We start from the raw sequence: 66,157 nt of genomic DNA on the forward strand, positions 1-66,157 counted from the left end.
CATCGATCAGCTGCCTCCTGCACACCTCCCACTGGGGATGTGCCCACAACCAAGGTACATGCCCTTGACCGGAATCGAACCCGGGACCCTTCAGTCCGCAGGCCGACGCTCCATCCACTGAGCCACACCGGCTGGGGCCAGAAATTTTAATTTCCTTTGAGGGTCAAGAGGTAGGAGTTACCTTCAGAGCAGGAAGGGTCTTTCCTGGGTTTAAAGCTATTTTTGCAGAAAAACAAATCGTTTACCTTTTCTGAATGGTTGTGATGACGCTGCACGTGTAAATGTTAAATTTTAAGTGCGTAGACAACTAATATTTATATCTGCAACAAAATGTAAGTAACCCTGACAGTTCTGCAATAATTCTGTGTCTTCGGGGAACATAGCAGGCGGGGCGGGTAAGCGTGAGGAGTGGTTCTCACTTTTATTCGATGGCTGAGTGGGAAGCGAATCCCCGGGTGTTTTCCCTGTAACGTTGCCTGAGAGAGTCGCCCAGTGACTCTCCGGGGCGCAGCTGTGAATATCACAGGATATTTATCTTCTCTGCGGATTCCTCGTCTCTAACGTGAGAGAGTGGTTCACATAAAGTCATTACAGATCTTGTTCCCCTGCTGTGGCCCAGAGGAGGGGGTCTGGCTGGTGGAGAGCGGGGTGCTGTGCGTGAGCCCCCCCAGGGGAGGAGGGCGGAGGATGCAATGGAGGCTGCAGTGAACACCTATGACCCGCCCACCCCTCCCAGCTGCTGGGGGAAGAGGGGGTCCCATCCCAGTCTGCGGGCAGGAAACAGAAGTCCGGACACTGCTGCTATTTGATAAAGTCTCCATTCCCAACCCGGGCCTGGGCCCTGACAGGGATCAAACCGTGACCTCCTGGTCCGTAGGTCGATGCGCAGCCCCGGAGCCGCGCCGGCCGGTCGGGCTGGTCTAGTGCCCGAGTCCTCCTCCTGCCTCCCTGCAGCCCGGCGGGACCTGTCGCCCGTTCCTCCTTCCCTGACCAGCCCCCGGTCTGTTCTGTCTCTGAACTAACGGTGAGGGGGTCAGGGCTGGCCGAGCGAGCCCCTGTCCAGTCAGGCCTCACAGGCGCTCTGAACGCAAACACGGGCTTTGGCGGGAATGGAGTGGCGTCTGTGGACGGATTGGACACCGGCTGCCCTGTGCTCGGGGTCCCCCCTCCACGGGCGGCAGCAGGTTCTCCCTGAGCAGCGGGTGGCAGCTGCCGTGGCTTCTCCCCAGGACCTGCTCACCCAGGACCTCAGAGGGCGGCGGGCGTGGCGGGCAGTAAGCTGGAAGGGGACTTCTCCGGTGGCTGCTGCCGTGACCCCTCCTCCCTGCCCCCAGCCACGCCGCGTGAACCGCCTCCCGCCGTCTTCCCGTCGGAACCGGCAGCGCAGACACCACCTGGCAGAGAGGACGCCCGAGCTTCGGAGCGGGCCGTCGGTCCCCAGCCTCGTCTCTGCTCCTCCGCAGTCGCTTTTACTAGTGGAGCCGTGGCCTCTCAGCACCTCCGCGTCCCCCTGAACCAGTGGGGACGGCAGGGGGCCCGCCTCCTCGGGCGCTGGGGCGGGTTTAATGAAACGGCGCCTGCGGGCTCATCAGCTCGTGGCTGCAGCAGGAGGTGCTGCTGCTGCGCTGCTCGCTGCTGTCATCCACCGGCCGTCCACGCGCCCTCCCAGCCACACCCAGGCCAGGGCGGCTGCCACAGCGAGGGGGGGGGTCACCATCATTATTTCTGGGCAGGCTTGTCCCTGGGGAGCACAGCGTGTACCCACATCCCCTCCAGCCTCCAAAGGGCACCCTGTGACGGAGAGCAGGCACTCGGAGAACGTCCTTGTCACGCCCCAGGTCATGGCTGAGGATATGCAAGAGTTCTTTATCTCCGACGATCACCTTTAGAAATAGATGAGGGAGCCCGGCTGGTGTGGCTCAGTGGTTGAGCGTCGACCTTGAACCAGGAGGTCACTGTTCAATTCCCGGTCAGGGCACATGCCTGGGTTGGGGGCTCCATCCCAGTGTGGGGCATGCAGGGGGCAGCCGATCAATGATTCTCTCTCATCATTGATGTTTCTCTCTCTCTTTCCCTTTCCTCCCGAGACGTTTCCCGAACTCTCCGTCTGAGCAACACCACCTTGTAGATCCTGCCAGGAGGCGTGAGCTGTGACAGCAGACTGGTGACCAGCACCCCAGGTCGCTGACCAGCACCCCAGGTGGGTGACCAGCACCCCAGGTGGGTGACCAGCATCCCAGGTGGGTGACCAGCATCTCAGGTGGGTGACCAGCATCTCAGGTGGGTGACCAGCATCCCAGGTGGGTGACCAGCATCTCAGGTGGGTGACCAGCACCCCAGGTGGGTGACCAGCACCCCAGGTGGGTGACCAGCATCCCAGGTGGGTGACCAGCATCTCAGGTGGGTGACCAGCATCCCAGGTGGGTGACCAGCACCCCAGGTCACCTGGGCTCACACCTGCTCTGTGGGAAATGATGAAAACAGCTGTTAACCAGGGAGCTGAGGACAGCAGCTCCCGCCCGCCCGCCCGCGGGTCAGGTGCACACAGCAGACTCAGGAAACCCGTCTGGAGGGAGAAGGTGTGGATTCAGATCTGAAAACTCCCACCATCCCACAGCTCTCGCACTCCCGCCCCCTGGTGCCTGCCTCTCTCCACGCCCAGCGCCGTGGCCCATGTCTCCAGGCGACTTTCTAAAAAGGCAGAACCCGCCTGCGGCCCAGCGGGGGGTGGGGGTGGGGAGGGAGAAGAAGGGGGGAGGGGGATTAAGGGGGGGTGGTTAAAGGGGGGTGGTTAAGGGGGGGCTCAGCTGGTATTGAAATGAGCTGTTTCCCATTTACCCCTCCTTACCCGGAGCCTTACCTCCCTATGTTCCTGCCAGAAATGGTTCTTTTATTTCAAATTATATAAAGAAAACCGGCAGAGCGATCACACCATCGGAGCCATCAGGCTGATGCGTATGGAACGCTGCGTTTATTGCGCAGCCGAGAGGCTGGCGGGTCCGTTTCTCACCCCCCAGTTCTAAGACGGCTGAGGGGGCGTCTCTGGAGGGAAACACATTCTGTAGCTAAGGTGGAAGGCCCGTGGTTGTGCTGGTTCGGGGGGACAGCAGTTAAGAGCCCCTTTAATTACTGGCCCCAGGAGTTATGTTTGAATCCACTAGACCAGTGGTCGGCAAACTCATTCGTCACCAGAGCCAAATATCAACAGGACAACGATGGAAATTTCTTTTGAGAGCCACATTTTTTAAACTTAAACTTCTTCTAACGCCACTTCTTCAAAACAGACTCGCCCAGGCCGTGGTATTTTGTGGAAGAGCCACACTCAAGGGGCCAAAGAGCCGCATGTGGCTCGCGAGCCGCAGTTTGCCGACCAGGGCACTAGATGGTCGCTTCTCTCTGAACTGCTCTCTCCTGTTGGTAAGAGAACCTATAGATACGGGTGCTTCTAGTCACTTCGCGTCTTGCGTTTAGAGGCGTCGCGTGTAAGAGAACACGATGTTTTCGGTGCCTCCGTCTCTGGCAGGCGTGGCTCTCAGTCAAGGATGGCCTCCCCCGGGCGCTGGCGATGCCCAGAGACGGTTTTGGTCGTCACAGCCGGGGAGGTGGGTGCTGTTGGCATCTGGTGGGGAGCAGCCAGGGGTGTTGTTAACCGTCCTGTCGCCCTCCGAGCAGCCCCCCTACAGGGCCGTCCGCCTCGATATGGGAGTAGGGCCGAGGTTTAGAAACCCCGCCTCTACAACAATTCCAAAAATATACCACCGTGAGAGGGGGAAATAGTCACTGATCTCGCAGGAAGTATTGGTGGTGACTTAATGCTGGTGCCCACATCCCAGCAAGGACGTCGAGGGGAACAGGTCGCAGGTTAAAGGCCACGGCTCCGCAGCGTGGCCGGCTTCCGAGGGGAACTCCGCGCCTCCTCCTCCCGCAGAAATTGTCGAATAGCAAGCAGCCACGCCCTGCTTCCGGGAGGCAGGGAGCTTCATTCCCAGATTTTTTTGTAAAACAAACGGAAAAGCCAGTTCAGGAACGTGGCGTGGCCATGGCAGCCGAGGAGACTTGACCTTGACACCTGAGGGCCAGGGGAGGGGCCGCCTCCGGCTGGCAAGCTCTGGGCGGGTCCCGTGGGCCTCAGGCTCCATTTCACCAACCCGAACGGATGATGGAAAAGCATCCGGAACATTAAACGTTAGGGCGATGCCATCGCAGAAAACGTGCCAGCCCCGGTGAAGTATAAAATGCGACCCTTTTAGAGGGTCTGACAAGGAGATTCGTTATTATAAGTGAAAACAGATGCCTCCAACAGGCAGAAGAAATTGCCCAGCCCTATTTAAGTCCCTAATCACCAGCCCTAAAATAGTTACGCCCCAGCCGATTCGATCCCAGATTTAGCCATTCTTTCCTAATCAAACACGATTATGTGAATTAAATGCTCTCCATCGCTCCCGCAATTCGATCTCACCGGGCACCTGGCTGTCTCTGTGGAGAGGAGAGCGCGGGGAGGCGGAGAGGTTGAGTGGGCCTCAAAGGAGACGGGAGAGAATGAAAACGGAGACGGAAGGGAAGCGGACGAGACAGCCTTCAACAGCGTCAGGTCAGACGGAGGGAAAGAGACACGGGTCACGATCTAGGGCCCGGACAGCGGACAACCTTTTCATGTTCCAGAGGACGACGGCCAGGCCACTTCGTTGAAAACAGCCCTGCGTTGAGGAGTCAGAGGTGGAAGGGCAGGCGGTTTGTCCTCACGGCAAGCACAGTGTCCCCAAGGACTTCGCTGATAGAGGGTTAGATTGGTTTTTCTAAGTCGCAGGGAAGCAGGACCCGTAGAACGGCGTCCCTCTGTGAAAGGCCACGTTGGTTTCAGGCGCGAAGGCCTCTGGATTACAGCGTGAAGCGCTACCCGTGAGGACTGGAATACAGCGAGGGTCCGCCTGACGCCCCAGATTAAAGCGAAACTCAAGGGGAAATGACACCACATTAACCTTCTCCCCGCGCGCACGGCACGCCTGATTCACGCACTTCCCGCCCGCAGCACCGTCAGAAGCCGGCACGGCCCCCGGGACTCAGAGGCCGAGTTCCGAGCGGACTTGGCTTCCGTCGGTTCCCTCATCACACGTCTACAAGGCACTTCCCGCCTCCGTGTGTCCGTCTGTAGAATGGGTGTCTTGGTTGCCGCAGACCAGCTCTGATGCTCTCATGAAAGCCAGAGGTGGCCACGTAGGGTCGGGCTGGGTCATCCCACCAGTCGGGTCGGTGGGAGCTCAGAGCGGGCGACCGTCGATTCGGGGTGGCATTTCCTGTGTGCACACACGGGGGCAACGTGGCTACCCGCGGCATGCCCATTGGTTCAACCAGGATGTGCTTTCAGCTCCTGCAGGCTGAGGGTCACAGGCTGTGTCCCAGCCATTCCTGCCCCCGCTCCCCGTCTCAGCTGCCCAGTGGGCGCCATGGAGGGTCCGCACCCCACAGAGGTTAGCGTGGAGGGTCCCTGCAGTGTTGCAGCTACGCCCTGAGTCAGAGGGACGGTGCTGGGGCGGGGGAGACAGGCTGACTTGCCCCAGGAAGAGGAGACGAGGAAGGAAGCTGGCTGGTGAGCCGGCCCTCCAGGCCTCTCTGGCGCCCCAGGAGGCCACTCAGCCCCGTGGCTGCCTTCCTGCAGCAGCTGGTTCTGGGCCAGATCGGGGTGCACACGTCCACCTCTGCAGCCGGAGGGAGTGCCTTTCCGCCCGGGAGAGAGGGAAGCGGGGTCTGTGGGGACAGAACTGGGATGCCGTGGGGGAGGAGACGCCGTGACGCCCTCTCCGAGGGGCCGGCTCATCCATCTTCCCTGTCCGGTCGCCCAGGAGCTACCCCGGTCCACAGCTTCACTCTCTCTGAGGGAGGGACACGGAGCCTTGTGTCCCTCTTTTTTCTTAAGGGGCACTTTATTTATTTATTTATTTATTTATTTATTTATTTATTTAATACATTTTTATGGATGTCAGAGAGGAAGGGAGAGGGAGAGGGAGAGAGAAACATCCATGATGAGAGAGAATCACGGACCGGCTGCCTCCTGCACGCCCCCCACTGGGGATCCATCCCACAACCCGGGCCTGTGCCCCGACTGGGAATCGAACCCTGACCTCCTGGTTCCTAGGTTGACGCTCAACCAGAGCCTCGCCGGCTGGGCGTCATGTCCCTCTTTAATCACAGACTTAAACGGACGGGCGGTCAAACTTCACAACAAGCTCACAACCCGTTTGCACTTTGTCAGTGTCATGCCCCGCCTGCCCTCTGACCCCTCCTGACCCCCTTCCCCCCCACCTGCCCTCTGACCCCTCCTGACCCCCTTCCCCCCCACCTGCCCTCTGACCCCTCCTGACCCCCTTCCCCTCCGCCAGCTTCCCCCCCCCCCCCCCGCCCCCGACTGCGGGCTGGGAGGCAGCACACGTCTTTCCCAGACCTGAGCCGCCTGTGTGGGAACGGCTGACTGGGTGCCTCTCACAGTCGGGTTCGGCGCACGGGCCGGCAGGTCCCGCCTCTGACAGCCGTGGACCTGAAGCAGCACCTGCGCCCGGGCTGAGAAGCCCTCACATCCGGTTTGGAAGAACCCGCGGGTGGTCATGTTCGGTTGACGCCCTCTGAGCGGCAGCGCCTGCACCTGTGACACAGGGACAGACGGTGCCCCAAAGCGCAAGCGCGGTGGTGCTGGGGACTCACGGTGCCAAGGGAGCCGGGCGTGCTTTCTGGGGGGGGGGGTGTGTACAGGAGGGAACAGTGTGCACCGCGCTCGGCTGCCCGCCGTTTCCGGCTCCCCCGGTCTGGGAACATGTCCTCAGTGGAAAAGGCGCCCCCCCCGCCCGCCCGCCTTCACAGGCGGTTGCGAGGGGTCAATGAGCTAAATGGCCTAAGGCAGTGGTCGGCAAACTGCGGCTCGCGAGCCACATGCGGCTCTCTGGCCCCTTGAGTGTGGCTCTTCCACAAAATACCACGGGCGGGCGCGCACGTACGGTGCGATTGAAACTTCGTGGCCCGTGCGCAGACGTCGGTTTTCGGCTCTCCAAAGAAATGCCCATCGTTGTCCTGTTGATGTTTGGCTCTGCTGACGGATGAGTTTGCCGACCGCTGGCCTAAGCGAGCTCAGCAGGGGGGCGGCTGCTCCGTCCTTTTGCAGCAGCACCTGCTCTCCTTCCCGTAACCAGCTTCTCCTGCCTCACCAGCACGACCTTCCCCCGCTCGCAGCAATCTCTGAATGCTCTTGGGCAACAGGCAGCTCCTGTTTTTCTGCCTAAAAAGACTAGAAAGCAGTTTGTAAGTTGTCTACCTACGACTGACGGACCTAGAATATCGACAGCCCGGCCATCGCTCTACGAAGACCGGACGGAGCTGTTCTCCCGGCCGGCGTCTCCTAAGTCTCAGGCTTTCTTCGCGTTAAAGGGTCCTACCCCTCCATCCGGAGCCACGAGAGGAGATGTTTCCCATCAGGAATCGGGGGCCTTGACGACGAGAAAGCGCCGTCTGCTGCCCCTGCGTCCCCCAGAGGGTCACACTGTCTCCGGGACACAGCGCTCACGTTGATTCTCATCTCCCGGCCCCTTTCCCCGGGGGGTGCTTTGCCAGGAAAAGGGGCAGAACCCGAGGTCTCCACTGGTCACATCGCATGGGGCTCGTGTCCAGAGATAAACGGCTCCGTTAAACACCGGGAAAGCCTCTGCTACCCCGACTGAAAGCTTATAAACTGAATTCCACACGTATGGCACAAGTCCGTCTTTACAACGCCGTCCCCGAAGGCGTTCCGGCGGCTGTGTGATCGTCTCTGAGCCATGAGGATAAGCTACGACTGCTTTCCGATAAGCTGCGGAGGGGCCGCGGGGCGGGCTCTTGGACGAGCTGTCAGCTTTGGCACAGGGGAGGCTGGGACAGGAATTAGCCACTCCGTGGGCCACGGAGGGAATCAGTGGCGATTGTAAATATGATTTGGAAGACAGCGCACTAAGACCCGGTGGGAATAATCCACTCCTTTCATTATGATGCGCTTGTGGTTGAAAGTCAAATGTCTGAAAATGAAAATGAACATAGCGTCACTTATTCGTCAGAGAGAAAAATCTACCCGGGAGTGCAGAGCTGCTGACCCCCAGGCCCAGCGTGTGGTGGGGTGGTTTTCGCCTCCTCAGGCAGGCGCTGGGGCCCGGGCAGACGGTGGCTTCGAGTTACCTGGGCAACGAAGGAGGAAGCCCGGGTGCCTACCCTCTGCCCAGACCTGCTGGCTCTCCTGATGGGCAGGGATGGCAGGGGCAAGGCATTCCCAATCTGTAAACATCCCCATGGGGTCAGTTGGACTCTAATGCGGGTGGCAGACGGAAGTGTGTTTGCACCACCTCAGGGTGAGCAGCTTCTCAGCCAGCTCCCTCCATCAGCCCCCACTCTCCCACCCCGGGACCCCCGCAACATACACGGGGGGGGGCCTCTCACCTGGGGTGCCAGCAGCTCCACCCCTTACTCACTAGGAGAGCTTAGGCAAGGTATGCTACTTCACTGAGCCTCTGGGGCCTCCCCTATAACAGTGGGGTGCCGACCCGTCATGTGCTGTGAGGAGTAAACGAGGTGGCCAGCTTGGAGCCCTGAGCACAGCACCTGGTCCACGAGAAGGGTCCCCCCACTCCCCCACCCCCGCTCTGCTCCTTATAGCCTAGACCCGTAGTCGGCAAACTGCGGCTCGCGAGCCACATGTGGCTCTTTGGCCCCCTTGAGTGTGGCTCTTCCACAAAATACCACGGCCTGGGCGAGTCTATGTTGAAGAAGTGGCGTTAGACGAAGTTTAAGTTTAAAAAATGTGGCTCTCCAAAGAAATTTCAATCGTTGTCCTGTTGATATTTGGCTCTGTGGACGAATGAGTTTGCCGACCACGGACCTAGAACAAGCGAGAGACTCCCAATCCCTCTTTGAACGTCAATTACAAGCTACCCCAGACTACAGCTTCCCATTTGTTGCCGTGGGCAAACTACGGCCCGCGGGCCAGATCCGGCCCGTTTGGCTGTTCTATCCGGCCCACAGAGCCGAAAGAGCGGAGGGTTCTCTTGCTCCCCCCTCCACTCCTTTACTTTGAATTTATATTAGTTCACACAAACACTCCATCCATGCTTTTGTTCCGGCCCTCCGGTCCAGTGTAAGAACCCATTGTGTCCCTCGAGTCAAAAAGTCTGCCCACCCCTGGATAAGAAGCTGAGAAGAACAATTCTTTTAAAGAGAACCACACTCAATTTTCCTTACCTCTATTTTTTTCTGTAGGATCTTTTCATTTTTATTGACTTCAGAGAGGAAAGGAGAGGGAGAGAGAGAGAGAGAAGATCAATGATGAGAGAGAAACACTGACCAGCTGCCTCCTGCACACCCCATACTGGGGATCGAGCCTGCAACCCCGGAAATCGAACTGTGACCTCCTGGTTCATAGGTTGATGCTCAACCACTGAGCCACTCCAGCTGGGCCAGATCTGAGGAAGAGGAAGGCCCCCCAAAAAAGTCCCGGTGGAGGAAGCAGGTAGACAAAGACCAGCAGCTAGAGAAGAGAGGTGTCACCCTGGCTGGCTCACCCCCAGGAGCCGGCCTGCTTCCTCGCTGCAGCCCAGGGGTCAGGGGAAGGCAGCGGCCTCCAGCGGAGCCCGCCCCAGCCTGATGGTGCTCTGTGAACACGTGGTGAGTGAGGATGGATTGGGGGGTGGCGGGGAAGGGGGAGGACAGGGCAGGAGGCAGGGGGGCCCCATGGCTGAGGAAGACAGAGGAGACCCCGGGCCACTGGGAGCCCTGTGGTGTTAAAAGCATTAAGGAGCCTTTTACTGCACCTGACACGCTCTGTTTTAGAAAAACAGTCCTGTTCAGGGACAGACCGTTTCCGGTTGAAAATTGATGGTGTGTTGTTATCACTAACGTTCCCATCAAGGTGCCGGCTGCCTCCTGTGGTAGATGAATGAGCCCTCATGCAAATGGGCCAATGCCAGTAAAACCGCACAAGAACTCATTACCACGACACGGAGTCCTGATGGGCCGAGTAAAGCAGAGACACGTGGGTCCCTCCTTCCCAGACACCGTGCCTTCCTTCCCCACAGCGGCTGCTCCATTGCCCTCTCTGGCCTGGCTTCCAGCCGCAAGACGCAGAACAAGGACGTTTGAAGACCACTGCCATTTTACTGGGTGGCAAGTTGGGGTTGGCACTAAAGTGCTTTCTACATAACTGTTTGTGTTTGTGATTTTACACGTACATATAAATGATGTACACGAAGTGTAAAATCAGAAATAGGGATTTCCACTTACTGCACTGTTTCTCAAGAAATGGCTTTGCTGTTCAGCTCCCCGAGTTTCACAGAATGCCCTTTCCTACAACTATGCAAGAATCCCAGTGGCTTTCCCTTTTAAAATACCTGAAAGGGAACAGGTCACCTAAATGTGAAATGTAGGCCTGACTCCTCCAGGGAATTAACATTTCGCGTGAGGAAGATTAATGACTGTTTTCCTTCTCTGCTTCCTACTGCGAGCCTTCCTGCAAATGGGACAGATGTGAAGAGCTTGGCGCAGAGCAAGGCCAGGTGTGACTTTCTTAATTAATTTGGCTGGAAACCCGCGGGCACTGACTTCTCCTCAAAAGAGTATCCCTCAGCCAAGACCGGTTTGGCTCAGTGGATAAAGCATCGGCCTGCAGACTGAAGGGTCCCGGGTTTGATTCCGGTCAAGGGCACGTACCTTGGTTGCGGGCACATCCCCAGTGGGAGGTGTGCAGGAGGCAGCTGATCGATGTTTCTCTCTCATCAATGTTTCTAGCTCTCTATCCCTCTCCCTTCCTCTCTGTAAAAAATCAATAAAATATATTTTTTTAAAAAAAGAGTACCCCTCAGAGGGAGGGGCCACCTTCCCAGTGATCCACCCGCTTGGTGTCTAGATCTGCCTGGAGGTGGGGCGTGGTGTGTGGCAGCCTCTCCTCTCCACCTGGAGTGCCTCCTTCTGCCCCAGGGTGAGGCTGAATGGCTTGCCTTGGACCAGGAAGGGCCAGGGCCAGGGCCAGGGGAGGCCGGGAAGCCCGGGCTGCCCGAGGGTCCCTGCAGGTGGTGAGTATAGATTCGGGGAGTCAGCTGCTGCTGCACCTGAGGCCCCCACGGAGCAGGCCAGTGAGAGAGGCAGGGGGGAGGGAAGGCGGCTGTGCCTCCAGGCCTGGCACCTGGCTGGGCTTCCGATTTGGAGTCACCTGGCGACTTCAGAAAGGGCTCCTTTTCTTCAGCTCCTGCGATTGTCACCAGGCCTGGAGTCGGACCGCCAGGACTAACCCAGAGCATCGTGTGGTCGAACGGCATCTGGCAGTCCAGCGATGACGGACGTGCTTTCAGTGTGTGGAAAGCGCATACAGTGGGCAGTGCCTCTTACTCCATTAAAAAGGCTAAGTTTCTGTATTTAAAAAAATTTCACAAAATAAAGGGGAGATTAAAGTAGAAACTATTTGCAAATGCTTACATCTGATTATTGAGTGGGAAAGAGGAGAGTAAAATAGTTCTCATAGTGTGACCTCAGTTTATAAAAAATAAAACAGATTCATTGTTAAAGGAAGACAGTCATTTAAAAGAAGTCACTCTTACCAGTGATCATAATTTTTTTTGTATTTATGCTTTTCTGAAACTTCCATATTTTCTGCAATAAGCATTTATTTATCTTGTAATTTAAATAATTTAATAGTATAAAAATATAATTATACTCCTGTGAATTATTTTTAAGAAGTAACTTCATAGAATTAAAACCAACTAGAAGCACAATATTTACTATAGCTTTATCTTTGTTATTTTTTTAAAAAAAATGGAATAGCCCTAACTGGTTTGGCTCAGTGGGTAGAGCGTCGGCCTGCAGGCTCAAGGGTCCCAGGTTCGATTCCAGTCAAGGGCATGTACCTTGGTTGCGGGCACATCCCCAGTGGGAGGTGTGCAGGAGGCAGCTGAATCGATGTTTCTCTCTCATCGATGTTTCTAACTCTCTATTCCTCTCCTTTCCTCTCTGTAAAAAAAATTAATAAAATATATTTTAAAAAATGGAATAGCTTAAATATCGGGCAATAGTGGAATAAATAACTTTTATATCCACTCTACCAAATATTGTGAAATCATTCAATCGGTCATTATGATCAGATTTAAACATTGTAAATATGGTCCTGATAGAATGTTCAAGTAAAAACTGAAGATGTACGTGTACTATGCAACTATGTAAAACATATCTTCATTTGACAAGAACTGGCAGAAATGTGTAAATACAAAAAGAATTACATTAGGGAATGAAGAGTGTGGATATACTTTCTAAGTTTTTCTGTTCTTCATATTGCAGAAGAGTCTGATGGGATGGCCTCTAAGCAAGCACCTTCAGTCAAGGTCGGGGCACTGGGAGACCCTGCATTGTCTTTTCCGGGCAGGCTTGATTCAGTCTGTCCACACGCAAGCCTTGCTATAGGGCGTGTGTGAATCACATCACTAATCTTGAGTTACATCTTAAATTACAAGTCGGTCACCTACCCTGGGTGGAAGCACATGTATGACACTCAGAGATGGAAAGAAACAGTGGCGAGTTGGCGGTTCTTTTTAAGTGCGACAATCGGAGGGTTCTGTGAAAGAGCAGACAACGGACTTCTTTTTTTTTTTTTAATATATTTTATTGATATTTTACAGAGAGGAAGGGAGAGGGATAGAGAGCTAGAAACATCGATGAGAGAGAAACATCCATCAGCTGCCTCCTGCACACCTCCCACTGGGGATGTGCCCGCAACCAAGGTACATGCCCTTGACCGGAATCGAACCCGGGACCCTTCAGTCCGCAGACTGACGCTCTATCCACTGAGCCAAACCGGTTTCGGCAACAATGGACTTCTTAAAGCTGCGAGAATGTCTCTCAATCCATTTCCACCCAAGTCCAAGCTTGTTAAGAGGAGAAATCAATAGAATCACCTTTTCCCTAAGAGATCATGATCACATATCAGATGCATTCTGGTTCGGTTAATCGAATGTAGGAAGTGCTATCCATGAGTAACAATGTTAAGACACTGTTTATTTGAACTAATAAAATTCTGAAGGAGAAATCAAATAAAGTCCTCCAGTTTATTCTTCCTTTAAAAGGTCAATAACCGGATTAGCACACCCAGGCAGAGGCTAAGTGGCCCCAGGAATGAGATGTGTTGGCAGGTCAATAGTGTGTCCATCTCTTCTGGATACAAATTGTGGTGATGCTCCAATGAGAGAAGGGGAGAATGAATTTGGGGAGCCATTTAGCAAACGTTGGTCACAAGAGGCATCGAAGAATTTTAATAAGGGAGTGATAAACTTAGGCCTGTGGTTATGGGCATCTCCGGTGGCACCGAGGCATCAAAGGGAAGGGTGTGGTGCAGGGAAGGTGGAACAGCAGGGCAGGGAGCAGCCGGGGTGTGCTGTTGCCAGAGAACAACTAAGAGCCAGACCCTGTTCACTGTCTTTAACAACTGAGTGGGTATGGCAGGTGTTAACGTAAAAAAAATAATTCAGACCTGTAAAGAATTTTGTGAGTTTATTTGAGCCAAACTGTCGACATACGCTGGGAAGCAGAACCTCAATGAACTGAGATAATGCTCCGGAGAGTGGAGGGTTGCATCTGTGTTTTTACATTGCCATCAAAGGAAAGGGACATAGGGGAGTTACATGAAGTCCATTGGGGATCGATTAAGGAGGTGGGATAAAGCAAAGCGGGGAAACCCCTGGGACAGGGTGAAAAGGGAAATGATGGACATGTGCTTCTTTTACAGAGATGGATGCAGGACGCTTTAACGTAATTAACCGCTGACCATTAACTCGATAACAATCACCATGAGGGAATGTCCCTGTGCCATCTGTTGTGCCCTGAGGGGTCCCGGGTAAAAAGGAAGTTACAAGTTACCCAGACATCTCACCGATACCTTATCTTAGAGGCAAACAGGCAAAGGGGCTCAGTAATAAAGATCTAAGTCAGGGAAAATATCGGCCTAGGACTTGACTACCCACCATAACCTGTTTGTAGTTAAATATTTAATTTTCAGACCATCTTTTGGGGTGACTTTAGGTCTCTGAGTTTGCAAGACTGCCACGCAGGCCTCCCCTGAGCTGGTCAGCTCAGCCTGTGGCTCCATCGTCCACGCAGGTGATCCTGGGGGAAGGTGTTCTGTAAGAGCGACAAGGTGGACGCAGGGCCTGGGGGGACAGAACACCGAGGAACTAAACGTGTTAGCGGAGAACCAGGCGTCTGCAAACATCGTGGTTGGAAAGGGCTGCCGGGAGGGGCATAAGGGAAACCGGCAAAATGAAAACTCTCCCAACGGGCCAGCCGGCACGTGGCCTCGGGAACCATGCTGTTTTTCAAGTATTTCCAAACCAGATGTGGAATGTTCTCCTACTTAGAGATTTTTATGTTCGAGCCGTTAATCTTTTTTTTTTTAAAATATATATTTTATTGATTTTTTACAGAGAGGAAGGGAGAGGGAGAGAGAGTTAGAAACATCGATGAGAGAGAAACATCGATCAGCTGCCTCCTGCACACCTCCTACTGGGGATGTGCCCGCAACCAAGGTACATGCCCTTGACCGGAATCGAACCTGGAACCTTCAGTCCGCAGGCCGACGCTCTATCCACTGAGCCAAACCGGTCCTGGCACGAGCCGTTAATCTAATTCGCTTTCTCCACTGCATCCCCTGAACCCGTCCACTCACGTCCTCTGGGACCTACCGTCCTGCTCGCTCCCCCAGGCCTGCAGCGGCCCTGGCCCTGGTGTTGCCCGGAAGTGACCGGCCAAAGGCAGAAAGGCGAACCGGGCCTGTTTGGCGCTTCTTTTCACGATTTCCAGCAGGATACGGAGGCCAGGCAGCCTCCCACTGGAGAAAACGGACGTGACTTGGGCGGAGCACCCTTCTTCCCAGGCACATCCCAGCCTAAACCCAGCGGTGGGACCCTCAGGGCTGCGGAACCCGAAGGAGGCGGAACCCGAAGGAGGCGGAACCCGAAGGAGGCGGAACCCTCACGGAGGCGGAACCCTCACGGAGGCGGAACCCTCACGGAGGCGGAACCCGAAGGAGGCGGAACCCTCACGGAGGCGGAACCCTCACGGAGGCGGAACCCTCACGGAGGCGGAACCGGGAGTGGCGGAACAAGGTCAGGGATATTCAGGGCCAGTGGAACCTTGGATCCTGCGGAACCAAGTGGCGACGCCCACGGAGCCGCCCGGACTGTGTTGGGAGCGGAAACGCAGAGGCCCCGCTTCCGGATTGCCGGTCGGCCCGAGCGCCAGGTCTGCAGCGGCGATGTTGCCGCTCACGGTGAATTTCAAGGTGTCGGCCCGCACCCTCACCGGGGCCCTCAACGCCCACAACAAGGCGGCGGTGGACTGGTGAGGGCACCGGGCCCCCAGGCCGCCGGTTGCGGCCAGGAGTTTGAGGGAAGGGGACAGCCCGAGGTGTCACCCCGATTCGTTTGGCCTCGCCTTAGAAGGGGTGCCGCCCTCCCATCATGGAGATGTTCTCTTCCGCGCTGGATTGTTGTTGCTCTAAACGTAGTAAATGCCTCATGTGGGCGCTTGCCGTGGGCACCTGTATTTGCCCCGTCCTTTCTCGCATCTTTGTTTCTCTGTCCCCACACCTGCCGGAAACACCCCATTTTCCTCTGCCCCCCCCTCCCCCAGGTGTCTCCCTCCCCCAGGTGTCTCCCTCCGCTGACCTGCCCCACCGCTCTCCCCCAAGTCCGCCCTTCCCTTCACTCTTGTCCCTGCCCCTGACCTTCCTTTATTCGTTCCGCCGAGCGCCACCCCGGGCCAGGCACCTGTCCTCGCACCTGCCCTTCACTTCCTGTTCCCTTTTTACTGTAAAAGCGCTGCGGCTCTGACAGCGGGCAGTTAGACTGGTGGACCGCGGGCTTCCGTGGCGGAGGTTGCTGGGGACTTTGGCCAGAGGGCTGCGGCCTCCCGTCCGCCTTTGTCTTGTTACCTGGTGGGAAGGACCGGGATTCGTGGCAGACGGCACGCCACCGGGCCCCCGGCGCTTGGCGGATGCTGAGGGTTCCAAGTGGAGGAAGAAGAGAGAAGGAGCATGGTCTCCAGGACAGAGGACAGGAGCTGCTTTATTCTTCCTCACGGCTCTGTGTGCACGTCTCCTAGCCCAGTGGTCGGCAAACTCCTTCGTCCACAGAGCCAAATACCAACAGTACAACGATGTACATTTCTTTTGAGAGCCACATTTTTTAAACTTCTTCTAACGCCACTTCTTCAAAATAGACTCGCCCAGGCCGTGGTATTTTGTGGAAGAGCCACACTCAAGGGGCCCAAGAGCCGCAGGTGGCTCGCGAGCCGCAGTTTGCCGACCACTGTCCTAGAGCCTTTTTACCCCAGTGAAACACGAATTCCCACAAGCATTTGTTGAGCTTCGCCAAACATTTTATTTAGATGCGATCATGTAAAAGGCTGACCTTTGGGCTTACATAATGTCACTGATGGTAATTAATACCTGTTGGTTATGTGTCGTTTATGTAGGACGCCTCTTGCCCTGCTTCACCTCAGTTTCCGCCTTACTGTTTTGTTAGGGGCTGGCAAGGCTTAATTGCGTACGGTTGTCATTGCCTCGTGGTGGTGATCGATTCCAGCACTGCCCAGACCCTTCAAGTGTTAGAAAAGCATAAAGCTGATGTTGTCAAGGTAAGTCCCCTTCCACTTCGGCCCTGCAACCTGTTGTCTGTTCTGACGTGTTAAATATCGCTACACTCTCATTAAGTCATACGGGTCAGTGTTGGACAGCTTTGAACTATAATAATCTATTTGGGGTTAACCTAATGCTTCCATGCATCTGACTTAATGTCATTCCAGGATGAGCTATGGAATGCTGGTTCTTGGGTCATTTTAAAGCTGATGGAAAACACCGGTGCTGTCATTTGCCGGACCACTCATTCATTATTAGTTTTGAGCACTTAGCATGTACCAAGGAGAGAGAGATGGAAACCTTCATACAATTCATTGTCTAGCAAGGAAGAAGGAAAACACGAATACAGTGTGATGAGTGAGATGTGCATAATGCACCGCGGGGAGACAAAGGGGCTACATATGACCTAGTGGTAGGGATCTGGAGGATCGCAGAAGTCTTAGTTTCAGGGCCCTGTAAACTGTAGGTAGGCACATAACAAATTTGGGGAGGAGCAGGGCGGGAAAGAGGACGAACACACACCCAGGGAAGCAGCGTGCACACGGCTGAAGGTCGGGATGCACATGTTTAATTCCATCCAGCGCAGGTGTTTGCTTGACCCGCTTTCTTCTTGGTGCTAGGTTAAGTGGGCCCGAGAGAACTATCACCATAACGTCGGCTCACCGTACTCCTTGCGCCTCGCTTCTGCTGACGTCAATGGGAAAATCATCGTCTGGGATGTAGCAGCAGGCGTGGCTCAGTGTGAGATCCAAGAGCATGCCAAGCCCATCCAGGGTGAGGGAAGGCTGCGCTTGCTCTTTGCATATTCATACACTTTCTCTGAGTGTGTTTCCCCCCATTCATTTAATCTCACCACTTCCCACTTAGCTCTCGATGGTGTTTAGCCTGGTCTCCGGGTCTGAAGCTAGCTGTTCTTTTTTATCCTTATTAATATACTTCTGGGCCTATTTCCTCAAATCTCAGCTGATTTGAGTTTTGGTAAAACGCATTCATTTCAACATCTGCCTCCGTCAAGCCTGATGAGAAAAATTAAGCTGCGAAAAACAATCTTGTAAATTAAGCTATAGGATAAGTAAACTTGGCCAAACTGCTATTTTGTATTAGCCCTCGGTGCTTACTTTCCATTAATAGAGATGATCAAAATTTTATTTTCATTTTTATGTAGATAATTTGTTTGCTTGTTTACTTGCTGTCTTAAAACCAACAAGAGTATTCTGTGAACTCAAGGCTTTGACCGATGGGCTGTTTTGAATGAGTGAATTTTTTAAAATGACAGTTTAAAAAATATTTATTGAGTACTTCCTATGTACTAGGTACTGAGCTAGATCTTTATCCTGTTTGTTGTTGTGAAAACTTTGCAGGTGAAACTGCAAAGCCCCATTAAATAATTCCACAAAAACATTAGAAAAACCCTGGCAGCAGAGATCATGCCGGGGACAGTCTTTGACATAAAGTTTTAAGTGTTGATTTCTGCAAATAGTCCTGTATTTTCTTTGAGGTAATGTTTCAGATTACTTGCCAATTTTGACCTTGAGATGCTAATGCCCACACACCTGATTTTTATATAAAATGAACTTTCCTCTGCAGTCTGGACACACAGACACATCTGTGCAGCACTCAGTGGGAGGATAGTTAAGAGTTTAAGGATCATGTTAACAAAAACACCACGCTACTAACTATCCAGGGCGGTCAGGATCCAGGGATTCTGAGGTGGGTGATCACTGAGCTCTGCCCTGCTCTGGTCTTGCAGACGTTCAGTGGTTATGGAGCCAAGATGCCTCCCGAGACTTGCTGCTCGCCATCCACCCGCCAAACTACATTGTGCTCTGGAACGCGGACACCGGCACCAAACTCTGGAAGAAGAGCTACGCGGACAACATCCTTTCCTTTTCTTTCGACCCTTTTGATGCCTCCCATTTAACTTGTGAGTGATGGTGTCTTGTGGAGGCGAGTTGAGGTGTTTACAATGTCGTCACACTGTATACGTAAGTCACACACGCTCTGCATCCACACTGTCCAAGCGGCTGAGCAGAGGGGGAAGACACACCTCCGAGCTCCTCCTACAGACGTGAGTCATAACCGGCCGCTGCTGATGCAGGCGCTGCCTTATTAACCCATAGCGTCGGCAGGTGTTTTGATACTTAGACGTTTGATTCAGCAGCTGGACTCCACTTGTTGAATTTGTGAAGAGAATTAGGTTAGCCAGAGAGAGAGAGAGAGAGAGAGAGAGAGAGAGAGAGTCGCTGTGTTGTACTAACTCAAATTTAATTAAACTTGTTTTTTTCTGGAACATTTAAAGAATCTGAGCTAAGGGTTTCATTTAATCTGGCCAAAATCAGTCCTTCCTTTTTTAAAAAACATTGTTCTAACCGGTGCCATGACCAGATGCATGCAGGGAACAGAGGAAGCCCCAGGGAGATTTTTCCTGCAGAAGTTGCTTTTACCAACGTGCAACGTAAAACAGGAGAAATTAGGTTTTGTTTTTAGATATTTTTATGACTGAATTATTTAGAAAACATTTTTTACCCAATTATCCAACAGGTGTTTCTTGAGCTTTTACTGTACGGGAGGCGTGTGCTGGGGCCTAGAATATATCTGTGAGACAAGGCAAGGACTCCCGCCCTCATCAAGTTGGCATTCTAGTGAGAGGGAGTCAGGTCTAACCTCGGAGCATAACGAGTTAGTAACGTCTGGTGTATTAAGAGGTTATAGGTGGCATAACAAAGTGGAACAGGATAAAGGGAACAAAGGAGAGGGGGTGGAGAGTGGGCCAGTGGTGTTGGATGTAAGCCACTGTTGGTATTCTACCTTCACTCTGGATCCACAGAGAAAAAGAACCCTAGACATCCCAAGATTCCATCTGGGGATCAAGAAGAAAAAGACATATATTTAGACTGAGTAGTTCATGATAATCATAAATTTATATCATCAAGTCGAATATCTGAACCTAGCTAAGTGTGATAGGCAGGGCCTCATATATACAGGGTGTCCCCAAAAAGTGTGTACACACTTGGAATAATTATAAAGGCAGTGTTTATTAAAATACATTTCATTTTTGAAATGTAATAGAATCTACATTGTGTGTATACTTTTTGGGGGGACACCCTGTATATATGGGATTTTTGTGATTTTATATTCAGAAAACTATTTAGATGTTGCAGTTATAGGATATAATGAGGGAAGGTTTTTAATGGAAGTCCATGCTCTGAATTATTTGAAAGAACAGACATTTGTTTTTTTCTGCCAGGAACCTTCTGGTATCTGTTTTTTTAAATATATTTTTATTGATTTCAGAGAGGGAGAGAGAGATAGTAACATCAATGATGAGAGAATCATTGACCGGCTGCCTCCTGCATGCCCCCTACTAGGGATGGAGCCCGAAACTCAGGCATGTGCCCTTGACCAGAATCGAACTCGGGACCCTTCAGTCCACAGGCCGACGCTCTATCCACTGAGCCGAAATGGCTAGGGCTCTGGTATCTTTTTAATAGAAAACATTAATTTAGAATGCTGAGCTTGGAGGCCTCAGATGAATCGTAACGGGCCACCTGTTTCACTACAACTTGGAGAACAGTCCCGTTACGTTATGACTGCAAACACTGCCAGTTCTGTATTGTTAAAATTATCGTTACCTTGCTCTCAAAATCACATTGGAGAAAACTATGCTAAACTTGATTAAACTTGAATCGGGTTTGCTTCTCTCCATACAGTACTCACCAGCGAGGGTATTGTGTTCATCTCAGACTTCTCCCCATCCAAGCCCCCCTCGGGCCCTGGGAAAAAAGTCTACATATCCAGCCCGCACTCTAGCCCAGCTCACAGCAAGCTGGCCGCTGCCTCGGGGGCTAAGAAGGCTCTTAATAAAGTCAAAATCTTAATCACGCAGGAGAAACCCAGGTAAGTTAAAGGTGTGAAGCTGACAACAACATCCATCTGTTTATCGTCTGTTCTGGGAAAAATCCGCTTTGAACTTGTACTGTGATTGATTTTCTTCAGCTCACCCTTCCTCCTTTCCACCTTTGAATTTTTAAGAGGAAAAATGTTCTTCTTGTCTCCTCCCCTGAGAGGAGACTCAGCATGTAACGTGGCTCCTTGGTGTCCACTCACTGTGCTAAATGCCCCCCCGACCCCCGCTGACTTTTTACTGATTCACAGTTTTGGCTTCCGATAATTACACTTGAAATACTGAATGAACGTTCTAACATTGTGGCTATTGGATATATTTGAAATTTGAGGACAAAATCTGGCTTTTATTTTAAATAAATTTTCCTGACTTTAAATGCTGTGCAATTCCTTGAGCTGTAAAATAGGGGTGTTTTTCTTATGCACGTAAAGATGTTTCTCAGACTGGTGAAGGGCCAGGATTCTAGAGGACATGGTAGCTATCTGACTCAGAAAAGTCTTCCTTCTTGCTCAGACTTTACCCTCCCAATCTCTAACCTGGTCTTCAGAGCGATTTCCCAGGGGTGCTGTGAGGGTTCATAGATGCAGTAACTTAAGTACTTAGCACAGTGGTTGATACTTCATGAGCGTTCTCTTGGTAAATCCTAGCTATTATTGTTCATGTCAGAAACTGCAACTGAATAGGAGTTCGTCTTACGTAACTAGTTTTATGCATTAGAAATAGATTTCTGCTTTCTCCTAGAGCCATGATTATACTTCCGTTTTTATGGCCTTGGCAGTTTTTTGGGCATTTATTTTAAAAGAGCCTTTACTTCTAATATGCTAAGATTATTCTATCTGAACTTTGTGGTAATTACCTGAAAAATATATGGTAAAATACAAATTGCTCTACAAATACATTTTTAATTTATATGTAAATATCATTTTTACATATTAAGCTACAGGCTGGTTAAGTTCACTAATTTACCCCCCACCCTGTGCCAAAATAATTTAAGACAGCTCCTTAAATAGCTCATGAGAACTTTATATTTATTTTTCATTGATTCTGTCTCATAAAGAAATAATTATTTTGTGGCCTGAGTAGTTTTATACATTATGATTTATATATATTACATTTTTTCTCATATGAATCATGTTCACCTTGAGTTTAGGGGAAATGAATTATGAATACCTTCAAATAGAAGTGCTTTGGGTTTTCACATACATTATTATATTTTAATCTTGCTACAATCCTGGGCAGAAGTACTGGTCCCATGTTATAAATGAGGAAATTGTGTCGCACATTGTTTTAAGTGTTACTCAACTCACCCAAACAGGAAATGGCAGAGCCAGGAGTGTAATGCAGTCCACATTCCTCTCTCTAGTCCTCTAACTTCATTTTAAATTTCAAAACCTTTTAATAGTATTATTATGTAGAAAATAGAATATAACTGTATGCCTATTCCTATTGAAATATATTTATTATAAAAAGGTTATGATTAAGTGTAAGCAATAATCACAGATTACTAAAATGCTTTTTTGAGGCTCTTTACCAATCTTTTACAATCCTCATGGAGTTGTGTATATTTTATTTACACAGAAGAAAATGCTATGATAAATGAGTAAATTGCCCTACTTGGTTTCAAAAAAGATTTCAGGCAGCTTAAAAGGAAAAGAATCCCGGCTGGTGTGGCTCAGTGGTTGAGTGTTGACCGATGAGCCAGGAGATCAAGGTTTGATTCCTGGTCGGAGCCCAGGTTGTGGGCTCGATCCCCGGTAGGGGGTGTGCAGGAGGCAGCCTATCAATGATTCTGTCTCATCGTTGATGTTTCTATCCCTCCCTCTCCCTTCCTCTCTGAAATCAATAAATACATTTTCTTTAAGAAGGAAATGAAGACAGCGTAGAGGAAGTGACCTGCCCAAGGCCGCACACAGTCTGCTGACTCCTGGTCCAGCGTCCCTTGTTCCTCTAACGTTTTGTTTTACCCTGAGTCTTGATTTCAGCATCTGTTAATACTTCTAGTTGCCAGTAAAAATAACACTACTGTCCTATGAATGCCTAGTATATCATAGACTTAACCTGTCATCTTATATCATAGACTTACTCTTACTACTTTATATTTTTAAATATTTAGAAACACATCTCACTCAGCGTATACCAGTGGTCAGCAAACTGCGGCTCACGAGCCACATGCGGCTCTTTGGCCCCTTGAGTGTGGCTCTTCCACAAGATACAAGATACCACGGCCTGGGCAAGTCTATTTTGAAGAAGTGGTGTTAGAAGAAGTTTAAGTTTAAAAAATTTGGCTCTTAAAAGAAATTTCAATCGTTGTCCTGTTGATATTTGGCTCTGTTGAGTAATGAGTTTGCCGACCACTGGCCTATACAATATTATTGTCATGATTTGGGTTTTGGCACGTAGTGGAGGTTTAAGATTTAGGTACTCGCCTCTGTTGGTCATTTCATAAACAGTTGTACATTCTCATTGACAGTTTTTTAAAAAAATATATTTGTATTAATTTCAGAGAGGAAGGGAGAGGGAGAGAGAGATAGAAACATCAATGATGAGAGAGAACCATTGATTGGTTGCCTCCTGCATGCCCCCTACTGGGGATGCAGCCCACAACCTGAGCATGCGCCCTTGACTGGGATTGAACCTGGGACCCTTCAGTCCACAGGCCGACGCTCCATCCACTGAGCCAAACCGGCTAGGGCTCTCATTGACAGTTTTATGTGGAAAGTACAAAATGCAATTCTTTATTAGCTTTGCCTGATATGAATAAATCTTTGACTCATTTCTCTGATTTTTTTCAGTGCTGAGTTCATGACCCTCAACGACTGCCTGCAGCTGGCCCATCTGCCTTCCAAAAGGAACCACATGTTGTTGCTCTATCCCCGCGAGATTCTAATCCTGGACCTCGAGGTGAACCAGACAGTGGGCGTGATTGCCATAGAGCGCACGGGCGTCCCGTTTCTGCAGGTATCGGCGGTTGATCGTTGCCTCCCGAGAAGTCGGTTGTAGGGGAAGAGTGTAACCATACAGAGGGCCTTAGTTCGACTCGCTCTTTTCTGTTCATGAAAAATTAACAGTGTTATTGTACATTTCTCATTTGTTTACACTTTTGATGACTTGATGTATCCTAGAAATTCTTCTGACTGATCTGGAGATATTTACTGAACTATTTAAGTTACATGGATAAAGACAAATTTTTTATGATTATAAATGGATTTTTTAAATGTTCATTTAGTTTTAAAACTTGGGAACTGTGTAGTATATTTTTGTGTTTGTTTTTTTTCTTTTAGCCTATATTCTCTACATATGAACTTATGAATTCCACAGTATATACTCTTTAATTTATTTTGTTTTAAAAAATAAATGAATCATCTGTTTAAAGGTAATACCCTGCTTTCAACGAGATGGTTTATTTTGCCTACATGAGAATGGTTGCATAACTTTACGTGTTCGAAGATCTTATAATAGTATTTTCACCACTTCAAATGAGGAACCAGGTGAGTTTCTGTCTCACAGTAATGTTAATTACTTTTTTCCAGAATTATTGTGTAAAGCAAGTACCAGCCAAACCTTAGAGTTAACGAGAATGCTGGCCTTGAGAAAGCAGAATGTGTTACAGTGTGAGGCCTAGAACTTCTCCTGGTGTTGCAACAGTGCCCCCTACGTACCGCAAGGAGCAACCGGTTGTCACTCCTTGAAGGCTTCCAGGGGCCGAGTAGTTGGGATGTTTTATGAATTTTTCTTTAGCACAAGCCCAACTTGTGTGCACGTTTATTACTCCTTGACCTCTCCTCTGCTTCAGGAATTTCCCTGCACAGTGATAGGTAAGTAAGGCTCTGTCGTTCCGTGTCCGTCTCAGTCTTACCCTGGAGAAGAACAATTCTGTTTTGTGGAGTCATGTACCACGTACTAGTCATGAAGTGACGTTCACATCTTTTGTGAAGTACAGTTATCTGCAGGCTTATTGCAGACATGTAAATTAGGATGGTCTGTAGTGCACTGTTCATGATGTAATCATATATCACCGTTCAGAGCCTTTTCTTTATTTTAGAAACATTAAAAACAGGCTATCTTTTTTTTTTTTAAAAAAGTATTTTTTTTTATTGATTTCAGAGAGGAAGGGAGAGGGAGATAGAAACATCAATGATAGAGAATTATGGATTGGCTGCCTCCTGCACGCCCCCTACTGGGGATCGAGCCCGCAACCCGGGCATGTGCCCTTAACCAGAATTGAACCTGGGTCCCTTCAGTCTACAGGCCAATGCTCTATCCACGGAGCCACACCGGCTAGCAGCCGTGGGCAAACTACGGCCCGCGGGCCGGATCCGGCTGTTCTATCCGGTTCTCTTGCTCTCCCCTCCGCTCCTTTACTTTGAATTTATATTAGTTCACACAAACACTCCATCCATGCTTTTGTTCCGGCCCTCCAGTCCAGTTTAAGAACCCATGGTGGCCCTCGAGTCAAAAAGTTTGCCCACCCCTGGCTAGGGCAAAAAAACAAGCTGTCTTGATTATAATTGTCATTTTGGAGATGAAACTTGGTGTAGACAATCAATAAGGTAATTATCTATATATTCAGATGAAATTGTTGAACGAGAAGCCATTCTTGACAGACTTTTCATTGGTGAAGGACTGGTAACCTTCTTAGTGGAGGTTTTATTTGAATTAAAGGGAATACGAGTGATGGTGATGTGGTTGCTTCCTCACATTGACAAGAAGGCACCTCTGTGCTCAGATGCAGATCCGGTCCAGGAGCTCACCTACGACTTACGCAGCCAGTGCGACGCCATCCGCGTGACGAAAACCGTCCGCCCCTTCAGCATGGTGTGCTGCCCCGTCAACGAGAACGCGGCGGCCCTCGTGGTGAGCGACGGCCGGGTCATGATCTGGGAGCTGAAGTCTGCCGTTTGCAGTCGCAGTGCGCGGAGCAGGTCAGTCAGTCAGTAGGGCTGTTCCTTGGTTTTCTGTTTCTTCTCTTTTTAATTGCCAGAACCATATAAAAATAGCAGGGACTTTTAAAGATATTTTAAAATGATAATTAAGACTTTGTGTAAACCTGCTGGAGATGTTTCACTTGTGGGTGAGAAAAGTTGAATGCCGTGATCTGAAATGCGTGGTGTATGTTGCTGTCATGTGATGCAGACTTTAAGGATGTGAACCAGCTAATCATGGTGTCCTTGCAGTGGCCCTGGTGCGTCGCCTCTGTACGCCCCCCTGTCTTTCTGTGGGGCTCCGGTGGGGGCGCTGCAGCATCAACTCCCCGACCTCTCCCTGGATAACATGATCGGTGAGCTTCTGTTCCCTGACTTTCATGCTATGGGTTCTTTCCAAAGGGCAAAGTTAATAGCCTCAGGGTTTGCAGTTAAAAAGGCCAAGTTAATACTCGAGAAAACGGCAACGTAGAGAGCCAGAGCTCTGTGCATCCAGACGCACAGGGACACGGACGGGAGGAGTAATAACGAGCGGGGAAGGAGTGGAGGCAATTATCTTAACTGTAGACACCCGTTGTCTTGTTTCCATGCTGGTGAGCCTTACTTCCAAATACTTACTTGCAGTTAAAATATTGCTTCCGACTTATTCCATTATCCCAGGGCCAGTATAAATTAAACGAAGAGTGAAGATTTGTGATTTCAGATGTTATACAACTAGCAATTATAAATACTGTATGCCAAGCCATTTTGATGTCTAATTCTTTTAAAATTGTAGCTGTGGCTTATAAAGGATTTTCTGTATCATTATTTGTTCTTCCATAATGTAATTGAAAATCGCTATTATTTAGTAGGTTGTTTTGTTGAAATGCTTGATAGATGATATGCAAGAAAAGTGCATTACCTTATTAATCTTTTTTATGTATTTTTTTTTATTGATTTCGGAGAGGAAGGGAGAGGGATGAAGGGAGAGCAACATCAGTGATAAGAGAATCATTGATCCGCTGCCTCCTGCACGCCCCCTACGGGGGATCAAGCTCACAACCTGGGCATGTGCCCTGATGGGAAATTGGACCTTGACCTCCTGGTTCATAGGTTGATGCTCTACCACTGAGCCACAGCAGCTGGCACTCATTAACCTTTTCAATCAGAGATGACATTTATTGGTTGCTCAGCATCAGGTTAAGTGCTGTGCTAAATGCTCTGTGGGTACGTGATGTTATTTCCATTTTGTTTGTGGGAACTGAGACCCCGAGAGATTTTAAAAACTTTCTTAGAACCACACAACCAGTAAGTGGGAGAGCCAAATGCGAACCTGTTCACCTGGTCTGGAGCCTGCTCCTTGGCCAAGGCCTCCGGTCCTGGCTGCTGCTCTGTGACCGCAGGCAGGACCTGACCCTCAGCCTCGGCTTTCTCATGGCTCCTGAAGATGTCACGTCCTTTTGCTCAGGGACGCTTTCGTATCTCAAATTCTCCCTCTTACCTCCAGGCATAAGTCCACATGAGGAGGTTTGTACACATACTCGTTCTGCAAAGTGCATTTTATCAGTAACACAATTTTCTGGGTTAATTGATCTTGTCTGCGCTTGATAAAAACACTAAATTGAAAAGAATTACGAACACACACATGCACAGAACTAATTGGTAATATGAAAGACCTTGGGATTTTATGCTGTTTAAGTATCTACAAGTTACATGTTCAGGAGACAAAAGGGTATAGAGTGTGCACTAGTTCTTGACAGTGTAGTTAGTTGATTTAAAAGTATTAAATCTTGGTTACTTGAAAACATTTTAATTAAAACTTTTAACTAAACTTTTAATTTGAAATTCACTATGTACTTAATGATAATTGAAAGCAGTTCAGTTAAACACAGAGGCCTGATTTCTATTTGTTGGGTAAAGGCTGCTGCTTATTAAGGCCTGCCCTGCCCTGCCCTGCCCTGCCCTGCCCTGCCCTGCCCTGCCCTGCCCTGCCGGTGAGTTGCTGCTGTGGAAGGTGTTTGCACAGACGTGTGGCAGTTCTCGGGAGTCGCTGCATGATGCTGGGGGTGGTGAGCGTGTAGTTGCCTGTGAACTTCCCACTCCTTTAGATCCGTCTTTTGTAACCAAAGACTGGTACTAATTGTAGGACTGATCCTGAGGGATCACTTTATTTGCATTAAATTGATGGCCATTTTTTTTCTGTGTATCTTACGGATTTTAAAACAACTTGTTATTAAAAGAACTTCATAGCTTCGAAAGATTATACTCAGAGTCCTAGCACACACTCCTAGTATTTACATATTTCCCTTAACACGTAAGCGCCCTGTCATTCACCGGTGACTGACACTGTGCTTTCCGTCAGGAAGACAAAACAGGCTGGGCGCTTATCGTGTTAAACAGTATATGCATGTGTGTATTCATGTGTGCACTCACATATTCTTTACTGTAGTATTTTTGACATTTTAATCCAGTCATCAGCAGTGGTCTATAGGAAGAAAGTTTGTTTACCCTTGTTAGTAAACAGTATGGTTTTGTAGTCTTCATATTTGTTACACTCGTTTTTATTGGAGTCATCTTTTTAGTTTGAGACTTGGTTTCCTAAGTGTGAATGTTATATCTGAAAGTTATGCCGTTTAATACCTAGCACTTGGCCGTTACAGGTTATATGTAATATACCTTTTATATATGAACATTAATGGATTTAATTGTAAAGCTTCCACTTTGTAAGATTTCTTACTAGAAATCCATGTGAGTTCTTGAACCTGTTGTGTGAGATTACTGACTCTGGGTGCCTCTTACCAAGTCACTGACTGAGTCCCTCCACGGTAACTGTCCTCTTACCAAGTCACTGACTGAGTCCCTCCACGGTAACTGCCCTCTAACCAAGTCACTGACTGAGTCCCTCCACGGTAACTGTCCTCTAACCAAGTCACTGACTGAGTCCCTCCACGGTAACTGCCCTCTAACCAAGTCACTGACTGAGAGTCCCTCCACGGTAACTGCCCTCTTACCAAGTCACTGACTGGGAGTCCCTCCACGGTAACTGTCCTCTTACCAAGTCACTGACTGAGAGTCCCTCCACGGTAACTGTCCTCTTACCAAGTCACTGACTGAGAGTCCCTCCACGGTAACTGCCCTCTAACCAAGTCACTGACTGGGAGTCCCTCCACGGTAACTGTCCTCTAACCAAGTCACTGACGGAGAGTCCCTCCACGGTAACTGTCCTCTAACCAAGTCACTGACGGGGAGTCCCTCCACGGTAACTGTCCTCTAACCAAGTCACTGACGGAGAGTCCCTCCACGGTAACTGTCCTCTAACCAAGTCACTGACGGAGAGTCCCTCCACGGTAACTGTCCTCTAACCAAGTCACTGACGGAGAGTCCCTCCACGGTAACTGTCCTCTAACCAAGTCACTGACTGGGAGTCCCTCCACGGTAACTGTCCTCTAACCAAGTCACTGACGGAGAGTCCCTCCACGGTAACTGTCCTCTAACCAAGTCACTGACTGGGAGTCCCTCCACGGTAACTGTCCTCTAACCAAGTCACTGACGGAGAGTCCCTCCACGGTAACTGTCCTCTAACCAAGTCACTGACGGAGAGTCCCTCCACGGTAACTGTCCTCTAACCAAGTCACTGACGGGGAGTCCCTCCACGGTAACTGTCCTCTAACCAAGTCACTGACGGAGAGTCCCTCCACGGTAACTGTCCTCTAACCAAGTCACTGACGGAGAGTCCCTCCACGGTAACTGTCCTCTAACCAAGTCACTGACGGAGAGTCCCTCCACGGTAACTGTCCTCTAACCAAGTCACTGACTGGGAGTCCCTCCACGGTAACTGTCCTCTAACCAAGTCACTGACGGAGAGTCCCTCCACGGTAACTGTCCTCTTACCAAGTCACTGACCGGGAGTCCCTCCACGGTAACTGTCCTCTAACCAAGTCACTGACGGAGAGTCCCTCCACGGTAACTGCCCTCTTACCAAGTCACTGACTGAGTCCCTCCACGGTAACTGCCCTCTAACCAAGTCACTGACTGAGTCCCTCCACGGTAACTGCCCTCTAACCAGCTGCCCGTGACTTGTCTGTGGTGCCCTAACGCCAGAAGCTTTGGCTGAAGCAGTGTTTCTTAGGCGACGGGTTGCATTCTGGAAGCATGCCCCGGAGTATCTGCCTCGAGGCGCCAGGCAGTGCACGGCAAGGCCCACAGCCACGGGCAGGGCCGCCGTCGACTTCAGCCCGCGGTGCACAGCTCACCTTCCGACCCGAGTGTGCCCTCTGGGCCTCCGGGCGTTTCCACTGAAGACCGCACACGTTGTAATGGACGTATTGCTGTTGATTACCGCACACGTTGTAATGGACGTATTGCTGTTGATTACCGCACACATTGTAATGGACGTATTGCTGTTGATTACCACACACATTGTAATGGACGTATTGCTGTTGATTACCAATCAGGGCAAAGCGCAATCGCTGGGGAAGAGCACCCCAAAGGCTCCACTCTGCAGGAAGTGCACCTCAAATTCCTGCTCACGGGACTGATTTCAGGACTGCCCGCGCCGCCGTTTACCGTCCGTATGTGCCCCCCGTTGACCACAAAGAACATCAAGATGTATCAGCCATTGCTTGCTGTGGGTGAGTATCGGACCTGTTTTTGTTTGTTTATTAAGACATTTTTATGGATTTTTAGAGAGCGGGAGAGAGAGAGAGAGAGAAACATTGATTTTAAGAGGCAAACATGGATCGCTGCCTCCTGCATGGGTATGGAGCCTGCATCCCGGGTGTGTGTCCTGACCAGGAATTGAACCTGCAACCCTCTGGTGCAGGGGATAATGCCCAACCCACTGAGCCACACCGGCCAGGGCAAGGACCTGTCTGTCTTTAATTCATCATGCATGTTTTATAAGACTTTTAACTTTGCTAGTTACTGGAAAATCCTTGTTTATCTTTGAGAAGAAAGAGGAAGAGGCTAGGTGAAATTGGTTTTTTAAAGCTGTGATTTGTTGGCCTCTGGCTTTCTCCCCAGGTCAATGAACATGTGATTTGTGTTTTTGTGTTTTTTTTTCTAAAATGAAAACCTGACCACATTTATTTTGTTGCTGGTATGTCTAAGTTATGCTAGTATGTCAGCTGAATGGCTGACATGTGAGTACTAATGGTTCATTTGAATATTGCTATTTGGCAATATTTTTTCCCCCATTTTTTTCATTACTATCTTCTGAAAGTGATTTGAATTTTAAGGTTCAGTAAGATTTCAGAGCACACAAGATCAGGCCCATTTTTGACAGGAAGGAAGACAGAGAATTTTAATTTTTTTACCACATAGCTTTGGTCCCTTTTATAAAAGAGAAATGTTGTAAATGATTGAAATCTTGAGAAAAGACTCCTGTTGGAAAGATCTGGAACTCCCGCTAGGTCAGTGCTCTCCCGTTTGTACAGGTACAGGTAACGGCTCCGTCCTGGTGTACCACCTGACCAGCGGGCTGCTGCACAAGGAGCTGAGCATCCACTCGTGTGAAGTCAGGTGAGCGTCCTGTGTCACCGACGGCACACCCAGGCTCTGCACGGGCGCTCTGCAGTGTGGTTATGCCACCGAGAGCTTCGCGCGGTCAGTAATCGCGGCCAGTGGCTCGCTCAGCGAGCATGAGCGCCGATGGCCGCCTTCTCCGTGAAGGGCATCGCCCAGGGAGCCGCTCCTCGCGTCTGTCGCTGGGACTGACTGTCTCTCCTGAGGGCCGGGCTATTTTCTTACCGGAAATCACTGGGTTTCCTTGTCCGGGTCATCCAGCCGGTTTTCATTGCTACAGAGATCCCTTAATGTAGGGCTGTCGGTGGAAATTTGAATAGGTCATTTTAATAATTAATCTCATTTATGTTTTTGTTTAAGCGCCATGAGAAACGGACCAAACGCTAGCATTGTAAAATTTCCATGTGCGATCTTCTTGTGAGCGTGCAGACATGAGGGAGGGGGACAAAGTGACAGGGGGTGCCTGCCTCTTATTTCTCTCCTCATGGCCTGGCTCTGCTGATTGGGTGGCTGTTTCCCTTTTCTGCCCGAGCAAGGATGGACTGTCTAACATAAAGTCATTAAATTGCCAGTATTGTTGATGATATTATAACAAAAGAATAGAGAAAGGCCATTTTCTGTCCTCTGTGCATTATAAGTACGGGTCCACGCAGGTGTTATAATTCTTAGTGAACCCTTACAGAGTACGTTATTCTGAGTAAACGCAGTGTCTGAAGGGGCAGAGGTTAGCCCAGGGGTGGGCAAACTTTCTGACTCGAGGGCCACCATGGGTTCTTAAACTGGACCGGAGGGCCGGAACAAAAGCATGGATGGAGTGTTTGTGTGAGCTAATATAAATTCAAAGTAAAGGAGCGGAGGGGAGAGCAAGAGAACCGGATAGAACAGCCGGATCCGGCCCGCGGGCCGTAGTTTGCCCACGGCTGGGTCAGCCCTTCGAGTGTCCGAGCTGCTGATGGGGATGGATGTTCCTGAGCAGTTTACGTGGCCGCCTCCTCCCCGGTGCAGTGCTTCGTGGCACAGCCGGGTGCCTGTCCACCCTGTGCTGCCCCTTCAGTGTCTCCCTGTACGTGCTGAGGGGCAGGATTATCTCCAAAAGCTGGCCTCTCCTCCTCCTCTTCAGGAGTCCCTGCTGCTGACAGCTCCTCTGACCGGCCTCCACCCTTCCCTCTGATGGCAGCACCAGCAGCCAGACTCTGCACTTGCCCAGCGCTTGCTCTCGGGTTAGGTGCTCACACGCTGCAGGCATTCCTTCCATTGAACTGCCCCTCAGCTCCAGGCAGGAGGCCTGTCCTTCCCAGGTCACGGTGAGGCGGTGGATGGAATCAGGGAGGCCTCCTAGGGATGGATGGTGTGTGCTGTGCACCCGGGTGAGCAGGAAACGTTTTGACAGTAAGGTGAAAATTTGACTGAGCCAGGATCCAGGCTAGGACTCTGGTCCAGGCTTCCGGAAAATCGAGCTTTCTGAGCACCGACGTTGTGAATGAAGGCAGTAGCTAGTTCCAGTGAGCTGCTCACTTCTCAACGTCAGATTTGTTCTCCTGGCTCCGCTGGGTCCTAGATGTCGGTCAGTCCGTAACTTACAGCTGCTATGGTAATACTTATTACTGAGTGATGCTGAAAGTGCTTAGAAACCGTTACCTGGGATTCCAGACAACTCTAGGGGTACACGCCTCACACCGGCTGGTGCGAAGGATACACAGATCTGCACCCTGTTTCATATGGATTCTCCCTCCTAGTTGCCATTTTGAAGATAATTCACCTTCTATATTCAGAGATGGTACCCAGAAGATGCTAACATCCTGCTGTCCTGTGCTTCAATTAATGCAATTGTAGTATCATAACTAAAAGCCATTATGAAAATCTCACAGCGTGTTATAAAAACCGCCAAACTTATTAGCAATCAACCCAGTACACTCTGGATATTCACATGCAAATTAAAGGCCAACTTTTAGAAAGTTTTTCTTCCCCCTGCTAAATGTGTTGTTTAAAACCACTTAGTCTTAAGCACTTGCATCTCAGGCACGCTCACGGCCAGGGATCGTCCAGCTGCAAATTGCCTTTGTGTGGTCTTTGAAAGCCACGGTGTTTTAACCCGTTACCTTTACAAGTAGGTATTGGGCAGCTTCTGTGCCTGCAAACAGACAGGTGCGGCTCATGATCTGTGGGAAGATTCCTGGAAGTAGGTAAAGTGGATACATGCCGGTTCTCTTAGATTATTAGCTTGTGTCTTTGTCCAGTAGACTAGATTTATAATACTAGAGGCCCGGTGCACGAATTCGTGCACGGGTGGGGTTCCTCGGCCTGGCCCACGATTGGGGCTGATCTGGGTTGGCCGGGGGAGGTTGGCTGTGGGAGCACACTGACCACCAGGGGGCAGCTCCTGCATTGAGCGTCTACCCCCTGGTGGTCAGTGCACATCATGGCAACCGGTCGCAAAGGTCGCTTAGGCTTTTATATGTATCGCTAGCCCGGTATTATTTTCAGTGTCAGAAATCGTTAGAACAGTAGTTTCTGTGGGTATCAGAACGTTGACTGGCTCAGTGTTGTTTTGAGGAAATGGAGTGATTTGTGGAAAGTAAAATGATCTCTGTTTTGCCTTTCAATAAATTGGCAGACGTTCGTTTTATATAATCCCAGAACTTTAGGGCCTGTCCGGAAGTGTGTGCTCCCCCAGCACCCACAGTTAGAAGTAAAGGGTGGCATCCATCCCCAGTGGGGGTCCGCAGACCCACCTGGAAACCTTAGGGGTCAGAACCCCAGACGCCCACCAATAAGGTTACATTGCTCAGTAGTTAGGGACCCTACAGAACAAGCCTGGCTGGAGTTGGAGAGTGAGCTGCTGCTCTCCCACTGTGTGTGAGGCTCAGTGCACAGTGTGACCTAAGCAACAGTTTCTAATCCTCCGAGCAAGCACCGGGGGGTGTTTAGTGTGTCTGGCAAGAGATTTCATTCTTTTCTTTTGAGAAATAATCCCCTCGTCTCATCTACTCTGAGGCCCCACCTGATTTTCTTGCTCTGCAGTTGGTCAGTAGGTGTGGGATGGATATACCAGCTATCGCTGGAATTGGGTCAAAGGCAGCATGCCCGGTGCTAGAATCAAATAAAATCAAATAACAGCCGCCCCGTTCGGTTATGTCTGAACCCTGGGACATCCTGTAAGCAAGCACTCCTTGAATATGTGTGGCACTAACATAAGACAGAATGCGAGGCTTTTCTCAACCTCACGCATGTAACCTGAGGAACTTACCACCGGTGCAAGCGTGTCGTGTGCCTGGTGAGACGCACCTCCCTTCAGAGAGAGAGAGTACGTCTAGGCCTAGCACCGTTTCTCAGCCAGCTGCCCCGTCCCCTCGTCCCCTCGTCCCCTCGTCCCCTCGTCCCCTCGTCCCCTCGTCCCATCGGTGGTGCAGGCTTCCAGGCACAACCCTGTGCGCCCTCTGGGTCTCAGCTGTATGGTCCTGGAAGCCTCGCCTGCCCCGAGGGACTGACCACTCCTGCTGAGCTCGGCAGCACTCTCCTGCTCCCAGGGGACATAGAGTGACCGTGTGACCGCTCCTGCTGCATCAGAAGCTCCGGAGGGCAGCGGTTGTATCTTCCTCATTCAAGCCGCGTTCCCAGGGCCTAGCACACCCACTAGCATGTCCCGGGTACTCGGCAGGTGTATTTTTATAAACACGGAGTGGAGAACTGGCAGGCTGGAATTGTGAGTGTCCAGTGACAGTGGCCTTCCTGTGCGGAGCCAAGCAGTTCAGACGCCAGCAGTGAGGCTTGGAGCGCGTGCCCTGAGGTTTCCGTCTGATGGAAGCCCTCAGACTTAAGAGCAGAATGAGCCCAAACTGATTCTCCTCTCGTTCAGTCTGAGGAGAAAACTTAATGAAGATGTTACACGCTAGGAGAAAGAGAAACAGGAGACAAAGGGACTTTCCCAGTGGTATTTAACCAAGTTACATTGTGTTCACCGGAGGTGTGGTTTGCATTTAACGAGTGGGGAGGCCTCTTCCAGACATCACGGCTCAGTGTGTGTTGTTTGCTTCGGGAATTTATGCTTCCTAACCAAGAATGTTGATAAAACTTGATAAAATTCCTAAGTGGACTCAACTTCAAGCAGTCTGCTCAGAATATTTCTATACCACTTGTTTTTAAGCAGAGGCATTCCCAGAAACCACTGCAGCGTGACTCCTTTACCGGATTTTAAGTTATTTTATTGCTGCTACCGATGCCGATAACCAAACTGTCTTGTCAGTATTTAGAGATAAAGTTTTAACTAAATATATGGTAATTTAGGCTCAAATAAGAGATTATATTAATATTACTTCTTAATTAACTTGTATAATTTAGGTCTTGGGAAAAGCTTACTTGTCAAATAACTTTTTCAAACAGAAAAGGTATTAGATTAATCTTTAATTTCTCATTCTAGGGGTATTGAGTGGACAAGTTTGACTGGCTTCCTTTCTTTTGCTACCTCAACACCGAACAATATGGGACTGGTGAGGAACGAGCTTCAGCTGGTTGACCTTCCCACAGGTGTGTGACCTTCCCACTGGTGTGTGACCTTCCCATAGGTGTGTGCACTGGGCCTGTTGCAGGTGCCGACGGCTGGTCATGTTGGTCAGAGCCATTGCCCTTCCTGTGCACGCCCCAAAGCACTTGCTTCCCCGCGGAGGTCTGTGTGCTGTGTCTGTATGCTCATGTCTTGCTGCTGTTCTCACCGTGTCCTGGGAAGGACTCAGCGTTGTTTGCATGCAAATGGTGTCACCACAGGGGTGTGATGAAGGGAGCACCACTGGCCTGAACAGGCAGTGTCATAAATACATGTGACATCAGTTCTTCTTTTACACATTGTTACAGATGAATAGCCAGAAGTACTGTTTTAAAATAAATCCAGGTAGCTCAACTCAGTTAGGTTCTATTTCAGAATTTTGGACTTTAAAGGAAATCCTTAAAAAACTTACAGGTAAGGATGTTTCTAAATGATCAAATTGAAGATAGTTGATAGTCTCTGGCTGACTAAATAGGGAGATTTAATTTGGGAGTTTAAAGACTTTACAACAGGAAACTTCCTGTAAGGTAACTTGTTCAGAATTGTTAAAAACCTACAGCTGAAAGAATTTTAAAGTGAAAAACTTGAAAATAGAATAAGGTGAGGATTTCAAATTATTTTATAGCACATGGATTGATTTCAAATAATTTTGCTTTTTACAAAATTGTGGTTTCTTTAAAATGCCATAGCAATCCTATCTAATAAAAGAGTAATATGCAAATTGACCATACCTCCGCTACACCCACAAGCTATGCCCACCAGCCAATCAGGAGCGAGTATGCAAATTAACCCAACCAAGATGGCTGTGGCCACGGAGCGAGCAGGAGGCTTGGGTTTCCCTGGTAATGGAGGAAGCCAAGCTTTCTGCACACCCTGGCCGGCCTAGGCCTCCACTCAATGCTACAAAGTTTCAATTATAGAAGATAAATAAATACCAACAAAAATGGCGGCAGCCACGGAGCTGGAGAGAGCAGGAGGCTTGAGTTGCCCCCGGCAATGGAGGAAGCCAAGCTTTCCGCACACCCTGGCCTGCCTTGGCCTCCCCTTAAGGCTACAAAGTTTCAATTATAGAAGATACATAAATCCCAACAAAAATGGCTGCAGCCATGGAGCAAGCAGGAGGCTTGGCTCCGCTCAAGGCTGCAAAGTTTCAATTATAGAGGATAGATAAACCCCAGATACCAGGGCCTCTGCTTGGGTCGCCGGGGGGCGTGGCCAACCGGCAAACCACCACAGGCCCCTCGCCCAGGCTGCCCCACGCCCCAAGGGAACCCCCACCCTGATCCGGGACACCCTTCAAGGCAAACCAGCTGGCCCCCACCCGTGCACCAGGCCTCTATCCTATCTAATGAAAGAGTAATATGCAGATTGACCATCACTCCAATACACAAGATGGCTGCCCCTATGTGGTCAAAGATCCTGCCCCCATGTGGACACAAGATGGCCACCACAAGATGGCCAGCAGGGGAGGGCAGTTGGGAGAGACCAGGTCTGCAAGGGAGGGCAGTTGTGGGCGATCAAGCCTGCAGGGGAGGGCAGTTAGGGGTGACCAGGCCGGCAGAGGAGGCAAGTTGGGGGCAACCAGGCCTGTAGGGAAGGGCAGTTTGAGGGGACCCAGGCCTGCAGGGGAGAGCAGGTGTGGGGGGGGGGGGGGGACCGGGCCTGAGGGGAGGGCAGTTGTGGGGGACCAGGCCTGCAGTGGAGGGCAGTTGGGGGGGACCAGGCCTGCAGGGGAGGGCAGTTAGGGGCAAACAGGCTGGCAGGGGAGCAGTTAGGCATCAATCAGGCTGGCAGGGAAGTGGTTAGGGGTTGATCAGGCTGGCAGGCAGAAGCGGTTAGGGTCAATCAGGAAGGCAGGCAGGCGAGCAGTTGGGAGCCAGCAGTCCTGGATTGTGAGAGGGATGTCCGACTGCCCGTTTAGGCCCGATCCTACTGGGATCGGGCCTAAATGGGCAGTCGTACATCCCTTGAGGGGTTCCAGATTGGAGAGGGTGCAGGCTGGGCTGAGGGACACACTCCCCTCCTCCCCCCCCCCCCCCCCGCACGAATTTCATGCATCGGGCCTCTAGTATGTATATATGTAGATGGTTTTCACCAATAAAATGCGTGTGTGTGTGTAATGTGTGTGAGGTAAATCAGGTATATTGTTGCTTCCTTATATTCTCAATGTGTATTTCCAAGAAGGAGTTGAGAACAGCTAAGGTATGTATCAGAGTGTTACTGATCCTCAAGGACTTGGCGCCACCTGCAGGCCACTGGTGCTCTCGCTTCCCTGGAAGTGACCTCGGTCCCAGGTTCCCCAGGTGCCCAACAGGTGGCTGGTCTCTAGTCACAAGGTCGCTGGGATGAAATGGCGCTCTGTGGTGTCATTCACTAAGACAAGCAAACAAACCCAAACACCCTGCTCACTTTTTCCGTCGGCTCAGGTTCAGGACTTGTAGATACCTGCATCTGTCTGTTACCGTCTGCTTCTGAGGAACGGATTTCTAAGTGGGAGGCTGACGGCATGAAGAGCAGGGAGGCCTGCAGGCGTCAGTTGTCTTTAAATTGACTGTTCTCTCCTGATTAATGTAAATAAAACACTAGGAAAACATAAAATATATTTGTTCAGACATAAGGTAGAATTTGCTTTTTTTTGTTTAAATTCTCACCTGAGGACATGCTGAGGGTTGGGGGCGGGGGGGGGCGAGGAGAAACATGGATGTGAGAGAGGAACATCCATCAGTTGCCTTCTGCACCGGGGATCGAACCCCAGCCCAGGTGCGTGCCTGCCCAGGAACCAGCAGCAGCCCTTGTGCACAGGGTGCCGTTGGGCCAGCTGAGCCGCTGCAGCTGGGCACGCTTTTTTAATCAGAGGAAGTCGTTGGCTTCTTCGGCCGTTAGCTAGTCCTGTCGTCCCCAGTTTCAGTCTGTAGAGAACGTCTGAAAGGAATGCGGCACAATATTTCAGTGGGGTGTTTTGCACCTGGAACAAGAGCTCTTCAATACCTGTCATCTTTCCCCGCTCGTTAGTTTTTGTGAGCATGGGAAAGTTCATACTCCTTGGAACGTACAGTAGTTTTTACAGGGACAGCTGCTCTCCTGTAATGCCTTCAAACTTTAGAAATTGATATTTCTACATTTCTAAAATTAAATTATTGAAAGAAACCACAGAAGAAATCTAAGAAACTATAACAAGCGAAGATACCTTTTTATAAAAGAGAATTCGAATGTAAGTAATATATTATTGGTCTTTAACTTGTAATGCCTTTGAGAATAGGGTTTGAACTTTATTAGACAGGGAAGTGGAGGGGAGAACAGGGTTGCACCGTCAGAGTACACGGTGTAGCTCCTCGTTTCCTGTGTTTTATGGGCCGTTTTCTCACGTTGTCTTTAATGTTTGCAATTAAAGGCAGGAGCGTTGCTTTTCGAGGAGAACGAGGCAATGATGAATCGCCTATCGAAATGATTAAAGTCTCTCATCTGAAGTGAGTATCAGCCCAAACACGTCTGTGGTGTCACTGCAGTGGAATCTCAGGGAAGCGCTGTCCTCTCTCAGAGTGAGAACGTGCTGCTGTCCATAGGGGAGCTCTTCGTGTTAGCAGTGCTGACAGGCAGCCATAGCAAAGGGGATAATTGGATCACAAAATTAATTGGCTGTCTCTCTCTTTTTAAATATATTTTTATTTATTTCAGAGAGGAAGGGAGAGAGAGATAGAAACATCAGTGATGAGAGAGAATCATTGATTGGCTGCCTCCTGCATGCCCGCTACTGGGGATCGAGCCTGCAACCCAGGCATGTGCCCTTAGACTGGAATGGAACCTGGGTCCCTTCAGCCTGCAGGCTCAGGCTCTGTCCACTGAGCCAGACCAGCTAAGACAAGTTGCTGTCTCTTTCTCCACTTCTACGGAGATGAGGGGCTTGTGTGGATCGTAGTTCATCAGGTTGGTAAAACCAGCAGCCCCGCTTTGTTCTGCTGCAGATTGACATAAATCCTGCCAGCCGCTAAGAAGAGGCAGTTCGTTAGATGATAAAATTCTCTTGTACTTCCGCCTCATTGTGGCTTATTAAGTGAAAGAACTCACTTGCTTCATTTGTAATTTATACCCATTTTACCTCCAGGACATTCCTGAGTTTTTTGTTCCAAGGGGAATATACAGCAGGATTATCTACACTAATAAAAGAGAAAGATGCAAATTGTACCTTTGCGATGCCCACCAGCCAATCAGGAGTGAGTATGCAAATTAACCCAACAAAGATGGCGAGTTAATTTGCATACACAGGCACCAAGTGGCCAGGGGCGGGATGCTTGCATTGTAACCATGGCGACGACACAGGCGTTCCACACCACCGTGGCCACTCCTCACCGCCTCAGCTGCTCCGGGCCTCTGGGCAGTGTGGGAAGGCAGAAAGGCGGCTCCGGGCCAGAGTGGAACGGCAGCCCCGGCCAGAGCGAGGGCTGTGCCGGCAGCCAGGGGAACGAAGGCCCATTCTTGCACTAATCTTCGTGCATCGGCCTCTAGTTAACAATAAAGACTAAATGAAAACTGAAAGATCAAAGACAGAAGTAGTAAACTCTCTAAAATAGTTTTCGAAATTACTGTACCTTTTCTGTGATCTTTGCATTTCCATGTAAAATATAGAATCAGTTTGTCTGTTTAACCAGAAAAGCTTTAGATTGGGGTGGCGTTGAACCCATAGATCCTGTGGGAAGAATTGTCATCTACGTTTTGTGATGCATGAACGAGGTGTATCTCTCTACTTACTGAGGTTTCCTTTAATGTCGGTAATCAGTAAACCACCTTGCCATTCCGGAATGAACTCCACTGGGACATGATGTGTTACTGGATGTAACTGGCTAATATTTCAGTAAATTCTGGTTTGATTTGCTAATATTTTATCAGAGATTTTTGCATCTATGTTCATGAAGGGTATTGGCCTGGCTCTGGAGTGAGGGAGGATTGACCTGTGGCTGCTTTGGGAAGGATTCGCTCCTCTTTTTCTGCATGAGTTTGTGTGGAATTGATAATTTCTTCCTTAATTAGGAAATTCACCAGGGAAGAGCTCTGTATCCATGAAGGAAACTGAATATAATTTATATATACAGGGTGAGGCAAAGGTAGGTTTACAGTTGTTCATATGGGAAGTCCCATATAATAAAGAGCTAATATGCTAATTAGACAGAACAGCAGAAGGACCGTCTGGATGACCTTCCGGGCGAAGCCAGGGCTGCGAGGGCCGAACCCCTGGCACGAAGTTCATGCATCGGGCCTCTAGTAATATAATCCTATCTAGTAAAAGAGTAATATGCAAATTGACCATCACTCCAACACCCAATATGGCTGCCCCCATGTGGTCAAAGGTGGCTGCCCCCATGTGGACACAAGATGGCCACCACAAGATGGCCTGCAGGGGAGGGCAGTTGGGAGGGACCAGGCCTGCAAGGGAGGGCAGTTGGGGGGGACCAGGCCTACAGGGGAGGGCAGTTGTAGGGGACCAGGCCTGTAGGGGAGGGCAGTTGGGGGTGACCAGGCCTGTAGGGGAGGGCAGTTAGGGGTGACCAGGCCTGCAGGGGAGGGCAGTTAGGGGCAAACAGGCTGGCAGGGGAGCAGTTAGGTATCAATCAGGCTGGCAGGGGAGTGGTTCGGCGGTGATCAGGCTGGCAGGCAGAAGCAGTTAGGGGCAATCAGGAAGGCAGGCAGGCGAGTGGTTGGGAGCCAGCAGTCCTGGATTGTGAGAGAGTGCAGATTGGAGAGGGTGCAGGCTGGGCTGAGGGACACACCCCCCCCCCCCCCCGTGCATAAATTTTGTGCACCGGGCCTCTAGTAATTAATAATACAAGAATAAGCTGTTTCAGGTATGCACAACTGTAAACCTACTTTTGCTTACCCCTTTGTATAATTTCTTTTTCCCCAAGGAACTTTGGTAGTTGCTGTATTTCAAGTAATCTATTTCATTGACATGGTTGAATTTATAGATATTAACTTGTTCATCATATTCTCTTATTCTTTAATGTCTGTGATCTGAGTGATGTCTGTTTCATTCCTGATATCAGTAAATCGTGTCGATCAATTTCATTATCTTTTCAAAGAAACTCCTTTGGTTTCTTTTTTTCCGTGGTTTTCTATTTTCTATTTCATTGACTGCCATGGTTACCTTTTCTTTTTCTTCTGCTTACTTTGGGTTTAATACATCCTTCTTTTTAAGGTTGAACCTTAGATGATTGAACTAGTAAGGTCTTTCTTTAAAGTAAGCATTTAATGCTGTAATAAGCACCATTTTTCCTGTACCCTACAATTATTTTGATATGATTATTCTTCATTTTAATTTATTTTATAATACTTTCACATTTCCATGGGATAATTATAGATACATTGTTTAATTTCAAAATGTCTGGAGGTTTTCCAGGTGTTTTTCTCTTAACTTCTAGTTCCCGTTAGGGTCAGAGAGCATATTATTCTACCTCAGTCCTTTTAAATTTCCTGTCATTGTCCCATGGCCCAGAATATGCTGCACCGTAGTGAATGTGCCATGTGCACCTGAAAAGGCCGTCTGTTCTGTGTTGATGAGAATATTCCGTCCATGTCGGTTCAGGGTGGGTTACGGTTCTTACTGACTTTCTGTCTGCTTTTCTATCTGTTACTAAGAGACAGATGAGTGTTGAAGTTTTGAACTTGGGGGTTTATTTCTCCTTTGAAGATCTAAACTTCTTTGAGTATTTTATTTTTAATTTTGGGGGATGGCAAAGGTGGGAATTTACTGAAGACCGTGTACAGACTCCCACGTGGGGAGGGGACAGAGTCCCTAAACTTACTAAGCATTTCAAAGCTCTGGTATTAGGCACATCCATATTTGGTCTGTCCTGTCTCACAGTTTTGATTCATTGACTTTTTTATCGTTGTGACATGTCCTCTTTGTGTTGTTAATTCTCTGATCAGAAGTAGTTCGGAGTTGTCTGCCCGAGGTAGCCACGCCAGCTCTCTCTTCATCAGTGTTCACAGGGTTTAACTTTTCTAACCTTTCCCTTGTATGTAAGGCTGGTTTCTTAGGGACAGCATGTAGTCGGGGCTTGTTTTTCTCTTTGCTCTGACAATGATTTATATTTAATGTAGTTAAAGTGGCTTATGTTTAAGGTGACCATTTTGCCAGTTGTTTTTTTTCATTTTAAATGAATTAATGTAGTTTTTATTTATTAGGCTTAATTTCTACTATGCAAAATATCAGTTGTTATAATCCACATAAACACAATCAATTCTTTGGAGGGGGGTTCGCAATAATTTTTAAAAATGTAAAGGCGTTCCGAGACTAAGAAGTTTGGAAATGGCTCATTTGAACTGTTTGGGCTCAGATCTCTGCTGTGGCTGTCAGTCTTGACGCCACGCGTGCCTGCTGAAGTCATAAACCTAACACGGCGGATCGCGTTATCCCCGACGTGAAAGCCTCCAGCGACCCCCGTAACTTCCGCACACCCAGCGTGGCACGGGGGGTGCGTTAGTCTGCTGTAATTGCGATCCCGAGTTCACATTTCAGTCTTCTTTCTCGTGCTGATTGTCCCAGAAACGCTGCTCTTCGTAGCTGCTTCCCCCAGACACCCCGCGTGCTTTCTAGGGTTTGCCGTTTGTCATATTTGTAACTCTGCCTGGAAGGCTGTTTTCTTATTGTCAGAATACACTCTTTCTTAACGATCTTTCTAGCATCTACCAGACTCTGTCTTTGGTTAGGCATTTACATACAGGCCTCAGATGCCTTTATAATCAGCAGGGAGCACTGCACCGTACAGTCCACTGAGGTGGTACAATTCTCTCCCTTTTCCTCCTCGCAGCATTCCGCGAGGCAGGTGAGCCAGAACAGGGTTTGTCTGAAGCCACAGAATTATCGAGTGGCAGACATGGTCCTGAGCAGGTGAACCCGAGGCCTCGGATGCACTGAGCACAGGGACCTTCCCGCCGTCACACGTCCGCAGTGTCAGAGGATAGAGACTCGACGTAACCCCCACCTAACCTTTACCATCGCCCGCACCGTCCACTCGGAGGCAGGGGTGTTCTCGGCGTGTGTGAGAGCACTGCCCGGGAGGGGTGGACTCCTGCCGTTCCTGATCTTGCTTCTGTGCTGGCTCCTGGCCCGGCGCGGCTCGGTGGCTCCCTGAGGTCTTCTTGGAGCCTTCCCTCCATGGCTGTTACCATGAGGGCGAAATGTTAGTGTAAATTGTCTGTTCAGGATGTGTCAGCTGAGTTTTTTGATTTACTGAACTTTTTACTTGTACTACGTATGTGAAAATTTTGCAAAGAGGCACTTATTTAGTAATTTTGTTTCTTTTAGGCAGTATCTGGCAGTTGTATTCAAAGACAAACCGCTGGAGTTATGGGATGTTAGGACTTGTACCATTCTTAGAGAAATGTCCAAAAACTTCCCCGGGATAACCGCTTTGGTAAGTTGTACCTTAGGAACAAAATCGTTTGTTTAGGGATGTGTATGTGTGGGGAATAGTTTTCTTAGCTTGAGTTGAAATCGTTATTGCCATGTATTTTCTTGTAAAAATGTGCGTCCAAAGAAGATGATCTAAATAAACGAAGACAGCTCTTATTCTTGGAAGTGTTAAGCTAATACTACATTAGTACGATTCCAATTCAGATTTTATTCCGATGTTTGAGGAACAGGATGGATAGCACCGTGCTACTTATGTAAGTCACCAATGCGTGCACAATAACTACATGCTAATCCCATGGAATAAAAGCCTAATATACTAAGTGTCTGGGTGTCTGGTTGGCCATTCAACCAATCAAAGCGTAATATGCTAATAACTAGGGGCCCAGTGCACACATTTGTACACCTTGAAAGGAACTGTGGGCCACGAGGCTGCAGTGGGCACAGGGCGGGTCTCGGCCCATCCTTCGTGCCTCTGCCCAGCCCCTCCTGCTGCGCTCCCAGCCCCCTGTCTGCCGGCAGCCCTGCTCACCCACGTGCTGACGGTGCAGAGTGATTGGGGCTGGTGCCAGCAGCGGGTGCAAGCGGGGCCGGCACCGTCAGCAGGTGTGAGCAGTGGCTCCGGTGCCAGCTGTGAGTGTGAGCAGGGCCAGCGCCGGCCGTGGGTGTGAGAGGCGGCTGCCAGCCCCAATCACCCCTTAGGAGCAGGGGAAGGTGAAGAAGCCCTGAGGGGCGATCGGGGCCGGCACCCACCGCTCACACCTGCTGACGGTGCCACGTGATCAGGGTCGGCACCAGGCGCCGGCAGCAGGGCGAGCACCGGGTGAGACAGCGGCGCACGGGAACAGAGAATTTTCAGTAACCACCAGAGGCTCGCCCCAATGACAGCAACTGTGCCCTGCCTTGGTCTGGCGCCTCCGCTCACCTGCTCCACCATCCCGCTGCGGCCAATACCCACCCTGTTTCATGCTCTGCTACCTGCTGCCAGCGCCCGCATGTTCTGTGCACACCCCCTGGTGGTCAGCGCACGTCATAGCAACCGGTTGTTTATTTTTCCACCGTTCGGTCTATTTGCATATTAACCTTTTATTATCTAGGACTAAAGGCCCGGTGCATGAATATTCATGCACTGAGGGGGCGTCCCTCAGCCCAGCCTGCACCCTCTCGCAATCCGGGACCCCTCGGGGGATGTTGGAGAGCCGGTTTTGGCCCGATCCTGCAGGCCAGGCCGAGGGACCCCACTGGTGCACGAATTCGCGCAGTGGGCCTCTAGTTTATACCTATGAGACGATATTAGACTAAATGCACATAAAAGAAGCAATAAATAAAGTGAGAGGTTGGAGGTGGACCTGCGGGTGATAATGCAGTGAGCAGAGAACACTGTCATCTCTCCCTGGCACCAAGGCTGTGGGGTGGAGGGTGCGCCTGGGAGATACACCATTGAATTTATTATTTCCAGTTCACAAAAAGATAGTATCAAAGGGTTAGGCTTTTTAGAAGTTTGCCATTAAATTCTTCTACCTTAAGCTCTAATTAAAGATGAGAGGTAGCAAGGGGTAGAGGTAGATTGTGAAAATCGTCTGCCGTAAGCTGTAATGAAAATGCATTCCTTCAGCCTTTCTGTAAATAGATGAGTCCCAGGAACAACTGTCCACTCGGGCAGCAATAGTAAGTGACGCTTGTTAATTATAATCAATAATAAATGACGCTGGCACCGCCAGGAGCCCGCTGCTCTGGAGGGACACTGAGCACGTGCCGGTGTCTCTCACTTCACAGGAGTGGTCCCCGTCTCACAACCTGAAGAGCCTGAGGAAGAAGCAGCTGGCCACCCGTGAGGCCATGGCTCGCCAGACCGTGGTCTCCGACGCCGAGCTGAGCATCGCCGAGTCGTCCGTGATCAGGTGTGTGTGCCCTTGCCCGCCACTGCCGTCTGTGATGCCCGGGTCACGGGGGAGCTTGGCAAGTCCCCCCGAGGCTCTCCAGAGGCACGGCGCCCACTGCTTTGGACGTGCCTTGTTGGGTGTTCGTCCCCACCCAGCTTCCTGAGTCACGTCGCTGCCGCACCACTCAACGCAGTCAGTGCCTTCGTCATGTCCGTTCGTGAAGTGACCATTCTGTCCCGTACACGTCCGCTTCTGACAGTAAAACAAGCGTCGCCTTGAACATGCAGAGGTTATGTTGTCATTTATGTGCACCAGAGAAAACATGCAGAATTCTGCACATATTACCGTTCTCACCCATCCCACCCGTTCTCCAAATAAGACCGCCCCAGGGAATGCCGAGTCAGGGAGGCCCCCCACTGCAGAGAGCTCTGCAGCAGGGGCGGCGAGGAGGGGTCTCCTGTGTGGATGGAGGCCGCCCCTCCACGCGGTGCACGTCCTCCTGGGGGGACTGCTGGGGAGTGGCTTGTGTTTTCCTGTTGTTAGCGTCAGCTTTTAAAAAACGGTTTTGGACACCCCCCTCCCCCCCCCCCCCCCCCCCGTTAATGCATCTGTATTTTGAATGAGTCAGTTAGTCAAGGTGTCACTCTAAGGAGAGGAAATATTTTTACCTCGTTTCACCCCAAAGCTTGCTGCAGGAGGCGGAGAGTAAGTCTGAGCTCAGTCAGAACATCTCGGCCCGGGAGCACTTCGTGTTCACTGACGGCGACGGCCAGGTCTACCACTTCACCGTCGAGGGGAGCTCCGTGAAGGACAGCGCTCGGATCCCGCCCGACGTGAGTCCAGCCTCGAGCGCTGTCCACTGAGCGTTCTTGTCAGAGATGGGGTTGGTTGGTACCCAGTGAAGCCATTCCTAAGCTGGAAAGCTGCTTCAGGAAAATGGGATGTAACCAGTTCAGTATCTAAGGAGACATTACCGTTGAGTGGACTTGTTCACACTGCCATAGCGTTGCAGCTGTGGTCCAATACGTCCATGTGCTGCTTCCCTAGAGAACTAAACGTGTGGGTTTTTATATTGCTCTGTAGAAGCAAGTACAAGGTGCTTTTTAATAAAGAAGTAATTGAGCAGTCATATTATTTAATAGCTAATGTGTGTGGACCCTTTACTGTGTGGTAGACATTATTCCAAGGCCTTGACCTGTATACTTTTATTAATACTAATGGGAACTCCTAAGTTTCATGACTTGCCCTTTTTATTGATGATAAAGTTTAAGACAGAAAGATTAAGTGAACATGCCCAAATCACGCCACAATTACGGGGTCAAGTTGGGGTTCAAGCCCAGGCTCCTCGGCTCCCATCCCACAGCCTCGGGGTCTGTGCTGCCGCTGCAGGTCCCCCCACCTCGAGGGCCCGGTCGTGTCTGTCTGACCTCGCTGCCTCTGCACGTGCCTGCTTTGCACGGCTCTCTGGGTCCCCGTGTGCAGGTGCCTCTGCGGGGTGCAGTCTCTTCACCCCACTTTCCCGGAGCCACAGGCTGGGTCCTCTGCCTCCGTAGAAAAATCGCTGCCCAGTTGTTGTAGAACTGCTTTGGCTTCCCCTGGAGATAGATGTGTTTCTCTTGTGCAGAGAGAGAGAGGTTGGAGACCAGAGCTCTCTGGTCAGGGTTTCCTTCCTTCTCTCTCGTTTATCTTTCCTTTTCTCTCCTTTCAGATAGTTCTTTCTCAGGGACATCCCTTCCCTATAGAGCAGGTTCAGATAACTTAATATCCATCAAGTTGAAATCTGGTTTTTCACTGTTGAAAGTGATAGGCTAGTGATTTGATTGCATGCCTAATAAAGCTAACCATTTATAAGTACTATTAAAATATTAGTTTATCACGGTTATTAAGTAAAAACGTGGTTCTGTGGGACAGCTTGTGAGGAGAGTTTATGTGTACTTGTTGCTGTTCTTTTCTAGGGAAGCATGGGCAGTATCACCTGCATCGCTTGGAAAGGGGATATGTTGGTCCTTGGAGATATGGATGGAAATTTAAATTTTTGGGATTTGAAAGGCAGAGTATCCAGGTACGAGCTAAGAATGCATTCTTGTTATCTGGTTTTTTAAAAAGTAACCTCTTGATATGAGTCTCCTGTCACTGAGCTTGGGAGGAAGGCCCTGGGCCGAGCCCACCTCTGGGTCGTTCATCCCCGCAGGCGGTCCATACAGAGGGGCGGGGACATTATTCCAGCTGCCGGGAAGGGGCAGACCCTTCTGTCAGCTCGCCCCGTCCCAGGAGGTGAAGTGGCTCTCCCATCACAGACCTTGTCCAAAGCAGAAACGGAAAGAGACGTCGGACCCAGTTCCCATGCCCATCTCTCCTGCACACTGTGCTCTGTTTGTGTCCTCAGAGGGGTCCCGACCCACCGCAGTTGGGTGAGGAAGATCCGTTTTGCCCCGGGGAAAGGGAACCAGAAGTTAGTTGCCATGTACAACGACGGAGCTGAGGTGTGGGACACCAAGGAGGTAGGCCCAGCGCGGGCGCCGCGGAGGGAGCCGCCCCGCTTCAGAGGTGAAACCGCGTGGGCTGTCAGACTCAGAGCAGCTCCCTCCTTCTGACGGTTTCCTTTCAGTGTTTCTGTTCCAAAGGGGACGGCTCAGCGGACGTTAGATGTTAGCTCTGCCTTTGGGGCCTTTAAAGTGCAGCCTGCCTGTGGGCGGCAGACAGATGCCAGCGTGCTCGGTTTGACCTGGCCCCGGGCCTTTGCTGAGGCGCCATCTTTCTGTGGCTGTGATCAGAAGATGAGCAACCCCTGCTCTTCCTGAAAGTGACAGCCACTTCACTCTTGAAGGTGCAGATGGTGAGCAGCTTAAGGAGCGGAAGGAACGTGACCTTCCGGGTACTGGACGTGGACTGGTGCACGTCAGACAAAGTGATCCTGGCGTCCGACGACGGGTGCCTCCGCGTCCTGGAGATGTCCATGAAGTCCACGAGCGTCCGGGTGGACGAGCAGGAGCTCACTGGTAGGAACGCTGTGAAGGGAGCTTTATCCCGTGCAGGTGCTCCCTTGCGGGGGAGAGCGGCTTCTGCTCCCTCAGTCCCTGCTTCCCGAGGTCTGAATGGAAGGGGTTGAAGCTGGGGTGCTGCTACGCGGAGATGCTGGGCTCTCGTAACTGCAGATGTCAGTCATTCCCCAGCTCCAGTTTCCCACGTGTCCTCTCTGACCCTTTCCTGGGTGCTTTTTCAAAGGACGAGAGGCGTTTGCATTCATGAAAAGGGCCGACTCGGGATTGAGGGGAGCTCATCAGAGGGCACAGCTCGGGGGGCGGGCTGCTGCTTCCCGGTGTCGAGCCTCATGTCCTGGCAACCCTCTGTCGTTGGGAAGTCACTCTGGAAAGTGTTCTGAGTGTTAATGAATTTCGATGCCTATCTTACGACTCTTTAAAAATGAAAACATGTGAGATCAAAAGCAAAGTGGGAGGTCTGTCCTGCAGCCTCGGAGACGAGAGACAGGACAAGCCAGTGCAGGCAGGGCCCTGACGAGCCCCGGGTCTCTGAAAAGAAGACGGCTCTCGGGACGGGAGGGTCGCAGAGGACTTCTGAGTGTGAACTGCATTTTAGGTGATTTCATTGGATCAATAGTAAAACTGTCGGTTGTGGAAAAAAGTAGTATGAGAAATACTCTTGACCACTTTCCAACTTCGAAATTGAAAAGTCCACATAAAATATTTTATCTGTGACTTAATTTATACTTAACTACGTAGAATGAAGTGTTCCACAGCAGTGCTGTCCAATAGAAATACAAAATTTAAATTTCCCGGTACCACATTGAAAAAGAAACAGATGAAGTTGATTTAAATAAGAACTGTATTGAAGCCAGTATATACAAAATTATATCGTTGTAACATAAAATCATTATTAAAAATTACTAATGAGATAGTTTACATTTTTCAGTACTTGGTCTGCAGACTGCAGTGTGTTTTCATGGGGAGCGTATCTCAGGTCAGAGGCAGGCTCCCCGCTGAAACGCGTGTTAGTTGTATGTGATTTTATAAAACGTGCAGCTCCGAGCGTAGTGCTGTAGCCAGGTTCTCCCCAATATTCCTAGATGACGGGTCGGGTGTTAAATTTTAAGTGTAAATTAATTAAAATTAAATGAGACGAGAGTTCACCTGCTTCCCTGGGGGACCGTGTTCCCGGTGCTCAGGAGGCTGGGACTGGACGGCGCACGTGGGCTGCGTCGCTCAGGGAGGCAGCACGGGTGTGGATTCCTGTTGTGGCTGTGGGTGCACCTGTCTGCGGGATGCGGGAGGGGCAGCGGGTCCCGGGGGACTGTCTCCAGGCGGGAGTGGGGGTGCGGCCTGTAGGGAGTCAGAGTCCAGATGTTGGGGTTGGAGTGCTGGATCTCCTGTTGGTTTGCACAGGAACTCGTTGAAAACAGGCAGATTGTCGGTGTGTCCTAAGTAAGCCAACCACTGCGTGTCGGGATTCCAGGGCCCCGAGTCCGGGAAGATGGGGCTTTTGTTCAAGGGCCCTTCTCAGTGAGGCCTGAGCACACACTGGGCCCCAGTGGCCTGGCCCTGCAGCCGGCAGCTCTGGGCGAGGGCCACGCTGGCCGAATGGTCTCAGAAAAGCAGCCGTCGAATGGGAAGATGGCCCGGGTGATGTGGTTGCTAGGGTGGTCAGGTGGTGAGCGGCATGGCCCCTGCTGAGTTGTTGCATTGGGTCTCGCGCTCGCTCAGGTGGGATAGTTATCCCGCACCACGCAGGACTCCGGGTCTTTGAAAGAAACATTTCAGTTTGAGAAAGAATCTCTCCACTTGTGTGTCTAAGTGGTGATTATGTCGGCCACACTCTCTCACCTGCCACCATACTCTGTAAACTGTCTGTAGCTGAAGCTTCATCCTATCTAATGAAAGCCTAATATGCTAAGTGTCCGGTCGTCCATCCAACCAATCAAAGCGTAATATGCTAATGATATGCTAAGGCTGCTCAACCACTCGCTATGACATGCACTGACCACCAGGGGCAGAGCTCCAACCAGTAGCTTAGCTTGCTGCTGGGGTCCGGCCGATCGGAACTGAGCAAGATGGGCCGGACGCACCCTGGATCCCTCCCGCGGTCCCTCCCCAGCTGGCCAACCTCCCGCCTCCTTCCCCGGCCCTGATCGTGCTCCGGTGGGGTCCCTCAGCCTGGCCTGCGCCCTCTCGCAATCCAGGACCCCTCGGGGGATGTCGGAGAGCCGGTTTCGGCCCGATCCTGCAGGCCAGGCCGAGGGACCCCACTGGTGCACGACTCGGCGCACCGGGCCTCTCGTAGTCGTGTAACAATCGTGTTTTCTTAAACCAGCTTTTTGTGTGTCTGTGTCCAGAGCCTGTGTGGTGCCCGTATCTCCTTGTCCCGAGAGCCTCCCTCGCCTTGAAGGCTTTCCTGCTGCACCAGCCGTGGAGCGGACAGTACTCGTTGGATATTTCTCATGTGTGAGTGTCTGCACTTCCGTTTTCCTTGGTCGTGCCCTTGGGGGCGAAGGACGTCCGTGAAAGTCCGCGGTGGCTGCACTGCAGGACCTGAGCGGGCTGGACCCTCCACCACACGGAGCGAGCCGCCAGCCTGCTCGTCCCGGCCCTCGGTCTCCCCGAGGCTGTGCCGTGTGGCCCCTCACAGTCTGAGCAGGCACCATGAGGGTGGGGCCGGCCGGCGGAGGCCAAGAGGAATGGGGGGCAGACTTCAATCTTCTTAAAAGCACGAGGAATGGGCCTACATGGTTTCATACATTTCAAACCGGCCTCACTGTGAAAAGGTATCCACGGAAGGATCGTTAGCGGTTGTGTGTAAACCTACACGTGTTCCTGCACTAGAGCCGAGGGGGGGCAAGGCGGGCATTCTGTCCAGGGGAAGGAACACCTGATGCACCCACGGGCCTGCTCTCAGGAGTGTCTCCCGGGAAGGAGCGCCCTCTGGTGGAGTGCCCTCTGGAGCACACTCCGCTCGTCATGGCTGAACTTGTTATTAACATGATCTCAGCCTGGTGGGTTTGGCGCCCACCGGTAAGGCTTCTGGTTTCTTTAGAGTCAGAGGGGCTCTCTTTACCCGTTGCCTCGTTTTGACGCAGTGAGGCAGAAGCCGACACCAAAGGTGGTGGGTGGCTCCCTGAGAACAGTGCTGCTGTTTTGGTCTGCAGCCAGGTTTTAACCAAGGACTGCAAAGGTGGTCTCTCTAATTACCACAGCTTTTTCTCTGGTGAACAAATAAATGGTTGTAAGTGAAGAAATAATGAACTCATTCAAAATCTCTTCTGTGCAGTGATTATCCAGAAAATGAAGAAATAAAGAGCCTCCTTCAAGAGCAGTTGAATTCGTTGTCCAAGTAAGCACTCCAGTTACGTTCGATGAGAAGATGAGAAGGAAACAGACTGTACGTCAGGCTGTTTACAATTAGGACAAGTTGCAGCGCAGGAAACACGCGTGGCCGGGAGACATGTCTCCCCCAGGGGTTTGTGTCCCTGGACCTGGTGGTTGGGAAGGGACGCTGACCTGTCTCAGCACGTCCCGGGGGCCGGGGCCCTGGTCTCCTGTCTGGGCCGGGGCAGAGCTGGGGGCGAGCGTCCCCTGGCTCAGGCTGCATCCTCCACACACCCGCGAGCTCGTGCGAGAACAGGCGGTCTGTGTGCCCACTTCCTGCTCCCACAGCGGGCTCTCCGTCCAGGGCCGGGCGCAGTCCTGGCGAGGAAGTCGGTGCCGTAAGCCCAGAGCAGGTGGAATTATGTAGGAATGATGCTGCAAAGGAAGTGGAAGCACGGTCCAGAGGCGTTCTTGGTAACACCTAACACGTTTATGCCATCTGGAGTCTGTTACACTTAATTATAACAGTTAATAGTTCGCCATAATAGAGTGCTTTATTGAGGTCAAATGCCAAATAATTACCTTTTTGTTTTCTCTAGTCAGAGGTTAACATTTGTGTTTGAAGGGAAAAGGATAGGTTTAAAGAGCATCTCTCCTCTATGGATATGTGTTTGGCTGTCTTAGAAATACCGGTTTATAGAAACACCAGCCCTTCTTCCTTAAATACGCTACATCGGGCAGTTTCAGAAGCAAATGCTGAATGCGCTCCTCCGGCACGCGCTGCTGCTGGCGGCTAGAGGGTTGTCTGATCGGCGCAACATCCCCGTCCCTGTACCTGGGCCGCTGTTCCCTTTTTCAAAACTGAGTCCAAGTGTCGCAAGAAGGTCGGCCACCGTCAGAGCCTCAGCCCTGTGCGACGGACCTCTGCAGGCCAGACACACGCTCGAGGCTCCAGAAGTGTCTGTGAGGCCAGGGACACGGCAGAGGAGCTTCTATAAGTTCTAGACTCCGCCTCGGAGTGGGATTTCCATTCCTGGGCCTGATGATTGATCCCCTTTCTTTATTGTCCAATGAAACGTTTTCTCTGCCTTTGGTTTCGTCTGCAGTGACATAAAGAAACTCCTGCTCGATCCAGAATTCACTCTTCTGCAAAGATGCCTGCTGGTTTCAAGGTAACACTTTCCGGAGAATTCTGTGGCGAGGCTGGCCCAGCGGGCTGAGTGTTGTCCTGGCACCAAGGGGGGGTGGTTGATTCCCAGTCAGGGCACGAGCCGGGCTGTGGGCTGACCCCCCGAGGGGCTGGCAGGATGTTCTCTCTCTTCAATGTTTCTTTCTCCCTCTCCCTTCCTCTCGAAGGTCAATCTTTAAAAAATCCATGTATTTAAAAAAAAAAAAAGAGTTCTGTATAAGAGACATAATTGGTTAACTCATTTCTTATATGGATTTTTAGTTAAGACCAAACTCTCTTAGATTAGAAAAGTATATTGTAGTTTATCCTTTAAAAATATAACAATTTTTAAAGTAGTAACACAAATAGAAAAAACATTACATTTAGACGTGAGATCTAAGCCTTACCTGTTGAAAAGACTCCCTCCTCAGACAGCTTCGTGCAGTACCAGCTCTAAAGGGCATGTACTTCAGTGTACCGATGGGCTGCGTTAGAGCCGATCACCGGGACCGTCACCGTTCAGTGGAGTGGTCCCTGTGAAACAGACGTTCCCTCCACTCCCCGAGGACAGGCTGACGCTGTCTCCGACCTCGTGTAGGGGTGAACCCCGAGGGGCCGCCTCTGTGGGGTGCTGTGGCTCCGAGGAGAAGGCGCTGGTGGCACTCTGGGCATACGGCCCGGGCTTCTAGGTGGCACTGCCCTGGGCACAGAGCGGGGGGTCCGGGGCTGAAGGGGCCCTCCACGGCCAGGCCCCTGTATGTTGGAGCGGGCACACACCCCCCCCCCCCCGCCCCCGGGTCACGAGGCAGCACCGAGCACGGGGTCAGGTGCTCCGAGAGCCGTCCCGGCGTCGCCGGTGGTTCGTTGGACGCTGGGCTTTGCCTCCGCAGGCTGTTCGGCGATGAGTCGGAGCTGCACTTCTGGACCGTGGCCGCCCACTACCTGCCCAGCTCGGCCCACAAGCCGGCCGGCACCCCCGCTGCACAGGAAGCGGCCCCTCGGGACAGAGCGAGCGGTCCGCTGGACATGTGCTATGACGTGCTCTGTGAACACGCCTACTTCCAGGTGGGCAGTGCACACAGGGAACCCTGAACGCTCACCCGGGTACGCCGTGTCTCCGCGTCTCCTCAGCTTGGGAAGCGGGAACCAAGTTAAACCCGCAAAACAGAGTGAGCCCGCGCCCACGTTTGCCTAAAGGGCGGACCCAGGCCTTGAAACGTTTGTGAATGTGTCTAGGTTTTTAATACACATTGATATTTATTAGCCGTCTTTTTTTTCTTTGCCTAAGAATTAGGTTTATTCTCTCCCTTTTATTATTTTCTATACATAACAAACATTTCTTTCTCTTGGTGTGAATGTGCTTTCTGTATACGAAAGGGCAGCTCCCTGACCTTTAACCTGAGGTGCACTCAGCGCTCACTGGGCGTCCAGCCCTCCCAGGTGCTGTCTGAGTGGCAGCCCGTGCGGGCGACAGGCTCGCCGGCTCCTGTCCCAGTCCTTCCGTAAAGTCGGTAATGACTCAGAAGTCAGCGGCGTCAGTAAAAACCAAGTTACTAGGTGTAGTAAAATTTAAATAATTCCAGTCTTTCAATCCAGGTTCAATCCTCCTCTCCCCTCTCCAGAAATTTCAGCTGGAAAGGGTTAATCTGCAGGAGGTGAAACGGTCAACTTACGATCACACGCGCAAGTGCACGGACCAGCTTCTGCTCTTGGGACAAGTACGTCAGTTTGGACAGCTTTTCGTGCTCATGGCGTTGCTGGTTGATGGGTATTTCAGAGCATCGCCCTCCCTCCCTCTCTCTCTGTCTCTCTGTCTCTTCCTCTCTCTCTCCCTCTCTCTCTCCCTCCCTCTCCCTCTCTCTCTGTCTCTCTTTCTCTGTCGCTTCCTCTCTTTCTCTCTCTCTCTCCCTCCCTCTCCCTCTCTCTCTGTCTCTGTCTGTCTGTCTCTCTCTCTCTCTCTGTCTCTTCCTCTCCCTCCCCCCTCTCTTTCTCTCTCTCTCTCTCTTCCTCTCTCTCTGTCTCTTCCTCTCTCTCTCTCTCTCTCTCTCTCTCTCTCTCTCTGTCTCTTCCCTTCTCTCTCTCTCTCTCCCTGTCTCTTCCCCTCTCTCTCTTTCTCTCTGTCTCTTTTCCTCTCTCTCTCTCTCTCTCTCTCTCTCTCTCTCTCTCTCTGTCTCTTGCTCTTTCTCGGTCACTTCCTCTCTCTCTGTCTTTGTCTCTCTCTTTCTCTCTGTCTCTTTTCCTCTCTCTCTCTCTCTCTCTCTCTCTCTCTCTCTCTCTCAACATAGCATTTCTCTGAAAGTATAAGTATAAATGTGGGCTTTCTCTCAAAGTAAGACCAGCGAATCTTCTAAGACAGTGAAACTATGGTCACCCAGCTTGTGACTTTGGCCTCATGGGGCTGCATGAGGCCTCGGTGTGTAGTGTTGGGGGCTGAGCCGAGGGGCACTGCTGTAGACCAGGCGGGTCACGCTGCCCCGAGGAGCGGGGAACACGCTCAGTGTCCGTCTCGTAGCCTGAGCGTCGAAGTTGTTGGGAAGGGAAGCCCTCCTGCGGCCGTGAGCGCCCGTGCCCAGGGATGAGCCGGGGGGGGGGGGGGGCGGTTGGAGGAGGGTCGTTGGAGGAGCCGTGTCCCTGCCAGACAGACAGGGCCGTGCAGCTGCTGCTGGAGACGAGCGCGGACAACCAGCACTACTACTGCGACGCGCTGAAGGCCTGCCTGGTCACCACCGCCCCCTCCTCCGGCCCCGCCCAGAGCACCATCAAGCTGGTGGCCACCAACATGATCGCCAGCGGCAAGCTGGCAGGTAAGCGAGCCGGGCCTGTCCACCAGGGCCCGGGAAGTCCGCCGCTCCCAGCCAAGGATGAGGTCGTGGGGACGTTTCTGCCTTCCTTATGGGTGCTGGAGAAGCAGAGGGTTATTGCTGGCTCTTGGGGAGATAGCTCTAATTCAACTGCCTGGGCCAGAGCGCTTCCTAGGAGTGAAAGGGGCACTGGAAATAAATGCCAAGACAGCGGGCACCCGTCGGACACCTGGGCCAATCGGACTGCCTGCTGAAAGCTGGCGCGGGGCTGGCTTGTGCTTCCTGCCTGGTCACTTGAGTGGCAGCATCGTAGAGCGTGAGCCAGGGGCCTCCGGCAGGTGGATGGCGAGGCCAGGTGGAGTCAGGCAGGATCTGACGGTCAGCGGCTGACGGGGCGCGGGGCTCATGGGACTGCCTGGGCTCTTCCAGAGGGGGTGCAGCTGCTCTGCCTGATTGACAAGGCCGCGGACGCCTGCCGCTACCTGCAGACCTACGGGGAGTGGAGCCGGGCCGCCTGGCTCGCAAAGGTAGGGGCTCCTGGGGTGCCCTGAGCACGTGGGCAGGAACCTTAATCTTGAACCTTATACTCGAGGTGTAGAAGCAGTTTTGGCTGCAGAGCGGCTGCGCAAATATTTTCTAATACCTCAGCCTCCTGCTCTTTTGAGCACAGACTGCATTGCTTCTTATTGGAAAATGCAGTCCCACCGGCAGCCTGGAGCGAGAGCCGTGCCGCCTCTGCCTGCTGGTGGTGAGCCAGCTGCGGCCGTGGTGCTGGCCCTCACGCCCTGCAGGCCGGCCCTGTCCCTCCCACGTGTGGTCAGCAGCGGCGTCAGGGCGTTGCCATGGAGCCACGCCCAGCCTTGGTCTCTCAGGAGCCGTGTCCTGATCGGTACCTGTGTCTGTGCACATGTCTCTCTCACACGGCATCTCTCCAGGTCCGGCTGAGCTCGGAAGAGTGTGCCGACGTTTTGAAGCGGTGGGTAGACCACCTTTGCTCTCCCCAAGTCAACCAGAAGTCCAAGGCCCTCCTGGTCCTCCTCTCCCTGGGCTGCTTCTCCAGCGTCGCCGAGATGCTGCACAGGTACCGGGATGCTCCCGGGCTGGGCCCCAGTGCTGCTTCCGGCACTGCCCACGCCCTTGGGGCTCCTCAGCGGTGGGGGCGGGGGGGGGGACTCAGTGCCTGGGGTGAGGGGAGAGGCTTGCATTCCAGATTGATTAAACACCCTAAAAGGAGGGGGATGGTCCATTGTTTAGTCATTACTTTTTTTTTTTTTTAAAGAATAGTTTATTAATTTTTTTAGGGAGAGAGAGAGACACATTAATGATGACAGAGAATCATGGATCGGCTGCCTCCTGCACGTCCCCTACTGGGGACCGAGTCGGCAGCCTGGGCATGAGCCCTGACCAGGAATTGAACCGTGACCTCCTGGTTCATAGGTTGAGGCTCAACCACTGAGCAACACCAGCCAGGGCCACGTTCATTTTTATTTGTTTATAATCCTTCACCCAAGGATATTTGTCCATCGATTTTTAGAGAGAGTTGAAGAGAGAGAGACATCGATGTGAGAGAAACATTGATTGGTTGCCCCCTACACGCGCCCTGGTCAGGGCCTGGGCCGGGGAGGAGCCTGCAACCAAGGTACGTGCCCTTGACTGGAATCGAACGCAGGACCCTTTGGCTTATAGGCTGACACTCTATCCACTGAGCCACACCAGCCGGGGCAGGGCCGTGTTTATTAACCCTTTGTTTGCTCTGGGAGCTATGCTCTGTTCCTGCCCGTGTCCTGGTCAGACCTGCAGGTGCCTCTTGGAGAATGCGGGGAAGTCTTTAGAGACGTGGGCACATTCAGCTTTGAGCCGAGCACCTGAGGGGAAGGCCAGGGAGCAGTGGGGAGGGGACAGCGTGGTGAGTGGGAGGGTCGCCCTGAGAGTCTCGAGGAGAGTTGCCCATGACTCATGATGGGACATGTCACGTGTTGAAAAGGACGGAGGTAGGGGAGGTGATACGGGGAGAGGTGATGTGTTACACCTGGACAGCGGCGCAGGCACGCTGGCCCGTCTCCGAAGGTTTAGGGGGCTCGGCTGCTCCTCCCTTCTTCAGGGTTAGGAGAAGGGGGCTCGGGGGAGGGCTGAGTGGGCCCTCCTCTCCTCGGAAGCCGGGCTGAGGAAGGCGCCGGGGAGGCTGGTGCAGCGCCTGGGTTCCCTCGGACGTTCTACCCGAGGCCGTGCGTGACCCGCCTGACCTGTGTGTTCTGTTGAGCAGCATGAGGTACTTCGATCGCGCCGCCTTGTTTGTGGAGGCGTGTGTCCAGCACGGGGCCCTGGAGGTCGGCCAGGACACACATATCCTTTCCGGTGGCGATGCTGAGGAGGAAGCGGTGGACGAGTGGGTTTAGAACCCCTCGGCGCGCTGCCTGGGCAGGGGCTGCATTACCTCGAGAGACCCTGTCCTGATCCCCGAGCCGAGGGGACGTGAGGGGAGACGGGGGAGGGGTGGTGGCCTTGCTCTGCAGCTCCGGGAGCAGGAAGCCCGTCGTGAGGGGTCTCGGGCTCTGTACGACCGCGTCTGAGCTTTAAGGAAGGTAAAGGGTCCTTTGGGGAAGGCGAGGAGCCTGCTCCTTCAATACGGCGCTGTTTCAGAACACGGCCCTCCCGGGAGCGAGTCTGCGTGTTTCTCTGGAAAACGTTTCCGGGAGTAATGGGGGGAGCCCTGTTACCCGCAGTGTGGACGCGCTCCCGCCCTGGGCCACGCGGGCGGCCCTGTCCCTGCAGCAGGGAACACGCCGCCTCGGGTCAGCGGAGCCACGGTTCTCCTTGGGCGAGAACAGGCCCCGCGGGTGCTGGGCGGGGCCGTCACAGGTGGGACCGCCTTCACCACGCCAGGAGTGGCCTCAGTGCCTCTGTGCCTGCGGCTGGAGCCGGTCCTCCTCACTGGGGAGCTGGGGTGGGGGGCGGGAGGGCAGGCCTGCCGCCTTCAGCTCCTTGACTGCGGCTCACAGAGACTCGTCTCCGCCGTGTACGCAGACTACGCCCGGAGCTTGAAGAGCCTCGGCTTTAGACAGGGAGCAGTTCTTTTCGCTTCAAAAGCTGGAGCCGCCGGCAGAGATTTACTGAATGAGCTGGAATCCCCCAAACAGGAACCGGCTGAAGACTGACGGGTTAACAGGCGCCAGGAAGCCTGGCCTCGCAAGCCAGGTGAGGCGGGCGTCGGTCGGGCCGTGGTCACCGTCACGGTCACAGCCCAGACGGATGGACGCTCTGCTCCAGGTCCCCGAGCTCTCACCAGCTCCCAGCCCCTGTGCACAGCTGCGTCTCAGAAGCGCCAGAGCGCTCCGATTTTGAGAGCGCACCGTTTTATACTTTTGGAGAGAGAGCTTTAAGAGTCCCTGGAAAGACTTAATTTTTTTAAACTTAAAATTCAAGCAACTGAATTACTTTTCCCCTCAGTTACATTTAGAGATGTTCGGAGAACCTGTAGTGAGTTTGTGAGACCTGTTCTCAGGTCTGTGTGTGCCTGTGTGTATGTTCGGCTGTTCAAGGTACAGGCAACGGAGCGAAGCAGTGCTGGGCCGAGGTCACCAAAGCTCCCCGTGCCTCACCTGGAGCACAAGTGCACCCAGTCCCCGCAGGGGCTGCATCGTGGGCTTCAGCCCCGAGCCCGCGGGGGATTGCACCCTGTACGTGTGGTCCACCACCGGGGGTCTTCGATACTGGAACGTTAACTCCTGTGACGCATATGGAAGCCGCCTTTTTGAAATCTGTGCTTTAATTTTGTCTTTGTGCTCTTAACATGAGATGTGACTATTGCAAATGATTGCTGAGAATTTAATGTCCATAATGTACAGAAATGAGAAATAAACAGGAAGTCCTGGCCAGGCCTCTGTGTTCTCTGTGCCTGAGGCAGGTGCTGGGCTGGCTCGGGGGTCCGGCCGGCCGCCCACCCTCCGAACCCAAAGTCCCAGGCTTGGTCCGAGCGTGCGGCTCGGAGCAGGACCGAGCGCCTGGACCCGGAGCCTCTGCTCTGTGTCCCCCGAGCGGGTTGGGCGTGGGGCTCCCAGAGGTGAGGAGGAGGTCGCACTCCCGAGGTTTCCTCCCAGGCCCAGGCCCACCTGCAGACAGGGTTTCGGTGGAACGCTAGCCGCTGCCTGTCTCCTCCGCTGAGGAACTGCAGCCATGAAGGGCCGTCCGGGCGTGCTGTTCCCGGGGCTGCGCTGGGGCTGACGTCGAGCACCGAGTGACCCCTCAGGCTCCGCTGATCCACTTCAGGTGCAACTGCACGTCTACCGTCTCTCCCTCCCCCCACCCCGACCCACAGCCAGGGCAGGAACCAGCCGCCAGCGGCTCGCTCGGTCTGCAGGGGACGTGCTTGGTGCCCAGGGAACGGTTGCCAAGTGGGTGAGTGAGGCAGTGAGCTCAGGTCAGCACTGTCTGGAAAGATCCAACCTCTGCGCCGTGACACCTGCGCGGACTGTCTCGCCCCCGTCCGAGACCCAGGGAGGCTCTGTCTCCCCGAGTGGCGCCCGCGTGGCCCAGGTCAGAAGACTTTGCACTGTTCCCGCAGCAGCTCCCACCCGCCCGCTGTGCGCCTGGGCGGCGACGTTCTCCGGCCCAGACCTGCCGCGTAGAAGGAGAGCGAGGGGCTCCCGCCCCGCTCCTGCGTTCTCCCGTCGTGCCGTCCTGTTTCAGTGGTAGCTGCGCGGGATGGCCAGGTCCCGTCCTGTTTCAGTTGTAGCTGCGCGGGATGGCCAGGTCCCGTCCTGTTTCAGTGGTAGCTGCGCGGGATGGCCAGGTCCCGTCCTGTTTCAGTTGTAGCTGCGCGGGATGGCCAGGTCCCGTCCTGTTTCAGTTGTAGCTGCGCGGGATGGCCAGGTCCCGTCCTGTTTCAGTTGTAGCTGCGCGGGATGGCCAGGTCCCATCCTGTTTCAGTGGTAGCTGCGCGGGATGGCCAGGTCCACGCTGCTTCTCCCGACGCTGCTTCTCCGGACCCTCCCCTGGAGCAGGGGACTCCCTGGGGACTGAACCGCCGGGCGGAGCCCGCCCGCCTTCCTCCCTCGAGGGCCCCGTGGGGCGGAGAAGCGGCCTGTCAGCCAGTTCCCGGACGTGCGGGTGCTGCCCTTCCCCGCGCCTTCCTTGCAGACCCATTATCCGGAGACTGGCTGTGTGGCCTGGAGGAAACGCCTGCCCATTCCGAGCCTCGGGTTCCCCGCCCGTGGGTAAGAGACCCTTCCAGCGTGCCTCTGCCTCGCTGCCCGCTGCCCCGCCGCGCTCCGGCCTGCGCCGGGCAGCAGGGGGCAGCAGAGACAGGGACATGAGGTGGTGGCCTCGCTGCAGCCCTGAAGCTCCCTTTGTCTGAACAGCTGTCTGGCGGCTTAGAAGGGGGGGACAGAATCGATGCCCATATCCCACGTGGCCTTACAGCCCTCTGCACGCGGCTGCTGAGGCCGTGGCCCCAGGCGGGGATGCGCAGGCCTGTCCGCCCGACCCCGGGAGCTTCCAGCCCTAGGAGGGGACCGGCCAGCAGGCCTGAGGACGTGCTTCCTCCCGGGCTGGGGCCCTGGAAGAGGCCCAGGGCCATGGGTGTGGGAGGGGCATGAGCGTTTTGGGTTGGTCCCTCCATGTGCAGCTGGGAAAGGGGGTTCCCTATACATGTTTGACCCAGGGCCCCCAACATCTCTTCAGAGACAAGCTGTGCCTCTGCCGCTGTCTCCCCAGCCCTGGAAGGTGTGCAGAGGCCCAGGATCTGCGTGCCAGACGGAGACCTGGGCCTGGGAGTCTCGGTGCCCAGAGACTGCAGAGCCGGGACGGCCTCCTCGGGCCTGGCGGGGGCTGCGGGCAGGTGGGAGGCCACTGTTGGACTGAGGCTTTCTGGAGCCTCAAACCTCAGAGGCTGGCAGGACGGCAGCACCAGGACTGAGCAGACTGCCTGGAGAGGGGGCTGTGGCAGACGCAGCTGGAGGGGGAAGGCTGCCTGGGCAGGCCCGGAGCCTCAGGACCAACCACAGCAGCCTGGGGGGTGGGGGGCTATGCAGGTGCAGCTTTCTGGGCCCCCCTCCTGAATCAGTGGAGCTGGGGGTCTACATTTTAACAAGGCCCCAAAGAACCGAATTCACACACAGCAAAAGAGGAACTCGGAAGCCTGTTTGTATCCAGTCAACAGACGTCCGCAGAGCACCCCTCCCTGCCCGCGCCTCAGATTCTTGTCCCTCCCCAGGCACCTTCCCGCCTTCCTCGGGCCTTTCCCCAAACGCTGCCCCCAGGCCCTCTCCACGCATCCCCTCGGGTGCCCTTCCAGGCCTCCACCCCGGCGCACAGCTCGTCTGCGTATAGTTGACTCGCTGCTGTGTCCCTTGGCGCCCCCTGCAAGGCCGGGGCCCGGCGTGTGGAGGTCACCCCGTGTCGCTGCACGGGAGAGGCCAGTGCGTGTTTGTGGGGTGACGGGTGAGGCCACGTCTCCTAACGGACAATGGGCGGGCGTGTTGGAGAAAGGACATTTAAGATGAGGGAAGGTGTAGGTGGCGGGAGACCCTAAGCCAGGAGGCCCAGCGTGGCCGCTGCCAGCCCCTCAAGGGACGCTCACCCGTGGGCAGCAGAGAGGGAGCGGCCAGGAGAGCTCACAGCGGGCGTCCCTGGTGGGGGGTCGGGGCCCAGCTTCCGGGGCTGGGTCTGTGCCGGTAGGAGGCCCGCCCGGCTCAGGGCGGTGCCAGGAACCCTTCCCAGAACCTGCTTGCGGGGACTTGCTCTCTGGCACGCCGCGAGCTGGGTGCTGGCTGCCTTGTGAGGAGATTAAGCTTTCTTTTAAAAAGACGGGAAGACCCAGCAAAGGCCTGATGGGGCTGACCCCAGGCGGCGGAGCGGTAACTGATGGGCACCGAGTTTGTCTGATTAATCTTCTTGTCAACAGCGTTGTTCCTGCCGGTGCCAGCTCTGACTTCACCCCGCAAGCCTGCCTCGCTGGTTCCTACCCAACCACCCAGGGCACCCCTGGCCCAGCCCTGCGCTCCCCGGCCACCCCAAAACGCGGCCTGTGGTGCTGGAACCGGGGTGGGCGCAGGTGCCATCCCTGCGGGCCTAGGAGTGACCCCGGGTCCCAGGGGGATGGACGGTGGGTGGAGGCTGGAAGGACCCAGATGCTGAGCTGCAGCTGCAGGTTCAGCTGCGGGAGGTTCTGCTCCCCTGGCCGAGGGCTGTTGTCAGCGGGGTTGCCCCAAGTGGCAACATTGCAGATTGCAGCGCCTTCAGGACCCAGGCAGGCACAGAAATGAGTCTGTTGTCTGGGGTTAGGATTGGGGGGATGGGGCGCAGACTGGGGTCCTCAGCAGGCGAGTCAAGCCTTCAGACGGGGTGGGTTTACGGGCTGAACGGGGCCCCCTGGTGGCCATTGCCTGCCTCTGCACCAGGCTCCTCAGCGGTGCGGACCCCAGACTGTCCCTCCTGGCTCAGGCACACCTGCTTCTCTATCATTTATTGTCCACTCACCTCCGGCCTCCGAACCCAGGGTCTGCGGACAGAGGCTGGGGCCCCGCGATGTGGCTGGGGAGGCGGGAACCTGCTTATTCGCACTAACCTCTTCAGGGGTCCTCAAACTTTTTAAACGGGGGGCCAGTTCACTGACCCTCAGACTGTGGGAGGGCCGGACTATAGTTTAAAAAAAAACTATGAACAAATTCCTATGCGCACTGCGGGCCCGGGACGGGGCGGGACGTGTCGGCTGCTCAGCAGGACAGGCGGCGGCACCCGGCGGGCCGGATCCATGTCCTCGGCGGGCCGCAGGTGGCCCGCGGGCCCTAGTTTGAGGACGCCTGGAACGTTTTCGATTGTGGTCACGCATCGCAGTGCAGGGACTGCCACCAGCAGGGGGCGCAGCTGTCATGGTGTCACAGGGCGTTGGTGCAGTTGCTGGAAGTCGCCCCATCCCTGTCTGCAGGCTGCGGTGAGTGTGCAGCTCTGCGGTGAGTGTGCGGGTCTGCGGTGAGTGTGCAGCTCTGCGGTGAGTGTGCGGGTCTGCGGTGAGTGCGGGTCTGCGGTGAGTGTGCAGCTCTGCGGTGAGTGTGCAGCTCTGCGGTGAGTGTGCGGGTCTGCGGTGAGTGTGCGGGTCTGCGGTGAGTGTGGGTCTGCGGTGAGTGTGCGGGTCTGCGGTGAGTGTGGGTCTGCGGTGAGTGTGCGGGTCTGCGGTGAGTGTGGGTCTGCGGTGAGTGCGGGTCTGCGGTGAGTGCGGGTCTGCGGTGAGTGTGCAGCTCTGCGGTGAGTGTGCAGCTCTGCGGTGAGTGTGCGGGGCTGCGGTGAGTGTGCGGGGCTGCGGTGAGTGTGCGGGGCTGCGGTGAGTGTGGGTCTGCGGTGAGTGCGGGTCTGCGGAGAGTGTGGGTCTGCGGTGAGTGTGCGGGTCTGCGGTGAGTGCGGGGCTGCGGTGAGTGTGCGGGGCTGCGGTGAGTGTGCGGGGCTGCGGTGAGTGCGGGTCCCGGGCCGGGACCTCACAGGTAGAGGACAGTCTGACGGCTGTTTCAGGGCAGCCTGAGCGCTCACTGCGGGTTCACATTCCGGGCGGCGCAGCTCCTGACGCCCTGGGTGCTGCCGCGCCCCTCGGACCTCAGCGCCCACCTCGTCCTGGCACACAGTAGGTGCTCGTTACGTCTTTGCCGCCCGAGAACGAGAACGAGTGAATGAGCCATGACACGGGGCCCAGCGGCAGAGCCTTCGTGCGGCCCGGCCCTTAGGCCAAGTCCCGTCGCTGCGGGTGAAACAGCATGTCCCCCGGAGGAGGCGGGGGGGGGGGGGGGGCCCTTCGCAGGTGTGCCCTTTTCTGCGGGACAAACCCGCGGCCCCGCCGGGAGAGGGCGCCTTGCTCCCTCTGTGAGTGCGGGGCCCCGCCTGCCCTTCCTTTCTCTGCTGCAGCCACAGGGCCGCCCGCGCCCTGGCTGAGCCCAGGGGGTTCCCAAAGGGACCCTAGTTCTCCCGCGGCCGCCACCCAGCTCCCCAACGTGGAGGTCGGAGCCCTCGGCTGGGCTGCGCGGCCCGGCCACGCGATGGCGCTGCGCCCCTGGCTGCGTGCGGAGCCTGCGCGCCTCTCCCGCCTCTCCCGCCTCTCCCGCAGCGCGCCCCGCTGAGGTTCCCCAGCCGGGGGTCCTTCACCCTCCGTCACCCATCAACTCCTCGGGCCTGGAAATGGCCCCCAGGTCCGGAGGCGTGGGCCCTGGAGGAGCGAGAGGAGCCGGGGTCCCCACGTCAGCCTGGGGGTGGTGTGGGGAGGCGGGGGGCGGGGAGGGGGGTGACGCCCCCGGAGCCGGGCTGTGAGAGCCTCCAACTCGCTGTGCGCACCCCGTGTTCTCAGAGGCGGGCCCGCGCCCAGGCCCGGGGCCTGTCCCGAGACCCAGATGGACCTGGATGCCGGTCCCATGCTGCCTTCCGCCCCGTTTTCTCTTTTGCAGAAGCGGACGGGGACCCCGGCCATTGCGGAGGGCGAAGGAGCGGAGGCTGGGAAAGGCTGGCCGCGCCCTGAGCGCCCTGGGCCCGCATCGTCCTCCCTGCTGACCCCACGGGCGGGCCTGTCAGCATCCGCGAAGGAGGGGCCGCCGCCCCGATGGCTGCGGAACTGGAGGCGCCGCTCGCTCAGCTTGTGCCTCGGCTGGCGCATCCCCCCGCCCCCCCGCCCCCCGGCCCTTATCTTTGCTCCTGAGCACGCTGCGCACGTGGGCAGAGACAGGGCGCTGCAGGCCCAGGAGGGGGACGGGGGCCCTCATGCGCCAAGGCCCCGTTTTCTAGAGAGAATTCCAGAAGATAACGTGACAGGGTGGTTAGCGTTCATCCCAAACCCTCGATAACGGAGAGGCCCCCTCTTGGGAGAGCGAGGGGCTGCGCTGGGACCCAGGGGGTTGGGGAACGGGTGAGGCCAGCCATGGCTGTGCTGGATGGTCCTGGTCCCCCTCCCACCGCCTTGCAGGGTCCCTGATTCTGCCCCTCCCGCCTGTCCCTGTGTGCGCGCTGGCCCTCTGCGTCAGCCAGGCCTGGGGGCGGGGGCGGGGGGGGGGGTCCTGATTAGGAGACCCC

General features: G+C 52.8%; 1 protein-coding gene across 3 annotated transcripts; it reads left to right on the forward strand.

Annotated features, from left to right (window-relative positions):
• Positions 1–15,201: 15,201 nt before the first annotated feature.
• Positions 15,202–59,987, forward strand: WDR11 (WD repeat domain 11). 3 transcript variants are annotated; one of them, XM_080640493.1, is made up of 30 exons: positions 15,203–15,378; positions 16,563–16,674; positions 17,296–17,449; positions 18,426–18,599; positions 20,386–20,572; positions 23,372–23,537; positions 23,953–24,067; positions 25,306–25,501; positions 25,754–25,857; positions 29,935–30,111; positions 30,916–31,000; positions 35,421–35,527; positions 38,935–39,010; positions 43,843–43,951; positions 45,724–45,848; positions 46,516–46,663; positions 47,786–47,892; positions 48,217–48,331; positions 48,658–48,829; positions 51,178–51,286; positions 52,110–52,172; positions 53,254–53,319; positions 54,206–54,380; positions 54,938–55,033; positions 55,954–56,119; positions 56,546–56,643; positions 57,052–57,197; positions 58,380–58,456; positions 59,111–59,311; positions 59,656–59,987. In XM_080640493.1, the coding sequence occupies exons 1-29, from the start codon at positions 15,293–15,295 to the stop codon at positions 59,269–59,271; spliced, it is 3,672 nt and encodes a 1,223-aa protein (XP_080496619.1). In that variant the 5' UTR covers positions 15,203–15,292; the 3' UTR covers positions 59,272–59,311; positions 59,656–59,987. The 3 variants fall into 3 exon arrangements, 2 of the variants coding, with proteins under 2 accessions (XP_080496619.1, XP_080496618.1); XM_080640492.1 differs by having other exon boundaries at positions 59,111–59,984; XR_013958998.1 differs by lacking the exons at positions 57,052–57,197; positions 58,380–58,456; positions 59,111–59,311; positions 59,656–59,987 and having other exon boundaries at positions 15,202–15,378; positions 55,958–56,119; positions 56,546–56,642.
• Positions 59,988–66,157: the final 6,170 nt, after the last annotated feature.

This window comes from Plecotus auritus (genome assembly GCF_963455305.1).
Source record: "Plecotus auritus genome assembly, chromosome: 9".
Classification (NCBI taxonomy): Eukaryota; Metazoa; Chordata; class Mammalia; order Chiroptera; family Vespertilionidae; genus Plecotus; species Plecotus auritus.

What these genes read in the sequence shown, in the direction of transcription:
- WDR11 (XM_080640493.1), top strand. Translation starts at nt 15,293, where the DNA reads ATGTTGCCGCTCACGGTGAATTTCAAGGTGTCGGCCCGCACCCTCACC. An exon ending in TCAGCCATTGCTTGCTGTGG is followed by an intron (nt 30,112 to 30,915) that starts GTGAGTATCGGA and finishes CCGTTTGTACAG; the next exon opens with GTACAGGTAACGGCTCCGTC. An exon ending in ATTAAAGTCTCTCATCTGAA is followed by an intron (nt 39,011 to 43,842) that starts GTGAGTATCAGC and finishes TGTTTCTTTTAG; the next exon opens with GCAGTATCTGGCAGTTGTAT.